Source organism: Nicotiana tabacum, chromosome 2 (genome assembly GCF_000715075.1).
Source record: "Nicotiana tabacum cultivar K326 chromosome 2, ASM71507v2, whole genome shotgun sequence".
Lineage (NCBI taxonomy): Eukaryota > Viridiplantae > Streptophyta > Magnoliopsida > Solanales > Solanaceae > Nicotiana > Nicotiana tabacum.
The window spans coordinates 77530582-77602670 of record NC_134081.1 but is presented as its reverse complement, the minus strand read 5'-3'; the positions used below and the strand labels follow the sequence as shown (position 1 = coordinate 77602670).

General features: G+C 35.7%; 4 protein-coding genes across 6 annotated transcripts; 1 reads left to right on the top strand and 3 right to left on the bottom strand.

The window, feature by feature from the left end:
* Positions 1-28182: 28182 nt before the first annotated feature.
* LOC107782554 (kinesin-like protein KIN12A) lies at positions 28183-34851 on the bottom strand. Of its 2 annotated transcripts, NM_001325340.1 has the most exon segments (16): positions 28410-28667; positions 28738-29529; positions 29612-29743; positions 29835-29933; positions 30014-30952; positions 31041-31170; positions 31418-31567; positions 32133-32281; positions 32497-32592; positions 32764-32856; positions 32947-33000; positions 33085-33144; positions 33228-33353; positions 33444-33527; positions 33927-34061; positions 34422-34709. In NM_001325340.1, coding segments are annotated over 16 exon segments (3585 nt in total).
* Positions 34852-55536: 20685 nt separating this feature from the next.
* Positions 55537-58151, top strand: LOC107782555 (uncharacterized). Of its 2 annotated transcripts, XM_016603435.2 has the most exons (3): positions 55537-55706; positions 56104-56169; positions 56680-58151. In XM_016603435.2, exon 3 carries the CDS (start codon positions 56701-56703, stop codon positions 57985-57987), a length of 1287 nt encoding a protein of 428 aa, XP_016458921.1. In that variant the 5' UTR covers positions 55537-55706; positions 56104-56169; positions 56680-56700; the 3' UTR covers positions 57988-58151. The 2 variants fall into 2 exon arrangements, with proteins under 2 accessions (XP_016458921.1, XP_016458922.1); XM_016603436.2 differs by lacking the exon at positions 56104-56169.
* A 138-nt stretch (positions 58152-58289) lies between these two features.
* On the bottom strand, positions 58290-60683 carry LOC107782553 (putative inactive receptor kinase At4g23740). The gene is made up of 2 exons (XM_016603433.2): positions 59441-60683; positions 58290-59341 (listed from the first exon to the last, which is right to left on the bottom strand). Exons 1-2 carry the CDS (start codon positions 60552-60554, stop codon positions 58740-58742), a joined length of 1716 nt encoding a protein of 571 aa, XP_016458919.1. The 5' UTR covers positions 60555-60683; the 3' UTR covers positions 58290-58739.
* Positions 60684-69663: 8980 nt separating this feature from the next.
* Positions 69664-71693, bottom strand: LOC107782557 (putative serine/threonine-protein kinase WNK11). Its single transcript, XM_016603437.2, has 3 exons — positions 71563-71693; positions 70773-71276; positions 69664-70330 (listed from the first exon to the last, which is right to left on the bottom strand). Exons 1-3 carry the CDS (start codon positions 71563-71565, stop codon positions 69914-69916), a joined length of 924 nt encoding a protein of 307 aa, XP_016458923.1. The 5' UTR covers positions 71566-71693; the 3' UTR covers positions 69664-69913.
* Positions 71694-72089: the final 396 nt, after the last annotated feature.

Sequence of the window (72089 nt, the reverse complement as noted above, 5' to 3'; positions counted from 1 at the left end):
AATAAATTGTGAAGGCTCCCACGGTGAGATAAGGAAATGAGATATTGTGAATTTATTTATGATTTGGGACTACGAGACGGTACCTCGAGAGTGTCCTTGTTGATATTGATTTATGGTCGCAGTTGCCTTTGATTATTTGTTGTGATTTTCTTAAAGTTGAAAGGAAATTTTGTTTGTTTCCACGAGATATTAATTGCCATTATTTTGTGTAATTAAATGGTGACCTGCTACTTGATTCATTTTCATTGTCATTTATTTTATTATATTGTTAACATTTTACCATGCTATTATTATTTTCCAGTAGGGCCTGACCTGACCTCGTCACTACTCTACCGAGGTTAGGCTTGACACTTACTGGGTACCGCTGTGGTGTACTCACACTACGCTTCTGCATATTTTTTTGTGCAGATCCAGGTACACCTTATCAGACCTGGCATCAGTAAACTAGATGTACGAGGAGACTTCGAGGTATATCTGCCAGCGCCCGCAGACTCCGGAGTCCCCTTCTATCTTACTGTGTTGTCTTCTTTATTTTCTTTAGACTCTGATGTATAGAGACATAGTGAATAAATTCTTAGAAGCTTGTGACTTATTTCTACCGGGTTTTGGGAGTTGAAATGGTTTGAATTGTAGTTTATTTATTTCAGATTTCAATTTTTATTCTGCATTGATAGGCTTACCTAGTCTTAGAGACTAGGTGCCATCACGACATTCTACGGAGGGAATTTGGGGTCGTGACACATATGATAACATTTAAAGCATCTAACATTTAAAGTATCCTGCAATGTCACTGTTTTCATGTACTAATCCTGATAACTCCTCCTACAGACGATAAAGCTTGGCTCCATTTGATCTCCCAAATCTCTACTCCAGGCCGTCCCAAAACTCTTTTGCAGTTTTGGAGTATATCACACTGTCTGCAATATCCTTTGAGAGAGCATTTAGAATCCAAGAGATAACCATGTCATTCACACAACTCCATTGTTCATGCTCTGGAGATTGACAGGCTCCATTGATGAAACCAAGTTTCTTCTTGGCTGACAAAGACAGGAGAATAGATCTCCTCCATCCTGGGTATCCTCTTCCATCAAACATAGTGTTGACTAGAGTCATTCCAGGTTAATAAGAGTTGTTGAGATGATAGGGGTGATTGACATCATAGCTGACTGGTTTTGCAACATTGTTCGTATCACCAGTAGATGTGATGGTTGTTTCAGGCATTTTAGGTTATCGATTTTGATGATGAATCTGATGTAAATGAATTTGATGGTTGGACTGTTGGATCGAGCTTATTGCTCTGATACCATGTACAAAATTGAAGAAGAAACCTGACTGAAAAAATTTTCTGTGTGTATTCATTGCTTTGTACATGTATGTATGTATATATACTTGCAGCTGAAAATAAAGAATAGCAAAAAAAAAAAGAGACTATGTACAATTGTCCTACTCTAATTTGTCCAGCAATAACATAAATATTCTATTTCTATAACAAACTATATTCCCTCACGTGTTAGTCACGTGAGGGAAGGAAGCTTATAGTATCAATTTTATCAGATGGTGTATAATTGATCTATCATAAACTCATCCAAGGGTTGTGACTCGTCCACGTGTCCCAAACATTGAGCTGAGTATAACTTGGGTTATATCGAACTCAGCATTTGGTCGGAACAGACTCTAGGTCTTCTTCTTTTTCTTTTTCACCCTTCTTCTCTATCTCTAAATAGATCTCCATGAATCTTAGAATTAGGATGAGATTTCTTCTTCCCAACATTTTTGCAGTAAATTAAAAGGGTGATGAGCTTAGTGTATTGTTTCAATGATCAAATAGGCAATATATTTTTATAATCATGATATCTAGATCACTTTGCGTGTATCTCGATTAATTTTATAAATTACTTCTCACTCGCATAGATATCGAGTAAATTTATCTATCAAAACCTGGAGGTCATGAAAAGAAATCGTCTCGTGATCAAATAGGCAATTGTAAATTATCTTCCCTAATCTGCAATGAGCAAGATATTTATATCTGAAGAATAGCTTATAGCAAAGCGTTCATAATTTAAAATAAATTAACAAGGAATATGCTTCAATCTCAAATTATATGGGATGGGTTATATGAATTATTTTCTTTTAGAATTCATCATCACTCACCCTTAATTGAACTGATTATATTGTGGAAAACTTACATAGATTGTTACAGTTGTAATATAATCTTGATAAATAAAATGTATTCAAATTAGTCATTTTATATAAGGGTTTCCGTCTCGATCATTTTCTGAAAAAGAAATTAGTCCATGTTTAATACACTCCACTTTAAAAACAATTACGAAATTAATATATTAAAATTTTTGATTAAGTAATGAGTTTTATTTTATTTTATAAAAACTATTTAAAATTACAAAAAATACATAAAAATTAATAAACAAATAGGTAAAATACATAATATTAGTCTAAAAATAATAAGATGAGTAACCACCAATAACCATGATTAAGTAATGAGTTCATATCATTGTTATGGGATTTTAGTTTTTGACAGCCAAATCTTCATACTTTGATGGCAACGTAACTGAGAGAGATACTATCAGACAAAATGGTCGTTGGATTATCTTCCATGTAATTTCACGGATAGTCACTTAACTTTTATTTTATTATACCAGAGTTACTAAACTAGTATATTTTTTATATGGAAAAAACAATCAAGTTTGCCTAATTATCATATAAATCATCTCCTTTGTTTCCTTCTAGTAACTTTCTATGATACTCAGGTAAAGTTCGAATGATATTTTGAATAGAGATAATTTATTTGCTTTTGTGATGCTTAGGATAGTTGAATGACTTTTACATTGATGCAATAAAGTAAAAGTTGAGTAATCATCCATCAAACTAACCCGTTGTCTTGAAGTTTAAAGGTTAAAATTTTTGGGAAGTTTAAAGGTTTACCGGTCCTTTGCTATCCTCCAGACCTTGAACTGGTTAAATAAACATATATGGAATTTATGAAATGAGAAACAAGATTACTATTTTTAAAATTAACTAGTTTCTAAACACGTGAGTTGCACGTGAATCCCATGCTAATTAGTAAAAAGTAGATAAAATAGTAAGTATAATAATATTAAAATATGTATGCAATGAGTTATACCAAAATTGAAGGAAAAAATGTAAGTTCAAACTAATAAATACTGATCTTATGCGATCGGTTTCTATTATAATTTAAAAGCACAAATCTAGAAATTATTTTCATGTAAATATGAAAGAATATCTTTCATTCTCATGTTTGTGAAAGTTAAATTCTATGGAGAAATTTTTTTTCATTAGTATGTTTTTTCTAATTCTATTAGATGGAGCACTATTTATAGTTATATAACTTATATTTTAAAATACACATGTAGTAATATAAGAAAGATCTCTTTTTCTTCACAAAAAATAAGTTGAACAACTTCTGAATTTAGTGTTAGATATGTTTTAGAAATTGCAGTTATTTTATGTTACGGCCTAGGGACGTGGTTAAGTCTGGAAAATTAATCTTCAAACATTAAAAAGTTCAACAAACTTATCCCAATAAAGCAACAAAAATCTCCTCTACCTCCCACCTAAAAGAGTAAACTAAAATCGGGATACATAAAAAAAAATATCTTATGATGGAAAGTTTAATTTATCGATGCAGTGTATTAATCCTATCAACCTCTCATCCTAACCAGTTAATAAGTGATGGCAAGTATTGAGCGCAGACATATACTGATATCATAGCATAACAATCTTACTCCATATTTTGAGCATCGATGAATTGTGCGACTTATGTCCAAACTAATAGTTCATGATCCATTAGGTAAAAGCTTTCAAACACATTCGCTTTCATTTATATAATGCTTTCTTTCCTTGAGTAACTATGAAAAGATTATATTTTACAAGAAATCTCAGGCCAAGCACTTATTAATCTCCATTGCGTCAACTTCTTAGCTCATTATAGAAGTTCAGTTCACACTGAAAGAGATGCATAAATTAATTAGGAATCTTCTGGTTTTACAGCCAGACTATGAGATTGAAAGAAAACAATCCCAAAAAAAAACTAAGCGCAGTCATGCCTCAATGTATAGTAAAGAATCAAGAAAAATATGCTTTTTAGGGATGCACTTTGTCACGATCCAAAATCCACTAAAGGTCGTGATGGTACCTAACGCCGCCGTCAAGCAAGCCAACGGTGATCTATCAACTTATTTACTCATTTTAGTATTTTGAAATCATAATTTCCATTAATTAAATAGAATTTACAGGGTAAAATAATAATAACTGCGTGCACTACCATACCAAACATCCAGAATAAGCCCCCAAAATCTGATGTCACAAGTGCATGAGCATCAACTAGGAAATAAAATAAAATACAACATCTGTCTGGAATACAAATTAGACAGGAGAATATAAATAACTTTGATGGAGACTCTGCATGATGTGGATCGTAACATGGAATGCATCTCACGGTAAAGTCCCCGCAATGGCCGCGCCTTTGCGCCCAAAAGACCACCAGACATATATGTACCTGCACAATAAGTGCAGCATGAGTACGTAAATCAACGCGTACCCAGTAAGTATCTAGCCTAACCTCGGAGAAGTAGTGATGAGGGGTCGACATCGATACTTACTAGTGGTCCAATAAATCATGTACAGTAAGAAGTAAACAGAGGTGAGGCAGAGTAAATAAACAAAATAAGAAAGTATAAATACGGGGAACAATTCTCCTCTCGACAATAAACTCGAGCTCTTAATTAGTAGTTACCTCCTCAACACACACACACACACACACACACACACACACACACACACACATATATATATATATATATATATATATATATATATATATATATATATATATATATATATATATATATAGGTCGTCACAATCCAAATCAGGAAAACTCGCAGATACACTGGTTTCTTGTCAAATATTACGCACGATTCCGTAAGAGTATTTTATAAAAATGCCGAGGCGTATGGCCTGATCCCATCATACTGTGTGCACCGCCGAGGGTCGAACATCATGAATCATAGATGCATCTATTATACTTCCGAGGCGAATGACCCGCTCCCATGAGAGTGTGGTACAAAATCCTGATGAGGCGAACAGCCCGATCCCATTAGATTAAGAAGCTTTGACGGGTCCTTGACCCCACTCCCAAATAAACGTGTGAGTTATAAATTTTAAGGAGAACTTTTCGATAAAAACGCATAGCGCGGGAGAAATTCGTAAGAGGAGTACAATTATTCTGCAACTAATCATAAAGCCCGTCAAATCTCTACAATAGCAAGTCTATCACTCTACGCAAATCTAATCTCAAGTCGTAACGTAAAATAAAGGAATTTAATAGGCAAGGGATAACTCAAATAATATAGTTATAGCATGGCGGGAACCTAAGTCTACCCGTACATAACATGAATCTAACTACGCACGGACTCTCGTTACCTCGTACGTACGTAGCCCCCACAACAGGTAGCACATAACAAATACATAACCTAGGGGTAGTTTCCTCCTCACAGAGCTAGACAAGAGATTTACCTCGCTCTGAAGTTCCATAGCCGGCTCCAACGTCACTCTAACACCTCAAACCGATGCCACTCTCTCCAAAACTAGTCAAACAATGTGCAAATCCATAAATATATACTCCATTACCCATAATTAATCAATTTATAACAATCCCCAACTTCGCTCGAAAAGTCGATAAAGTCAATCCTCGGGCCTACGTGCCTGGATTCTAAAACTTTTCGAAGATAATCATTACCCATAACACCACGAACTCCAATACATAATTTATTCCTAATTTTATGTCCAATTTCGTGGTCAAAATCCAAAAATACCAAATTCTAGATTTTCTACTAAAATTCCATAATTTCTATAAATTTTCATGTATTTACAAGCCCACATTCGTATATTTAACTCACAACTCGTAGAAATTACTTACCTCATGAATGACGATGAAAATGACGCTCCAAATCGCTCCAAGGTCGGCTCCCATGGAAGAAATGAAATGAAAATGAGCAAAACTCACGCACTTAAACAATCCCTCTGCCCAGCGATCATCGCACCTGCGGCCACTTGACCGCTTCTGCGGTTCCGCAGGCGCAACCAAAAATTCTGCTTCTACGGTCCTCCTTCAGCCCTCCTACCTTCGCATCTGCGGACCAGACTCTGCTTCTGCAGAGTCGCACCTACGACCACAGATCCGCTTCTGCGGAAACAACGAATTCACACCCCTCGCACCCGCGCACCCTTTTCCCTACAAATCCTCGCACCTGCGCATCCAACTAGCCTCACTCCCTACCGCTTTTGTGACCCCTGGGCCGCTTCTGCGGTCTCGCACCTGCAGCCAAAACCTCGCAGGTGCGATCGTACCAGAAGCCTTAAGCTTCAGCAGTTCCTCCGAGTCCAAACTCGATCCGTTTCCAATTCGATTTGCACCCGGGCCCCCCGGGACCTCGTTTAAACATACCAACACATCCCAAAATATGATACAGGATTAGCCGAAGCCTCGAATCACGTCGAACAACATCAAAATTACAAATTGATGGCCAAAACCTTTCTTTCAACTTTTTAACCTTCAACCTTCGCCGAACGCATCCGAGTTACACTTAAACATCCCGGGACGACACCAAATTTTGTGTACAAGTTATAAATCACAATACAAACCTATTCCAAGACTCAAAACCTCAAACAAACATCGATAACATCAAAATTCACTTCATACCAAACTTATAAAATTCTTAAACCTTCAAAATGCCAATCTTCCATAATAAGCGCAGAAGATGAAGGAAAGATCATCAAACTTTTGTGCAAAGAGCGGACCGCACATGAATTGTGCGGCTGTAAAAACTGGGCTAGGAACAAAGTTCAGAGAATGTGCAAATTCCCAAGTTCCAAGTCCCTTAAAAGTGCGGACCGCACAAGAATTGTGCGGCCGCAGAAGTAAAAGTGCGGACCACAGAACCAAGTTGCGACCGCAGAAAGAATGCCTCGCGGCCGCAGATCAGAATTATGCGGCCGTAGAACCTCCCGAGGGGAATGTTTTTCCGAAATTATCAGTTTTGTATAAATAGAAGAGTTTCACGAAATTAGGTCAATTTTTGACATCAGCAGCTACAATAGCCGTTTCTCTTTGCTTCTTTTAGTAGTTTTTCATATTTTGGGATATTTTAACAGAGATTTTATCATTTTAATTTTTACAATATGAGTTTAATTAACATTTCTTCTTTTATTTTTTCAATTTCAAGCATGAGTAGCTAGATTTTTTACTAGGATTGTGACCCAACCCTAGTGTGTAAACCTTATGGGTGTTTAACTTTATGCTTGTTTATAGTTGGGTGTTTATTATTTAGCCTTGTTCATGCTTTAATTTGTGGAATTAACGGTTGCAAATATTAGTTCATGCCTATTTGACTTATTCTCTACTTGAGAAAGAGAGACTTAGTCTAGGACAACTTGGCTAACAAGAAATTGGGTCAATCGAGAGATTGATAATCCCAATTAAAGGCTTCAACCTAGAGATAGTAATAACCTGACTTGAGCTTTTATCAACCGTTTTGTGCAATACTCATTTGGGCTTGAGAAAGCCAAATTAGGCAAAATCACTCTCTGACCAAGAGGTATTGAGTGGGTAATTGAGAGTTGATAGCTATAATATACCCCGGTCAATAAAATAAGCATTAAGGTTTATATCCCATTAGGCGAACACCTAGGTGATGGTTATAGCCCTAGGATTTTTACAAAACTTGAAAAACAACAAAAATAATTTTTTAGTTTTACTTCTTAACTTTGCAATCTTAGTTTAAATTAGATATAGAATCAACACCAATTTGTGGAAGTGTAAATTGAGGAAGTTCAAACTCACGCACTACAATATATACGCCTAACTCCCATTCATAACTCCCTTTGGAAATTGACCCCAACTCTTGTTGGATACTACTATTACAATCGACCGTTTCATAACCTTGAATTGAGGTGTGAAATTTGACGAGATCAGTTTTTGGCATTGTTGCCAGGGAGTTAAAAAATGGTGTTAACTAATATTTAGGTGTATTTTTGAAATATCTTCTTTTCCTTCTTTGTTACTAACGTGTTGAGAAATTATAGGTGCAATCATGGCAAACAATGATCTCGGAAACATAGCTTTGGGGGACGTGGACGTTGAGGATGATAAAATTGATGAGGTCCCTCTTGAACCTCAAGCAAATAGACGAGGCCGAGCGCCTTATGACAATGTACCTACTCCACCCCCACCTCCACCAAGAGCGGCTCCACATCGGGTGTTGCCGAATGAAGGGTATACAAGTGCTATAGTCCCTCCCCATATTAGGGTGGGCAAATTCAAATAACTAACGTGATGCTCACTTTTCTCGAGCAACGAGGGTTCTTCACGGGTGCACCGGGTCAAAATGCATACAAACACTTGAAGGGGTTCGTAGATACTTGTTGGGGGAGTAAATAAACTAACGTCTTCGAGGATGCCTTGAGGCTAAGGCTTTTTCCCTTCTCTTTACGGGGGAAATCTTTAGATTGGTTGGAACGTTTGCCAAATCATTCCATTCATACTTTGGATGAATTAGCGGAGAAATTTATTTCTAAAAACTTATCTCCCAGACACATGGCTATTCTTCGGGATGAAATTCTAGCATTCAAGAAAGAGCCCAATGAACCACTACATGAGATATGGGAACGATATAGAACAATGGTGAAAGTGTGTCCCAACAACGATATGACGGAGAATATGATTCAACAAACTTTCTATCGGGGGATCAATACAACCAACCAATGTGTAGTGAATCAACTTGCCGGTGGGAACTTTATGACTACGCCTTATGCGGAGGCGTGTGATATTTTGGATGAGATGGAGGATACTTCATCGACATGGCAATCCCGGGCTAATGTTCCATAAAGGGATCCCAATGTGATTCACCTTCACAAAGAATTGCATGACCATGGGTAAGCCATAGCCGAATTGACCACCACCATGAACCAATTGGCAAAGGCTCATCTTCAACAAGTGCAAAACCCGAGGTAAGTCAATGCAATGGAGGGAGTAAACATGATGGTGAACAAACGGAGAACAAAGGGTCCGCAAGTGCAACAAAGAGTGGAAAATTTTGTGCAAGAAGATAGTGGGTTTGAGCAAGAGGATTCATACAATGACTAAGAAGAAGAGGTCCAATATGTGAACAACTTTCAAGGGCAAAGAAACAACTTCCAAGGACCAAGCCAACAACAATGGAGACCTCAAAACAATCAAGGTAATTGGAGTGGTGGAAACTATCAAAGCAATTGGAATAACAACAACAATCAAGGCAATTAGAGTGGAGGCAATAATCAAGGGAATTGGCATAACAACAATAACCAATTATTAACCAATTAAAGTGCAGTAAATTAGAGTGCGATAAGCAACTACAACACGCAATTATAGCCTACCATCATTAACCAACAACTATTAATTTTGAAATGGAAATTTCTATACAAGCCAACAATCTCAAAACCAGTAGTACAAGTCATAAGCTCTACTGAATTTACTAGAAAATTTCTAAATACAATTGTTTCGAAATAGAAATAAACAGTACAAAGTAAAATTTCTGAGGGTGACACTGAGGCCTGCGATCGCGATAGCAGGCATACCTTGAGTATCCATAGTAATCCCCGATCAGCTAGCTAATGATCAACAAACTCCGAGGTACCTGGATCTGCACAACAATATGCAAAAAGCGTAGCATGAGTATACCACAGCGATACCTAGTAAGTATCAAGACTAACCTTGGTGGAGTAGTGACGAGGGACAATCAAGACACCTACTGGATTTAATAACATGTACAACCTTTGGATTCAACCTTCCAAACCTTCAACTTTCCAATTTTTGTCGAAATGCATCAAATAGCCTACGGACTTCCAAATCCAACTCCGGACACACGTCTAAGTCCAAAATCACCATACGAAGCTATTGGAATTATCAAAACACCATTATGGAGTCGTCTATACAAAATTCAAACTCCGATCAACTCTTACCGCTTAAGCTTCTAGCCCAAGAATCTTTCTTCCAAATTGATTTTGAATCATCCAAAAAACCGAACTCGACCACACACGCAAGTCATAACACATAATACGAAGTTTCTCGAGACCTTAAGCCTCTGAACGGGATGATAATTCTCAAAACGATCGGTCGGGTCGTTATGGTGATTGAACGTGTTGAGTGAGGATGAATACTCTGAGAGTATGAGTATATGATTTTATCATTGTGTTGCATTACAGTTGACATGTAGATATCAAGATGTAACATACATCATATTAGTCCTACTTGGCATATTTTATCCATTTTGAGCTCAAACTGTTAAATACTTAAAAACATGTCTACACTTCTGAACTGTCTACAAACTGATTATGAGATTTTCTCTGAGTTATTATTGTCATTTTCCTATCATATCTGCGTTGTTATTATCTAGATTTGGACTGTACCTTTCTAAGCTCGTCACTGCTTTCAGCCCAAGGTTAGTCCTATTACTTATTGAGTACATTGGATCGGTTGTACTCATACTATACTCTGTACTTCGTGTGCAGATCCAGGTACTTTTGGACACGACGGTTGTTAGATTTGGAGCTTTATCTGTTTGGAGACTATTGAGGTAGCTGCCTTGGCATCCGCAGACCTTGACTCTCCTTTTTTTCAGTTTATTAGCACTGTTCTATCTTTCTAGATAGTTGTTTTTAGCAGTTAAACTTGTCATTTAGATGCTCATGTACTCAATGACACCCAAATTTTGAGAATGTTGTATTTGAGTGGCAGTATTTCTTATCGACTATTTATGAGAGTTGTTACTGTTAAATCTGTTTCATCTTGTTTTCATTTTAAAAATACGAAGTATTTGTGGTTGTCGGCTTGCCTAGTACTGTGATAGGCGTCATCACGACATGTTGAGTTTTGGGTTGTGGCAGGCTGCCATCGCCGCTGCTTTGTCCACTATGGATTTTGTACATTTTCATCTTCTAAATTCTTATATGTTGTTTGATGACATAAATAGGGGCGGATGCACGTTTAACGAAGCAGTGTCACGTGACACCGCTGAAAGTACAAGAGAGGGGGTGAATTGTTGGCTTTTTCCTTTTATGACTAAATAGTTGACTGGTTTACCAATTAGTCGACTAGAATTTGATGCAAAGTAAATAGTAAAGATAGAATGTAAAAAGCATAAAGTAAATGACACCGGATATTTTTATACTCGTTTGGATTAAATGTCAAAGCTCCTAAAAATTTTGGTGTACAAGTGAGTTGATATTGTTAAGCATACACCAACTGCTTCTTAGAACACAAGTAACTCACTATGTTTTTTATACAATGACTTACTAATAATTTTTCTCTCTTTCTTCTCTCCACTAGTTACACAATAAATCTAGAATAAATTTCGATGCTTGTTTGGAGTAGAACAAAAAGCTTGAGGTTGGTTCGATCAAAGTATGTTTCTTCTTTTGGTTCTTCGACTATATATATATATATATATATATATATATATATATATATATATATACATTTTGAGGGATGATATAGTTTGAGTCTTCTTGGCCGGAGCAGATCTTTGAGAGATAGGCAACCCAAATGAATTGATCCTTGGAGTGAAACTTAATTGATTCCTTCCAAGAATAAGGTTGGAGCTTTCCTATAATTGATCCTTGAAGCTCGATATGATTGGCATGCTTCCCTTAAATGACGTAATTGATTGGCTTTGCAAATCTCCCATATTTCGTATTTGATATGATTTTCCTTGACGTCTCTGATTGATAATCAAGAGTAGATTTTCCGCCTAGATTGATTCTTCTACATTAACGTTCCTTCTTTGGATAACTTCCGAATCCTAAGTTGATTCAGATTGCCTTTCCTGATCCTTCTGCTCTGCGATGTCCATTTCTCAGAGATCGTATTCTCCTCCTTGATTTTGGTTGCCTGCAATAAAAGTAAGTCATTTTTCATCATTAAAACCAAGATCTAACAATCTTCCCCTTTTTGATGATGACAAAAATAACTTAATTAGTTCTACTTCCCTGTTTATTCGATTATTCAACTTCATTGTGGTATGCTGATAAGTGGGGATTTTGACTACTTATTAGCCCCTTTTAGCTTTTGTTTTAGTCTAAAAGCATTGAATTATGTTTTCAAAAACTGATAAAATATGGTAAATTGCAGGAATATTGGAAGATGGACTCCCGAGATGAAATCCAACTCAAAAAGGAGTAATCTAAACTCAAGGCCATAAAAGGCACAGAAGTTCACAAAGTGCGGACCGCAGAATTTCATCTGCGGCCGCAGATGATGAAGGAAAGGCCAGCAGACTTTTGTACAAAGTGCGGACCGCACATGAATTGTGCGGCCGCAAAAGATGGCTAGGAACAAAGTTCGGAGGATGTGCAAAGTCCCAAGTTTCCAAGCCCTCAGAAGTGCGGACCGCACAGGAATTGTGCGGCCATAGAAGAAGTGCCTTGCGACCGCATACATAGAAGTGCAGACCGCAAAAGACCATGTGCGACCGCAGTTACAAATCTGCGTACTGTGAATGCCTTGCGGCCGCAGACCTCTAGTCCTGGCAACTTGAAGAAATCTGCGGACCGCACATGGAATTGTGCGGCCGCAGAACCTCCTGAAGGGCATTTTTGTCCGAAATTTTCAGCTATGTATAAATAGATAAATTTCACAATTTTAGGTCAACTTTTGATAGCAGCAGCTACAGTAGCCGTTTCTTTTTACTTCTTTTAGTAGTTTTTCATATTTTGGGATATTTTAACATAGATTTTATCATTTTAATTTCACAATATGAGTTTATTTATCATTTCTTCTTCTATTTCTTCAATTTCAAGCATGAGTAGCTAGATTTTTACTAGGGTTATGACCCAACCCTAGTGTGTAAACCTTATGGGTGTTTAATTTGATGCTTATTTATGGTTGGGTATTTATTATTTAGCCTTGTTCATGCTTTAATTTGTGGAATTAATGGTTGCAAACATTAGTTCATGCCTATTTGATTTAGTCTCTACTTGAGAAAGAGAGACTTAGTCTATGACAACTTGGCTAACAAGAAATTGAGTCAATCGAGAGATTGATAATCCCAATTAAAGGGTTCAACCTAGCGATAGTAATAACCCGATTTGAGCTTTTATCAATCGTTTTGTGCAATACCCATTTGGACTTGAGAAAGCCAAATTGGGCAAAATCAGTCTTTGACCGAGAGGTATTAAGTGGGTAATTGAGAGTTGATAGCTATAATACACCCCGATTAACAAAATAAGCATTAAGGTCGATATCCCATAAGGCAAACACCTAGGTGATGGTCATAGCCCTAGGCTTTTTACAAAACATGTAAAACAACAAAAATAATTCTCTTAGTTTTATTTCTTAACTTTGCAATTTTAGTTTTAGACATAGAAACAACCCAAATTTGTGGAAGAGTAAATTAAGATAGTCAAACTCACATACTACAATATTACTCCTAACTCCCATAAATAGCTCCCTGTGGAAATCCATCCCGACTCTTGTTGGGTACTATTATTGCAATCGACCTTTTCATAACCTTGATTTGAGGTGTGAAATTGGACGAGATCAATTTTTGGCATCGTTGTTGGGGAGCTAAAAATGGTGTTAGCTATATATTTAGGTGTGTTTTGGGGAATATCTTCTTTTCCTTCCTTGTTACTAACATGTTGAGAAATTATAGGTGCAATCATGGCAAACAATGAGCTCGAAAAATTACCTTTGGGGGATGTGGACGTTGAGGATGATCAAATGGATGAGGTCCCTCTTGAACCTCAAGCCAATAGACGAGGCCGAGTGCCTCATGACAATATGCCCGCTCCACCCCCACCTCCACCACAAGCGGCTCCACACCGGGTGTTGCCGAATGAAGGGTATGCAAGTGCTATAGTCCCTCCCTATATTAGGGCGGGCAACTTTCAAATAACCAACGTGATGCTCACTTTGCTCGAGCAACGAAGGTTCTTCACCGGTGCACCAGGTCAAAATACATACAAACACTTGAAGCGGTTCGTAGATACGTATTGGGGGAGTAAACAAACAAATATCTCCAAGGATTCTTTGAGGCTAAGGCTTTTTCCCTTCTCTCTACGGGGGAAAGCTTTAGATTGGTTGGAACGTTTGCCAAATCATTCTATTCATACTTGGGATGAATAAGCGGAGAAATTTATTTCTAAGTACTTCTCTCCCGGGCACATGGCTATTCTTCGGGATGAAATTCTATCATTCAAGCAAGAGCCCAATGAATCACTACACGAGATATGGGAAACATATAGAACAATGGTGAAAGAGTTCCCCAACAACGATATGGCAGAAAACATGATTCAACAAACTTTATATCGCGGGATTAATACAACCAACCAATGTGTAGTGAATCAACTTGCCAGTGGGAATTTTATGACTACGCCTTATGCGGAGGTGTGTGATATTTTGGATGAGATGGCGGATACTTCATCGGCATGACAATCAAGGCAAATGTTCCACAAAGGGATCCCAATGTGATTCACCTTCACAAAGAATTGCATGACCATGGGCAAGCCATAGCCGAATTAACAACCACCATGAACCAAATGGAAAAGGATCAACTTCAACAAGTGCAAAACTCGAGGCAAGTCAATGCAATTGAGGGAGTAAACATGATGGTGAACAAACGGAGAACAAAGGGTCCGCAAGTGCAACAAAGAGTGGAAAATTTTGTGCAAACAGATAGTGGGTTTGAGCAAGAGGATTCCTACAATGACCAAGAAGAAGAAGTCCAATATGTGAACAACTTTCAAGGGCAAAGAAACAACTTCCAAAGCCCAAGCCAACAACAAGGGATGCCTCAAAACAAACAAGGAAATTGGAATTCTCACAATCAAGGTAATTGGAGTGGTGGAAACAATCAAAGCAATTAGTATAATAACAATAATCAAGGCAATTGGAGTGGAGGGAATAATAAAAAAAAATTGGTATAACAACAATAACCAAGTCAATTGGGGACGCAACAATCAAGGTGGGTGGAATAACAATCAAAGAAATCGGGGGTCGGGTTTTCAAAGGCCCCCGATGTATCAACAACCGAGCAACCCACCTCTTTATCCTTCCATTGGTCCTAGTTCTTCCAACAATGGGTCATATTGAGAACATGTTAAAGTAAATGATGAAGAAGAATGCCGATTTCGATGTCCAACATGCTTCACACAACACATCGATCCATAACTTAGAAGTGCAAATGGGGCAAATCTCTCAAGCTTTAAATTCTCATCCTAAAGGGGCACTACCAAGTGACACAGTGGTAAAACCAAAGGGTGGGAACAATACGGGGCATGCCATGGACGTTACTACAAGAAGTAGAAGAGATGGGAATGCACCCACCTCAAGTCAAAGGCAACTTATGGATGATGAGCAAGTGGTAGAAGAAGAAGAGCTCCCGAAAAATGTGGTGCAATCAAATGATGAAGTGCGGATTGATATTGATGACACTGTGATAGAGACTCAAGAGGAAGTGAACCCGTCTAGGGATCATGTTATTGACATATCGGAACCGGTAGTGCAAAAGGCTAAGGAACCATTGCCTAAGCCACCTCCTCCATATCCTTAAAGGCTCGCCAAGCAAAATGGCGAGAATCAATTCAAAAAGTTCATTGACATGATGAAGAGTCTCTCGATAAATATGCTATTAGTTTAAGCCTTGGAGAAAATGCCGGGTTATGCAAAGTTTATGAAGGATTTGGTGACAAAGAAGCGGTCGATGAATTTTGAAACTATCAAAGTCACTCATCAAGTGAGTGTAATTGTGCATTCGATGGCTCATAAATTGGAAGATCCCGGTGCTTTCACAATCCCTTGTACCATTGGAATGTCGAGTTTGCTAAAGCTCTTTATGATCTTGGGGCAAGTATCAATTTGATGCCCTATTCAGTTTTCAAAACTTTGGGAATTGGGCAACCAAGACCCACATCTATGAGATTACAAATGGCCGATCGTACAATGAAGAGACCGTTGGGAGTGATTGAAGATGTATTGGTTCGTGTTGATAAGTTCATCCTTCCGGCGGATTTTGTTATTCTTGATTGTGAAGTGGACTATGAGGTGCCGATTATTCTTGGAAGACCTTTTCTTGCTACGGGGAATGCTCTTATTGATGTGGAATCTGGAGAACTCACTTTCTGGGTGGGTGATGAAAAGGTGGTGTCCACGTGTGCAAATCTATGCGGCAACCAAATAGCAATGAAGTGTGTTCTTTCGTGGACTTGGTGACCGATGTAATTATTGATAATACAAGTGTTATGATTAATGTGGGTGATATGTTGGAGGCCGTCTTGCTCAACTTTGATGATGACGAGATGTATGGCTTCATAGAATGTGTGAATTCTTTGCAAGGAATGGGGTCGTATAACTATGCACCCCGGAAACTTTTCTTGGATCTTGAAAATAGGAAAACTCCTCCTACAAAGCCTTCAATTGAAGAGCCTCCTACCTTGGAGTTGAAGCCATTTCCTCCACATCTTCGGTATGAATTTCTTGGTCCTTGCTCTACTTTACCGGTTATTCTTTTCTCTTGTTTGACTAACGTGCGGGTTGACTCTACATTGGCAGTGCTCTACATGAGGAAGAAGGCTATTGGGTGGATTTTGGCGGATATTTGGGGAATACGCCCCACATTTTGCATGCACAAGATTAACTTGGAGGAGGATGCCAAACCATCTATTGAACATCAAAGGAGACTCAATGAAGCTATGCAAGACGTGGTCAAAAAGGAGATTATCAAATGGTTGGATGTCGGGTTTGTCTACCCCATTTCCGATAGTTCGTGGACTTCTTCGGTGTAATGTGTCCCAAAAAGGGGGGGCATGACAGTGGTCACCAATGACAAGAATGAGTTGATTCCCACAAGAATAGTGACCAGGTGGAGAGTGTGTATGAACTATCGCAAGCTAAACAAAGTCACAAGGAAAGATCATTTTCCACTTCCCTTCCTTGACCAAATTCTTGATAGGTTGGCCGACTATTCTTTCTATTGCTTTCTAGATGGATATTCGAGCTACAACCAAATCCTTATTGCTCCGAAAGATCAAGAGAAAACAACTTTCACATGTCCCTATGGTAGTTTTGCTTTCAAGCGAATGCCATTTAGCTTATGTAATCAGCGACTTTTCAAAGGTGTATGATGGCGATCTTTATGGATATGGTCGAGGACTACCTTGAAGTCTTCATGGATTACTTCTCGGTGTACAGGGATTCCTTTGATAATTTCTTGACAAATTTGGATAAAGTATTGGCAAGGCGTGAAGAAACGAACTTGGTGCTAAATTGGGAGAAATGCCATTTCATGGTAGAGGAGAGCATTGTACTTGGCCACAAAATTTCAAAGAATGGCATAGAGGTCGACAAGGCAAAGGTTGAGGTGATTTCTAAACTTTCACCTCCAACGTCAGTGAAGGGCGTGCGAAGTTTCTTAGGTCACGCGGGGTTCTACCGGTATTTCATCAAAGATTTTTCTAAAGTGGTAAACCTGTTAATGCAAGCTCTTAGAGAAAGATGCTAAGTTTCACTTCAATGATAATTGCATAAGAGCCTTTGAATTGCTAAAGTTTAATTTGACAACCACTCCCATTATCATCGCTCCTAATTAGAGTATCCCTTTTGAGCTCGTGTGTGATGCTAGTGATGTAGTGGTTGGAGCAGTTTTGGGGCAACACATCAACAAGATTTTTCATCCGGTCTACTATGCTAGTAAGACCATGAATAATGCCCAAGTCAACTACACAGTTACGGAAAAATAGCTCCTAGCCATTGTGTTTGCAATTGAGAAGTTTCGCCCGTACTTGATGGGTGCAAAGGTTATTGTTCATACGGATCATGCCGCACTTCGCTATCTTATGATCAAGAAAGATTCCAAAGCTTGGTTGATGATGTGGGTGCTATTGTTGCAAGAGTTTGATATTGACATCCAAGATCGAAAAGGGAGTGAAAATCAAGTGGCGGACCACTTGTCTCGTTTGGAGGAGGAGGGGAGGCCGCATGATGGCCTTCAAATCAAATGACTCCTTCCCCGAAGAGCAACTCTTGGCTATTTCAATGAAGGAGGTGCCATGGTTCGCGGATCTAGCAAACTTCCTTGTGTGTAGAATCATCCTGGATGAGTTCTCTTCAAATCAAAGGAAAAAGCTCAAACGGGATTGTCAAGATTATCATTGGGACGAGCCATACCTTTTCCATATTTGCACAGATGGGGTAATTAGAAGATGTGTGCCAGACGAAGAGCAAAGTGATATTCTTGAGGCTTGCCATTCTTCGCCTTATGGTGGTTACTATGGCAGAGCAAGAACGACGGCCAAAGTGATAAGTTGCGATTTCTATTGGCCCACTCTTTACAAATATGCAAGTGATATGGTGAAAAGATGTGAGAATGTCAATGGGCCGATGGAATCTCAAAGAAAAATGAGATGCCTCTCACTATCATTTTGGAGATTGATATCTTTGATGTGTGGGGTATTGACTTCATGGGTCCTTTTGTGAGTTCTTGTGGAAACACCTACATCTTGGTCGCGGTTGATTATGTGTTTAAATATGTTGAGGCCATTGCTCTACCCAACAATGAAGCGATAAGTGTGGTGGCGTTCTTGAAGAAGAATATTTTCACAAGATTTGGTACTCCGCGGGCTATCATAAGCGATGAGGGGCAACAAGGCTTTTGACACGTTGCTTAGCAAGTATGGTGTCACTCATAAAGTTACGACTCCCTATCATCCACAAGCTAGTGGTCAAGTTGAAGTCTCCAACCGGGAGATAAAGAGTATCTTGTCAAAAATAGTGAATGCTAACCGGACGGATTGGTCAAAGAAGCTTGATGATGCACTATGGGCTTATCGGACTGCTTTCAAAACTCCTATCGGGTTTTCTCCATACCGGTTAGTGTTTGGAAAAGCTTGTCATCTTCCGGTGGAACTTAAGCACAAAGCCATGTGGGTTTTAAAGAAATTGAATCATAATTGGGATGCAATTGCTAATTTGCGGGTTGCACATTTGAATGAATTGGATGAGTTCCGGTACCATGCCTATGCAAGTTCATCCTTGTACAAAGAGAAGATGAAATACCTCCATGACACATTCGGAACAGGGAGTTCAAGTTGGGCGATCTTGTTCTGTTGTTCAACTCACGGTTAAAGATGTTTCCCTGAAAGCTGAAATCTAAATGGAGTGGTCCCTTTAAAATTATGGGTGTAACGCCTTTTGGTGCATTGGACTTGAAGAACAAAAACAATGAGGTTTTTCGAGTCAATGGTCACCGGGTGAAGCACTATTTGGGAAAGGTTGATGATGGCCACGTGGTGGCAGCGATTCATTTCAAATGATGGTAATCTGCATCGTGCCGCGATCTTAAATCAGGCGCTTCTTGGGAGGCAACATATATTCCTTTTTTTTTCTTTTCGTCTTTTGTAGTTAGGTATTATTTTGGTGCTAACTGGTTTTGAAGTATGTTGCAGGAATGAGTGTACTTTACAGGAATTATGCCCAGAAAATTGGCTAAGTGTGGAAAGAATTACGGACCGCAAATATATTGTGCGGACCGCAAAATTTTGGTTGCTACAGCAAAAGGTGATCTGCGGCCGCGCAATTTAAAAGGGGAAAATGACAACTCTTTGAAGTTGGTTTGTCAGAGAAATGGCCAAATTGCGGTCGCAAGACAAAATCTGCGATCCGCAACAAATTCTGCGGCCGCACAGAAAATTCTACGGACCGCAACACAAAAGAACTTCTGAGCCCCCAGGTAACAGAGTGCGGACCGCAACGGGAATTCTGCGACCGTACTCAACTTTCTTTCCCTCAGTCAAAATCGTCTAGTATAAATAGAAGGCCTAGGCTATTGTTACTTTTTTTCCTTCTCTAATCATTCACAAGTCTAAAACATTAAAATCATCTGGTAAATTATCTGCCACACACACTCAACATCTGTGATCACTCATTTGCACTACTTCAAATCTGGTATGACTCAATTACTTGTAGAATTTTTCAATTTTTAGTTTAATTTACAACTTGTTATTTAGTTTTAGGCCAATTATCAGTAGAATTCAATTATACAACCATGTGGGGTTAAAACTGTAGTGGGTCAACTAGTACTTGCTCTATGGGGAATGGGTAAATAGGTTTTCATGATTATACACTACCACCATGTCAAATTTGTGCAAAAATTGCAAACCCTAGAACTCTAATCGTAATTGTGTTGAAATCTGCGGCCGCACAAGAAATTGTGCGGTCCGTAGAAGTTAAAATTAGGGTACTTTAGTCAAGCATTATTTTGCGGCCGCAATGAAAAATGTGTGGATCGCAAAAATCCCATCGCGGTCGCAGAACAACTAGTTCTCTATTATCAGAGAGTTGTCAATTTGATAACTTACATGTGCGGCAGTAATGGAAAATGTGTGGACCACAGAAAAGTGATTGCGGCCACAAAACATCCCATTCTCTGTTATCAGAGAGTTGGCATATTGGTGGTATCTGAGTTGCGGCCACAATGACAATTCTGTGGACCGCAATCCAATTCTGCGGCCGCAAAATTAAATTGTGCGGTCCGCAATGCCCAGTCTGCGGCCGCAATGATAATTCTGCGGACCGCACTCCCTTACCCTGCAAGCATGTTTTACACTATATAGTTCACTGTCTTTCTGGTGTGTTCTTATATGTTTGCACTTGAGTTATAACTGACACCTGTTGTTGCTTGGTACCGAAAATGGTTAGATCTTGAGGCAGAGGTGATACTTCAAAGGGGAGGGGTGAACCTTCCAGGAGTCGAGGCAAGAGTGCTTTACCCCATGCCCTCCAAAAGATAATCACAAAGAAGGCTACAGCCGGCCGATGGAGAAATGCAGAGCCCTCCGAATCCAGTTCTTATGCCCCGTCTAGGGAATCATCAGGGGGAAACTCGGTTCAAGAGCTGCCAATTGTCCAATCAAAGCCATCAGGAAGGTATCAACTCCGGGACGAGCCTTCCACATCATATAACACCTCTGAGGCTTCAGAAAGTGCTAGTCAGGATTTCGAGCCCTCCTCTACACATGTCCCTGGGGCACCAATGACTAGAGTTGATGACATCCCAGATGATGGCCAAGGGGGAGATACTACAGTTGCTGGACTTGAGTGGTCGAAGAAGAAAGTAGTCTGGGAGGACCAGTTCGTCAGTCTGGTTGCCTTTACTAGCTTCCGTGGGTGGTGGCCGGTGAGGTCGCTCACTCTTGAGCAATAGTTCCAATTACAAGATCTAGTAAAGTATAACCCGACAGTCTTGAGGCAGTTCCAAGAGCGGAAGAGGTGGATGTGGTTCACCTAGAGCATAATGGATGCAAAGAAATATCTTGTCCGGGAGTTCTACGCCAATGTGGCGCACATCAAGAAAGGGGCAAAGATAACTAAAGTGAGGAACCTGAAGGTGCGTTTTGACCAGCACACATTGATCACCTACTTGGGGTTTGATGATGTTTAGCCCGCATAATATTTGGAGAAGTTGGCAATGGGAGATGCAACTCGCCCATGGCTAGCTGAGATTTTGGCATCTCCTGGGCCACCACCACCATGGATTACCGCAGGGGTGTCTATTCATAAAAACACCCTGAGTTTTGAGGCGAAGGGGTAGCAGACCTTTGTATGTAGCCGACTCGACCAGTATCAGAATGAGACAAATCTTCCTATCCCGCGGGCAGTTCTAGTCACCTCCATCATGGCCGGGTACCCGATCAATGTGGGTGCCGTGATGTCGGCCAACATATATGTGGTCGCCAGGCAGCTGATACCTCCTACCCGTATCCCAACACCATTACTGAGTATCTTACGGATGCACGGGTGGAGCCGAGACATTTTGATACGAAGGTACGGGCGAAGAAGCCTTTCTCATGGTATTCGTTGATGGATTCACACAACCCTAAGAAAAAGGGTTAGCCGACTACCACCCTAGGCCAGTCTGATGAGACATTGGTGGTAGCTGCAGAGACAGTTGACATGCCATTTACGTCAGCAGAGCCTTAATCCAGTGCAACAGCTATGCCCTTACTTCCAGCCTCAGTGCCTCCAGCATCCCCCATTACAGGTTCCACCTCGGCTTTAAAGCCGGTGCCGATGCCCACTGCTCTACTATCTGCGCTGCGAGTCTCCCAAACACTGGCGAGCCTCAACAATTGGACGCAGATAGCTACTGCAAAGCTGTCTGACATATCCAGTAATGTTGTAGCATAGTCCTCCACTTCGGCACCCCAGATGCCCACAGTTGAAGAAATTCTGAAGAAGCTCTTGGAGAATCAGAACATAACCATGGCCACTTTGGTGCAGCATGGGTCAGTGATAGAAGAGTTGGGCAAGGAAGTGAAGAAGATGCAGTAGTCCCAGGTCTCCAAGAAGTCATTGGACAAGCTCCGAGGCAGATTACCAAGATTTGCAGCAGTTGGAGACATTCCATTTGACATGCTGATTGACCTGCACCACCCAGGCCCAGATCCTACAGCACATACAACACCGGCTGGCTAGTCTAAGGAGCCAGACCTTGCTGCTGACACTACCGAGGCAATACATCAGATGTTCACCAGCCCAGTCACGCCCAGAGTTGATGATGTGAGATATAGTTGGATGAGACTGAGGTCGGTGATGCTGCTGTGGACATGGAGATGGCCAAGGAGCCATAGGGAGTTTTCTTCACTCTTACCCTTCCTTTACTCTTATTTTGTTAAGCATTGGGGACAATGCTTATTTTTATTCGGGGTGGGGGGTGGGGGTGGTGGAGTTTATTTGATATATTTTGATGATTCTGATACAATTGGTTTGTAATAACTGACAATATTTTCTTCTTTTTACTTATTCTGTATATATTCTCTCTTTTCTCCCTCATTATGTATATATCTTCTTTCATTATGTATATTTGTTATGTTTTCGATAGTTTTTGCTTTGTAACTTCTTTACATGTGTTCTCTTATTAGTTAGTGTTAAACTAACTAGGTTCTTTTTGAATTAGTAGCTTCTTTCTGATTTAATAGCTTCTTTTTGTGTTTCAGTAGATAATAAGTCTTTGGTTTTCTTAATATCACAGTTCTTTCCAAAGGTAGTTTTTGTGTGAACCGGGTGACTCTTTCTAATGATGTATGGCGTGACAACCTTCTTAAAGGACTGAGTCCGTTTTGGTGTTTAGGTAATAATAGTAGTAGTAATGAATAAAAAGACATAATTACGTTAAGCTCGAAGAGTCAAACATGCTTCACTTGGTACCAACACACTTAACTACGTGCTTATGGTTAAAAACAAGTCTTTTGGAAAGAAATAGCTCTAGTTAGTGACTTTGTGACTCTTGGGTTGACTTAGGCAATTATCGAGTGGTTTAATCGAATTATAGTGATTTTCAATCTTGAATGTGGTCGTTGTGGGTCCTCGACTCTATCCTCTTTAACAATCCAGTTGCGTGAGAGGTGAGATGTTTTTGTTACAAGTCCAAGTACCCGTACGAATAGTCTAGAACTTGCCCCGAATGTATTTCAAGACGAAATCGTAAGTTTTGCTTGGCTTGATAAATGATTGTAGGCTTTCCTTGACCCGCTTGAATTCTCCATTACCTACCAATGTTATTATCCCTAGTCAACCCATTTGAGCCTCAAGCCTTTCTCATTTGATAACCATGTTACAAGCATGTACCCATTTTGTCGTGACCCTCTCTTGGCACCCGAGCTTTCCTTAACACTCTTCTGAAATAATTGGCTAAAAATGTAAGTTTGGGGGAGAGACGAGGAGCTTGAAAGAGGTATCAAGGCACAAAAAGAGAAAAGAAATGATGATAAGGAAAGGCAAAGAAAAAAAAGAACAAAAAGAAAAATGCAAAAGAAGGTGAATAAGTGAAGGATTTGAAGGGATTCAAAGAAAAGTAATGGAACAAAGCATGAAGAAATCAAAGAGGGAGAAAATGAATATCATAATCAAGAAAGAATGACTCTAAGTCTCTCTAGTTCTCCCAAGGAAAAGAAAATGCCTCAAAGAATTGAAAAGGCATGAGTCGAGAACAAAAAAATGGAGTGCTTAAGGAAAGATGAACCCACTCTATCATAGCATATCCAACCTTAGTCCAAAAGCCTTCATTGCATTCCGAAAAATCCCTACGTGATTTCAAGCCGAGTGAGCTTACATTAGTGGTGGTTTACATGAGGGACAAGCCTATGGTACTTAAAGCCTTACTTGCGACATTCTCTTGAGAGAGATGAGTGAACCTTTCGCAAATCTTTGAATTGAGTGCTAAAATTCTTAAGTGAGATAGGCAAGCGGAGAGTAAAGGAGGAGGAGTTTGGGATCCAGAATGACCTACATGAAAGAGCGAGCTTCCACAATGAATAAAGTCAACTCTTGATGCTCAAGTGTCACATTAGAACTATATGTGCACAAAAGTTTAACTTGTCGCCTTGTTGATAATACATAAGTAGTATGGGTAATTATTGGTATCAAGTGATGTGTGAATGACTCACCATTGATTGGTTGTAATGGTCCTTAACTTGTGGAGGTGGGGACTATTTTATTTGCTTGAGGACAAGCAAAGACTTAAGTTTGGGAGAGTTGATAAATGAGGATTTTGACTACTTATTAGCACATTTTAGCTTTTATTTTAGTTTAAAAGCAATGAATTGCGTTCCCGAAATTGATGAAATATGCTAAATTACAGGAATATTGGAAGATGGACTCCCGAGATAAAATCCAACTCAAAAAGGAGTAATCTAAACTCAAGGCAATAAAAGGCACAGAAGCTCATAAAGTGCGGACCGCAAAATTTCATATGCGGCCGCAGATGATGAAGGAAAGTCCAGCAGGCTTTTGTGCAAAGAGCGGACCGCACATGAATTGTGCGGCTGTAAAAGCTGGGCTAGGAACAAAGTTCAGAGAATGTGCAAATTCCTAAGTTCCAAGTCCCTCAGAAGTGCGGACCGCAGAACCAAGTTGCGACCGCAGTTATAAATCTGCGGACCGCAAAAAGAATGCCTCGCGGCCGCAGACCTCCAGTTCCTGACAAGTTGAAGAAATCTGCGGACCGCACATGGAATTGTGTGGTCGCAGAACCTCCCGAGGGGTATTTTTGTCCGAAGTTGTCAGCTTTATATAAATAGAAGAGTTTCACGAAATTAGGTCAATTTTTGATACCAGCAGCTACAGTAGACGTTTCTCTTTGCTTCTTTTAGTAGTTTTTAATATTTTGGGATATTTTAACAGAGATTTTATCATTTTAATTTTTACAATATGAGTTTAATTAGCATTTCTTCTTCTATTTCTTCAATTTCAAGCATGAGTAGCTAGATTTTTACTAGGGTTGTGACTCAACCCTAGTGTGTAAACCTTAGGAGTGTTTAACTTAATTCTTGTTTATAATTGGGTATTTATTATTTAGCCTTGTTCATGCTTTAATTTGTGGAATTAATAATTGCAAATATTAGTTCATGCCTATTTGACTTAGTCTCTACTTGAGAAAGAGAGACTTAGTCTAGGACAACTCGGCTAACAAGAAATTGGGTCAATCGAGAGATTGATAATCCCAATTAAAGGGTTCAACCTAGAGATAGTAATAACCCGACTTGAGCTTTTATCAACCATTTTGTGCAATACTCATTTGGGCTTGAGAACGCCAAATTGTGCAAAAGCACTCTCTGACCGAGAGGTATTAAGTGCGTAATTGGGAGTTGATAGTTATAATACACCACGATCAATAAAACAAGCATTAAGGTTTATATCCCATTAGGCAAACACCTAGGTGATGGTCATAGCCCTAGGCTTTTTACAAAACTTGAAAAACAACAAAAATATTTTTTTAGTTTTACTTCTTAACTTTGCAATAATCAACCCAATTTGTGAAAGTGTAAATTGAGGTAGTTCAAACTCACGTACTACAATATATAAGCCTAACTCCCATTTGTAACTCCCTGTGAAAATCGACCCAGACTCTTGTTGTGTACTACTATTGCAATCGACCGTTTTATAACCTTGAATTGAGGTGTGAAATTGGACGAGATCAGTTACTCAAAAGTCAAACCTTAGTCAATTTTTTCAACTTAAAGCTTCTGAAATTAGAATTTTATTTCCAAATTAACTCCGAACTTCCCGAATTTTAATTCCGACCACACGTACAAGTCATAATGCCTAAAGTAAAGCTACCCAATACCTCAAACCGCCGAACGATGCGCTAGAGCTCAAAACGATTGGTCGGGTCATTACACACTTGATTAATAAATTGCAAAGAGGTTGAAAAGACTTGATGAATCACTTATCCTTTTGCAAGTACAAGGAATATAATGTATGATTTCTAGATGTCCTCAAATCTATCAAAGAAAATGCAAAAACAAGAAAACTGAAAAAGAAGAGAATGTTTCACTTCCAAATAGACGGAGTAACCATTATGCAAAAAATATTAAATAAGAATCATTTTTTTGATACTTGCCCAAATCTTTCCAGAGAGATGTCTCATCAACTTCATAACAACAAAAGCAGCATTTAAAGTCGAGCAGCAAAAACAACAATATCCTACATTTTGCATATATGTCAAGCACAATAATAATTTGTTTTTGTGCTAAATTTGAAAACAATCATATTAGTAAAGTTGATGCAATGATCTTACCGCATGTCTCTAATAAAAACCAAACTACTGACTGTCCTTATTATCTTCTAGAGCAATTACATTGTATGTGAGCTGCCACAAAGAATTTATAATACCTTTTATGTCATTTATACAATTTATTTATTCAGAGAGAATGATAAAGGTATTGATAATATAAAATTATTCTATCATGAAAATGAACCTGGTGTGTTGGATTCTTATTCATTTCCTAAAATATCTTTACGTTTTGAGAGAAATGAAGAGTTATTAATTTGGTTAATGCTGGGAGATCAAAAGGCTTAACTAGCGTTTGACCATAGATTCCCAAATTTATTCTGAAAAATTTGATTTTGGTGAAGTTTGGTTTGAAGATGAAAATGTGTTTAGACATCTGTTTTGGGTGAAGTTTGGTTTGGAAAAACATGAAACATGACTTATACCCACAAGTTCTAAAAACTATCACAAATACCCAACAGTACCATTATCAATAACATTCATTATATTATCGCAAACCATAGTCCTGAACATAAATAAATTTAATACAAAATTATCATTTTTATAATGAACTACATGATACACTATCAGATGACCGAGAAGACGAAGCAACATCGTTACAAAATAATAAATGGTGGGCTCTTTTATAAAATATAAAAGTTTGGGGCAATTTTAAAAAATATAATAGTGATATTTTGGCCCAGCTGGTTTTGGGATTTGGGATTTGGTCAAAATATAGGTAAAATCTATGGCCAAACATGTGTTTGCTAAATAAAACTCAAGTTTATTTTGGCAAAATCTATGGCCAAACGGGTCCTTAGATTGTGATAAAATATTCTTTCCAGTTAACAATTTCACCACAATCATTATTTATCATTTAATAGGATTCACAATTTAATAACCAACTTTATTTTCTGTGCATTTATGTGAAATGATTAATGACTGTATTGGTGAAAATGAAATGGCATATCAAGAGGCCGAGAATAATAAATTAGCAGGTGAAAAACTCTTCCCATTAAGTACATACGTAAGAATAGTTTGGAAATGATTGATAGTTAATAAATTAATGAGAAGTAATTTTATTTGGATAAATTAAATGACATTGCACGGAATACATCTATAATTTTCTATAAAATTGTCTTCAATCCAAGATGAAAGCATATAAATACAATGAATTAATTAAAATTTGCAGCATCTCTAAAGTGTATACAATAACGGTTGAACGTATGGTAACCTGTTATCACGATTATTTCTTTGTTGTGAATTATTTATAAACACAACATTAAGCATAAAACATCATTTAATGTGAGGTCATTTTAATTTTAGGTAGAGGGTAATTTGGTCATTCAGTTTTTGAAGGACATTATAGTAATCTAAAAGTGTTCATGCTTGTATGAAAATTAAGCAGGATGGATATAACAAATTCGTATGATCGGCCCCGATTAGTCTGAGATCGAGAATAGTTGAGTAATGATTATTGATTGATAGGAAAAGCATGGAGTTTAACATTAGCACAATGCAAAAGATCTGTCAAGTGAATTGTTAGAAGGCACAATCGTCAGACAGTAAAAATGAAACATCAAGCATTATTATAAACAAGCTGAAGAAAACAGCTCAACAAATGTCAAATCTGGTCAATCTTGTCTTGTAAAAGAATGATGAAGATCAATAAGAATGCTGTATTCAGCCTAAATAGTAACAAAAGATAAAAGATAAAAGGAAATGATAAGAGGAGAGCACATTTTGTCAGCAAAGTCCCGAGCAGGGTCTTGCCTATTTTTGCCTGGTCTCCAAGGTCATATGCGTTCCTGGTAAATGGCACCAAATTCTGCTCTCCATGCTTGATCATCATCATATTCATGATGTTGGACGGTTTCACTGTTTGCTACATCTGAGTCCTCCCTGTACAATGGCGGCCTCAATGCTGCTTCTGGCAATCGGCTCTCAGCAAGATACTGTTTCATTGTTATCATCTCCATCTTATGTTTTCTCTTCAGCTTCTCTATTTGCTTCTTTAATTTCTCATTCTCTTCCTTTGATTTTGTAAAGTTTTCCTGTAAAAAAAAAAAGGGAATATTTGATCAAAATGACTACATCTCCAGACATGTTTAAACACAAAATTACCTCAGCAACTGAAGCTGTTTCCTCTGCTTCTCTCAACCTAACAAGAAGTTCTCCAGCAGCGTGAACAGCTTCAGCAGTGTCTTTAAGTTGAGCTCTAAGGCTTCTATTCTCCTTTTTCAGCATTTCCCTCTCCCTCTCCCTTTCCACTCTCAAAGCTGAGAGCTCCGCAGCGAGAGACTTGGCAAAACGAGCACCATGACCTTTTCTTCCTGCTTTTGCTGCAGCCATTTTCACATCTTGTATCCCCTGCAAGATCAACTTATGCTTCTCAGCTAAGTCGTTATACTTATCCTGTAATTCCGCATAATGCTCAATCATTCTGGCTTGCCCAAGGACGGATCTTTTGAGGGCATCATCCAACTCTTCTGTGCACTTCTTCTCCAACATCAGTTCCATTGCCACCTTTTCTGCACGCCGGCGGTGAGCCTCGAGATCAATTCTCAGTTCATCAGTTAAACAAATCCACTCGCTCTCCATTTCGGTCCATCTTTCTCTTTCCTTCTCAAGTTCTTCACCAGAACTTTTAGGATATGCACCACTTTTTCTCAGCTGCATTGATTGTGCCAATAAGGAGGATCTGGTTCTTTCAATTGATTTATTTGTAGAAGCTCCATTATGTGACTGCAATTGGGACCTTAAACCTTCAATTTCTTTTAGTAATGTTTCTCTCTCAGCCATATCAAACAATCTTTTCCCACCACAATGATCCACATCGCCCTGAATTTCTTTAATTTCATACTTCTCTTTTACAGCTTCAGGATCAGGACTTTCCTCATCATCCCATTTCAGAAGCTGTAAACATATCACAAGTAGGTATTAAGATAATACGGGAAAAGGCTCCACTTCAACAAAAGAAAGCAAAAGCAGCACTAACCTTTGGGTTGTTTAGTGATTGACTCCCATTCTGATAAATTATTGAAGCCTGCTTCTCATAGTCCTTGAATTCAACGACCTTACCACATTCAATCAGGGAACTTGGTTCTATTGTGCATTTACACTGGACTAGCTGCAAGGACAAAATTCGCAATGGATGTCAAATATCAAGTAAAGTGTTGTCACATTAAAATAAAATATTACTCGAGTGAAAGAACTCTTACTCGTTGGTTTAGCTGCTCAATTTTGTCTGCTTGATCCTTGCATACGCTTTCAAGCTGCTTCTCTCTCTCTAGAGCTTGGAACAGAACTTTCTCTGGGTCCTGCCAAAGAAAAAATAACATTTTAATTTAACAGTCACAATGAGCCAAAAAAGAAAGAGGCAAGCTACTCATTTACATACTTCAGGCACTTGATCGGAACTTGCCCCTTCCACAGGGACCATCCATGATGTCCGAAGGCTACCCTGAACATCACTAGAGGAAGTTGCTTTCCTGTTGCACTTTGGACACACAAATGAAGTAGCTAAAAAACGAGAAGTTAGTCCCTCTGCCGATGATGTTTGAACAGAAGAGTTGGCCTTATCATTTGATAATGGGCTTGGTTTTACTGCCAAATGTTCAAAAGAGAAGGAAACTAAGGATCTATTTGATGCGGAGTTCCTCTGGTGATAGTCAATGATCTCCAGACCTCTATGCAGACTGGCAGCCAAGGACTCAGTTGGCCCAGGAAATATTCTGCTGGACCTCAAAGAAGACTGGACGAGGTCACCTTGTGGTAGGGGAGACAACTCTGGACTTTTGGAAGAACATTGGATATCATCTTCACTGGAGACAATTAAGCTTTTCCTCTGGGTACTTCGGAACTTTGGCGACTCAGATAACACAGGGCCCTGAAGAACAGCAGAACCGCGACGTGGGCTGATTGAGATGCTATTACAGTACTCAGGTTGCATTATTTCCATCTCTTGATCAGCATTATTTTGGGTCTCCTCTAGTGTTTCTTCTGAGTTAATTTCTTCATTTCCACTCTCTTCTGAGCAGCTGAGATAGTGTTCACTTTCTCCAGAAGAATATTTTAGGGAGTCTTTCTTCTCAAGTGTTTCTTTTGAGTTATCTCCATGTGAACCACGTAAGTTATCAATCTGGAGTTGTAGTTCTTTTATATCATCCTCATTGATGTGAATCTCTTCTTCACGATCATTATCTATGCTAGGTAAGATCAGTGAACGGTTAAGGCTCACTCTCAACTGATTCAAGCTTTCACGTACATTTGGTCCTCTGAAGTAGCCATTGCTTCCAACTGAAATGCTTGTGCTTGACCGTGCTCTTATTAGCTCTTCCTGTAAGTGATAAAAGTATTTGTCAGATAAGGTTCACTTTCTCTATGAATTGGAAGCACAGTTTGCCCCCTTGAGACAAGTGGAGTACCTTCAGTTGGCGAATCTGATCACTCAGGCCATTAACATCATCTTCTGATATTTCATTTACCAATGGCTCATTTGGCATGAGTTTCACCCGTTTTCCAAATCTGAGAGTGCTTATTGTTTCACTATTATGCCTACATAAATGTTCCCCAAATCAGTGACATAAAGAAAATTTAAAAAACTAATATTTCATATGCAGTTGGTCATATGACCTCATCCAGTTTCACTTGTGTACCAAATAATTTTACAATGTTAAGCGTCAGATAAGATATGTTATTCATGCATGCCATCGGTAACAGAATGCTTTTCCCAGCTAAATTAAGATGATCTCTGCAATATATCTTCATAAATAAACACTGAATGAATCAAACGAGGAGGTACTTGTTTTCGGGGGTGACAGCACATATCACTGCGAGTTTGGCATTCCCTCCAAGTGATTCTCTCATTAAATGAGTCAAAGCGGAACTGCTATAGGAAACATCATCAAATTTCCCTGACTGGCTCCTTTCAGAAAGGACATTTACCAAACGCCTGCACCAGTTTTAGAAACAATTAACTAAGTACCATGCCTAAATAGCTGGAACTAAATTTTACTTTTTCCTGAACATAAAATTTCTGTTGGCACCACAAACTTTAATCTGAGAAGGCTTCTTTGACATATATGAGGTAATTTGAGATCAGAACATTAACTCCCTCCATACATACAAGAAAGTATTCCTGTCACAATCTACTGCACAATTTTTGCTTTGGGTAGCACATTTTTTGAGGTATACTTATGATGACAGCAAATTGGCAACATTGATCAGATTTCAAAAATGTCATCCATTTACAGCTTTCAACATTTACTTTTCTTTCTTCAATCAATATAACTACATCAATGAGCACAAAGGCATCAAAGTGCTTTCAAACTGCAAACATCTCAAACCTCTATGCATAATTTTGGCAATATGTGAAGATGAAAAGCAGAAGCACTTTGCTTGTAATATTTGAAAAGAAGAAATTTAGGAAAAAGATGTTTGAGTGCAAGTGACATCAAACACAAGATGACATTTAAATCAACAGCGAACAATCACTCAAATGCATTTATGAGCCATACCCGAGCTGTGATGTGGACTTCTTTACGTGCTTCCCTTCCTTAACAAACAGTTTACTAGCATCATCAGGTATAAATCTTTCAAATCCAGCAAGATCAACAAGGTTCATTCTGCTCATCTTTGAACTACCAAAACATTTTGATGAGGACTCCTGAAGCAATATTTTTAGATTAGGCAACTTGAAAGATTAAAGGAATTTTAGAAACTAGAAGGTAATATGAATTGCAGAATTGAGCTTGTTGCAGGACGACTAGTTAAGTATCGATGACTTAGTAAGCACACTGGTTAAATAAGGAGGCTAATGTATAACATTCTTTCCTGACAATGATAAGGCACAAGAAATCGTTTTTCTTTGTTGAAAAATACCTTGCACCAGGATTCAATGATGCAGGTAAAAACAATGTGGGACCTTGAACTCTTCGAGTTTATGTTCGTTGATCCAACTTTTCTGCTTGAAAGGCCCTACAATTCATATGCAAAAGAATAAGAAACAAAAAGAACTGAAAAACTGTAAAAGAAAGATCATCAAGCAGATGCAATCTCAGTTTGTTGCATTGACAGAGCAACAAGATTTTTCAAAACAAAAAAAAAAGTAGTGTAGAGGAGGAAAAGCACTCAGTGCTGTAATGCCACCTTAATCAATATCTGGGTGACGTCCTCATAGGTAGACACGTATTCTTCAGTCAAGTTTTCAACATAGAATCCAACCCTTGGATCGTCCATTATCTGGAACAGCCAAATCTTCAGCGCTCTATCTTCAGAAAGTAAATAAAGACCAGAACAGCATTCTTTTCCAAGTTAGAACAGGTAACTAACCTTTAAGTTTCGCTGTGTAGGATCGAGTAGATCCCCAATATGTTCTTCATATATCTGTAAAGGTACAAGTTTGACATGTTTTTACGTGATACCATATGCAAGAGACGTGGACTTGGGTAAAAGACAGAAAAAACATACCTCTAGGAATGAGCAACGACACTGGTAATTTATCTGTTTACCTTCAGAGTTCTCTTGCTCCTGATCAATCAGGGAAATTATCAAAATATCAGAGATGTCTTGACAGTCTTTAGTTCTGATTCATGATTGGATAAAGAACTTACTCTCTGAATACTAGAAAACAACGTCTGGAAAATGCGCGGAACAATGCCTTGAAGACCAATAGGTGATGGAACTTCAACCATGGAACTAGGAGGTCCCCACATCGTATATGTCTTGCCACTTCCAGTCTATGACCAAAAGAATCACTTCAGGCATCAGATACAGTTTATTTTGACACAAATAGGCCATAAAAATGAAACATAACAAGTAAGACCAACCTGTCCATAAGCTAAGAGAGAAGTGTTGTAACCTGCCAATGCATCCTTAACTAAAGGGGCACCAACTGATTGAAATATGTCTTCCTGTTGTCATAAGAAAAACCAGCTTAAAACTAAAAATCCCCTAATTATCGGAACCTTGTAAATAAAAAATCAGCCAAATCAGATCCCTCCTTAATTCCAACAACTGCACCTCTATCCCAAACTAGTAGGGATGGCTAAATGAATTCGCTATATATTTTACAATCTATTCGGACCAATGTCATTTAATTAGCATAGTAAGTGTAAAAACTAAACTAATTCAGATTAGCTAGTACAGCCGATAGTTACTTCCATTGTTCAACTCTTAACTAAGTCCCCCTCTTTAATTACGAATATCAGAAATAACTAAAAATGAAAAGGGTTGTGTAAATGCAAAGAACCGTGCACCATCTAATCCAAAATAATTTGAAAAGGCAGAAACTTGGGACTTAATTTCCGAACCTGAGTTGAATTGGAATCAAAAACCATGTCAAAGTTAAACTTTCGATCAGCAACGTATACTGAAGTATCAGAAACTTTGCGAACCGCTTGGCTTCCACTCTCATTACCATTGGCAGGTCTAATCCTTACAACTACCTGTCAAACACCCAGCAAACAGAATATGTGAAGATCATTATAACCAAAAACACAATAAACAGTTCTAGTGTAATTTTTTTTACGCCTAGTAGGTAATTACAGATATATGCATGCATTGATTGATAATCTGTTAAAAATGGTAACTAACCTACTGTCACAGGTTAAAATCCATTGGCAGTATAAAAAAATCATTACAACTGTCAGTATATATATATATAACTTAAACCTTTTGCTCGAGTTATATATACACAGTTCGAATCTATTGTCAAAAAAGTAACACAGTCCATATAACCTACTGATTTTAAAATAAAAACCCTCATGCGAAATATGAATGAAATCTGCAAGGGATTATTAAATTACCTTGACTGGTGAGTCAGGAGCTTCTAGAGTTTGTTCCAGGGCTTCAGATCTGGTGAGATCTTCCGATGTATAATCAGTATCAACCACGGGTTTTTTGAGGATAGAACTTGTAGGTAGAAGAGGGGGATCGGTGATCTGAATGTTGGGATCTATAGGAGCAACATTTTCACTGTTCATTTTATGTTTAAAGCGGCTTGAATTCAATTTTTTCTTAGTTGAAACTGATTTCGGGAGGAGGTTCCGGATTGATGAGGCTGAAATGTTGCCTAAGAATCTGTTCTCTGACATCTTTGAATGAAGAAAAGAGGGGTTGAGGAAGAAGAAGAAGAAGAATAAGTTGGTGGTGGTGGTGGTGGAGGAAATTGGAGACGAAGATTTGAATGTGAGATTGGAATTAGAGAGACGTTAGAGATGTATACGTCTATATGGTGAGAGATGACCGTTGCTCGACGGGGGTTTAAATGTTCAAATTGAAAGATTGAATGACAAAACTATCCTCTCACTCATTCTTTAGTTTCAACAGTAGGATTTTGTATGGGCTTTAGATGCCTTTAGTTCTGGGCCGTAGCCTAAGGCCCAATATTTGATGGGCTAAATCTGCCTTGATTTGGAGGGAGATTTGTACCCATAGGATTATGAAGAATTAACCCAAATAGCCGCTCATCCAATAACTTAAACTAAAAATAGCCGGTGGAGGTATAATATATGCATAATTTATGTATTGTATGTATATAATTAATGAATCAAATATACACGTGGCCCAATCTGTTAATTTATGGCCCAAACCGTTACCCATGCTCAATACCCGACACCAAAACTCATAACCCATACTCTCTCTTTCTTTGGGTTAGATTCAATTGTGTACATCAATTACTTGCCACCTACTCTTGATGATGATGATCAACGTGTTCTCTCTTTTTGGTACCATTGTGATGGCTAAAGTTACAAATTAAAGGACATTCTAAGCTAGCATTTGGCCATAGATTCCCAAATTTATTCTGAAAAATTTGATTTGGGTGAAGTTTGGTTTGAAGATGAAAATGTGTTTGGGCATCTGTTTTGGGTGAAGTTTGATTTGGAAAAACATGAAGCATGACTTATATCCACAAGTTTTAAAAACTATCACAAATACCCAACAGTACCATTATCAATAACATTTATTATATTATCGCAAACCATAGTCCTGAACATAAATAAATTTGATACAAAATTATCATTTTTATAATGAACTACATGATACACTATCAGATGACCGAGAAGACGAAACAACATCGTTACAAAATAATAAATGGTGGGCTCTTGTATAAAATACAAAAGTTTGGGACAATTTTTAAAAAATATAATAGTGATATTTTGGCCCAAAACTAGCTATTGAGCGGGTTTTGGGATTTGAGATTTGGCCTAAATGTAGGCAAAATCTATGGTCAAACATGTGTTTGTCAAATAAAACTCAAGTTTATTTGGCAAAATCTATGGCCAAATGGGTCTCAAGTGATTTGAGTAAAAGTTATGAATTTGTTAAGTATGCGGATATTCAATAATGGCCAAAGTTACACGTTCTTCGAAGGCAGCAAATTCTTGGAACCATTGCTTCAAAATTTTAATCCGAACTCAACCTAAGCTTCTCCGATCAATCTCAATTTGTAACCAAAGACTCTCAACCAAAATTCGAACAAAGCCCAGTGATTAATTCAAGGAAGCTCAGGTTGTCTGCTTCACGGAGTCAACTCTAATTTGTTCAATCTAACTTAACCAAAACTTCACAAATTAAAATGCACTCGAATTTTACCCACAACTTATGTACAATGATACGAATAAGATCCAACAAACAATTTGAGCAATAAGAGATGAGGTCAAGAAACCCCGTGCATCTTCTCCACATATTAGGCCTCAAAAAATTTCGATCAAGCTCCTGTCAAACCATATCCAAATGCACTCAGATTTTGGATTCAGCTTCTAACAAGCTTTTACAATAGATTTAAAACTCACCAAGTCGATTTTGATTTAAAAACTTCACATCTAAAGTTTTGAACCAAGCTCAAAACTGATTTAATAAATTAATTAAATTAAACCAACAACATGAGAAGCATGATATGCTGGTTAGGGTATTTGGCTGATGAGATGAATACAAAATAATGGATGGTTTTCAATGTATTTTTTTTTCCCGTCACATCGCTAACAATGAAGCATAAAGATAAATCAAACAGTAGTCCAAGAGGTCAATGAGAAACAGACTTGTGACACTATGATTCTAATTTTAATCTAACCATTGAGTTGCTCCGTTGGACAATAATCATTCAAGAGATTTGATTTTGTAGTTCGCTATAAAATTTATTTTAGTTATATGATCTTTTGATAGGAGATCAGGAAATAAAATATTTTAGGTGTCCATTGCTTGCTCACTCCAGGTTTTCATTCCTACACACTGACAGTAGCTCTAGAAACATCGGCTCTTTCATCTCTTTCCACAAATAAATGCTCCTCCAATCTTCCCATTTATTAATTATATGATTTTTATAGTTCTTGAATGAAAGTTTCTCCCTAACGATGCCCTTTTGTCATTCTTGCCCTGTCAGCTTAAAAATCATGTGCCTATTTCTATTTCCCTTATTTCCATTTGGAATATCTATGTATTTGCTTTTGTATGTATGAGATTTTTATCTTGCAATTGTCTTTTGGGGTTTGATTATGATTTTCTTTTTCTTTGGGAGCTATTGAATTACATTTATTTTCAAAGTTTTTGTTTGTGTGTGTTTTTTCATCTGTTCCCAAAAATTTACAAGGATGAGAGGGGTTTATCGAATTGATTTCTCCTTAACACTTTGACGGCTCTTTAATTGCATCTAAATTATCAAAGTGAGGTTCTTGAATTGCTTTGGTAGCTCTTTCCTTTTGTCTTATTATTTTGTAATATCTATTTTTGTTCCTCAGGGATTACTTATTATTATTATCGGGTTTCTTATCTCCTTCTTGATTCTTGCCGCTTTATTTCAGGGAAAACCTTAAGTCTAAGCTCTAAAGAACCAAAATATATGATGGAATTTCATTCCGGTAAGTTGCTTGTCATGTCTTTTACTTTTTGAAGCCCTCAGTTAAACTTTATATGCCTTTAAGATTCTGATGCTTTTACATATAATGTAAAAGAAGTTTTTGAAATAATTTGGACATGTTTGTGAAAATGATAACCAAACACGATCTTTTAGTCATAGAGGATCATCAAAGAGTTTCATTTCATTTGGATGAGTCACATGTATAAGACAAGAGTGGGTTGCTCTAGTGGTAAGCACCCTCCACTTCCAACCAAGAGGTTATGAGTTCGAGTCACCCCAAGAGCAAGGTGGGGAGTTCTTGGATGGAGGGAGCCGAGGGCCTATCGGAAACAACCTCTCTACCCCAGGGTAGAGGTAAGGTATGCGTACACGCGTACACACTGCCCTCCTCAGACCCCACTAGTGAAATTATATTGGGTTGTTGTTGTTGTTTGTTGAGTCACATGTATCTGTTTTGGTTATATTGGAAGTTGAGAGATTCTCTACCAGCAATATTTTAAAATGAAATGGCATGTTTATGTATGTCATGTAAGTTAGAATTCAAAGAAGATTCTATAGATACTCATATTAAGCAATTATAGCTAGATTCCTTTCATTTGATAGTAGAAATCGTTGTAAGAGAATCATTTCACTAGACCCAAGTGAGCCACATTTGACCTAAAAATACCTAAGCTTTTGATTATCTAAATTTTACTCAACATTTATTATTTTATTATTTCCTTGTCAGCTTTGTCATGACAAGAAGAAATAATTATATAATCAAGATCATGAGACACAAGTTGAAGAACCTTTATTGGATGTTTTGAAGTTGACAAGGAAGTTGTCGTCTTCAAGGATTGAAGTTCAAGAACTAAATGTAATTCAAGAACAGGTTAATCAACCAGTTCCAAAATCAAATTGAACAACAACCAAATCCAACACAAGGTGAGCAAGTTGTACAAGAACCTCATAGAAGGTCTACATGAGAATGTCATGTACCAACTAAATTAAATCTAATGGTACAAGATGATGTATCAAATGAGGTTGATCATAATGATGATGACCCTAAAATCTATGAAGAGGCGACACAAGGTTCTGACAATGAAATATGGCAAATGGATGTGAAAATAACTTTCCTTAATGGTGAGCTAGAAGAGGATGTGTACATGACACAACCTGAAGGTTTCATATCTTCACCTGATCATAATAAAATTTTCAAGTTATAAAGATCCATTTATGGACTAAAGCAAGCTTCTCGAAGTTGGAATATTCGCCTTAACAAGACAATTGAAAAGTTCAATTTTGTTAGATGTGAAGAAGAACCTTGTGTGTACAAAAAGGTTAGTGGGAGCATAATTATATTCTTAGTACTATATGTTGATGATATATTTCTGTCACTATTGACCAAAGAGGAAACTGTTCTTCTACGTTTGTGAAATTATTGTTATTCTTAATTATTTATTGCTATTTAGAGTCGTAATCACATGTAAATACACTATTAGAATTCAAATTGTTGGGCCCGTGCTATGCACGGGCAATACTCATCTAGTATATATATATATATATATATATATATATATATATATATGCTAAATGTTGAACGACTAAAATAACCTCGAAATATTGGTCGACTTTTATAACCTGAAATGTTTGTATAATTTAAGGATATAATTGTAAATCACCCGAGGCTGGTTTTTGTTTCCATTTAAACTACGCATACACCAACGCTACATAGCCGACTTTGGGTCAAATTGTTTGTTTGGACTTTCTCCTCGTTGCATACTTCTTCTTGCTTGTTGGACAACAATATGGCAGATTTGGATTTTTGGACTCTACTCCTCACCGCCTACTTTTTTTGCTAGCCTATTCCTTTTTTGACAATAATATGCTTCCTTATTTAATCTTCTCCCGTTTGCATGGGATTAGAATTTATTACATGAATCCATGTAGAAAAAGAATAAGCCAGTTATTCTTATAAAAAATGACATTGTTCCACATTATTCATTGTTCTCTAAAGGTATTTGTTGTGGAAGCCAAATGTATATAGTGTGAATGAGTCACAACTACTATACCAAAAATTATGACAACCACTAAATAATAAATAAGACAATAAGACAACAATAAAAGAACACCAGAATTTACGAGGTTCGGCCAATTTTGCCTACTTCCTCGGACACAATCAATATTTTATTCCACTCCAAAATTACAAGTGAAATAATACTAAAGAGAGAAAATACAAATGCCTTAAGAAGATAAAAGGCAAATGAGAGGTGTGTTTAAATCCTAAACATTAGGCCTCCTTTTATAGGGTGAAATTCCCATTCAAAATTGTCATCCACCGATGTGGGACTTTTGACAATTTCAACAAATCTCCACCTTGACAAAATTCCACATCTTCAATTTTCTCTCAATAACAAATTTTGGTTGTGTCTTCATCTTCAATCTTTAGTGTTCAACAATGTTGATCAAATCCAAACAATGTTGAAACTTGACCGCAGTCACCACTTTTGTCAGCATATCAGCAGGGTTCTCCATAGTATGAATTTTCTTCACCGTGACTCCACCTTTTTCTATGATTTCTCGTACGAAATGATACCAAACATCAATGTGCTTCGTCCTTGCATGATAAACTTGGTTCTTCGCTAATTGAATAGCACTTTGACTATCACAAAAAATTATAATATTATTTTGTTCAATACCAAGCTCCTTTAGCAACCCCTGAAGCCAAATTGCCTCCTTCACAACCTCTGTAATAGCCATGTACTCTGCCTCTGTTGTAGACAAAGCAACTGTTGACTGCAAAGTAGACTTCCAACTAACTGGTGCCTTTGCAAAAGTAAACACATAACCAGTAGTTGACCTTCGTTTGTCCAGATCACCCGCAAAATCTGAGTCACAATATCCAACTACACACCGATTGCCTTCCTGCTCAAAAACTAACCCAACATCTACAGTACTATGAATATACCGTAGAATCCATTTCACAGCTTGCCAATGCTCCTTTCCTGGATTATGCATATATCTGCTAATAACTCCAACGGCTTGTGAAATGTCAGGTCTCGTACAAACCATTGCATACATCAAGCTACCAACAGCATTTGCGTATGGTACCCTTGACATATACTCCTGTTCAGTTTCATCCTTTGGCGACATAGTAGTACTTAGCTTAAAATGGGGAGCAAGTGGCGTACTAATTGGCTTAGTCTTCTTATCTATGCCAAAACGCTGTAGTACTCTCTTCAAATATTCTTTCTGAGATAAACAGAGTTTCTTTGAACGTCTATCTCTTATTATCTCCATGCCAAGAATTTTCTTTGCCTCACCCAGATCCTTCATCTCGAACTCCTCCTTCAGTTGAATCTTCAACTTATCAATTTCTTCCGAATTCTTGGAAGTTATCAACATATCATCAACATATAGGAGAAGATATACAAAGAAACCATCATTAAATTTGCGCAAATACACACAATGATCGTATTTGCTTCTCTTGTACCCTTGCCGCAACATAAACTTGTCAAATTGCTTGTACCATTGTCTAGAAGATTGTTTCAATCCGTACAATGATTTTTCAAGTTTGCATACCATTTTTTTTCCCATCAACTTTGAATCCTTCTGGCTGAGTCATGTAGATTTCCTCCTCCAAGTTTCCATGTAAAAACGCAGTTTTTACATCCATCTGAACTAGTTCCAAATCCAACTGTGCTACCAAAGCCAACATAATTCTAATGGAGGAATATTTTACAACTGGAGAAAATACTTCATTGTAATCAATTCCCTCCTTTTGAGCATATTCTTTGGCCACCAATCTTACTTTGTAGCGAACATCTTCTTGGTTAGGAAATCCTTCTTTCTTTGCAAATATCCATTTGCACCCAATTGCTTTCTTTCCCTTCGGGAGATTGGCCAATTTCCATGTATGATTCTGATGAAGGGACTGCATTTCTTCATTCATGGCAATCCTCCACTTATCTTCTTTTGAACTTTGGATTGCGTCTTTATAAGTGGTAGGAATACCATCAGCTACAATTGAGGTTGCACAAGCAACCGTCTCTATGAGACGAACAGGTTTCGTTATTGTTCTTTTTGGCCTGCTGGTTGCTATTGATTCAAGTTGTTGTCGAGGTTCCTGAGTTGGAATCTCCCTTTCTACTGGGTCTTCTTCCAGAGGGTAATCTTCATGAGTTTCCTCCTCTGCTTCTTGTGTAGAAAAAATAAATTTTCCCTCAAACTCCACCTGCTTTGATGCACCACCAGTTTGTTTGACATCTTCAACTGTCACCTTATCTGTTATGGCAGATTCATCAAAGGTAACATCTCTGCTGAATATAATATTCCTTGTCTCTGGACACCATAAGCGGTATCCTTTGACTCCAGAAGTAATCCCCATAAATATAGCCTTCTTTGCTCTCGGATCCAATTTTGACTCTTTCATATGATAGTATGCAATTGAGCCAAACACATGCATAAGAGTCATAATCTACAACAGGTTTTTCATACCATTTTTCAAATGGTGTCTTGCCATCAATAGCAGCAGATGGTAGACGATTAATGAGGTGGCATGCATATGTAATTGCCTCAGCCCAAAATTCTTTGTCCAAGCCAGCATTGGACAACATACACCGTACCTTCTCCAGTAAAGTCCGGTTCATACGTTCTGCCACTCCATTCTGTTGTGGTGTATGCCTGACAGTGAAGTGTCGGACGATGCCATCATTTTCACAAACCTTATTGAAATGATCATTTTTGTATTCACCTCCATTGTCTGTGCGAATACACTTGATCCTCCTGCCTATTTGATTCTCCACCATCGTTTTCCATTTGAGAAAAATTCCCAACACTTCATCTTTCCTCTTCATTGTATACACCCACACTCTTCGGGAAAAATCATCAACAAAGGTTATAAAATAGTGCTTCCCACCCAATGAAGGTGTTTTGGAAGCACCCCAAACATCAGAGTGTACATAATCCAAAATGCCTTTAGTATTATGGATCGCTGTACCAAATTTAACCCTTGTCTGTTTCCCTTTGACACAATGCTCGCAAAACTCCAAGTTGCAAGTCTTTACGCCTTTTAACAATCCTTGATTAGATAGAGCTTTCAAGGATTTCCCTCCAGCATGTCCCAAGCGCATGTGCCATAGCCTGGTTGCTTCTGCCTCTTTGTCATCACTGGATGTCACTGTTGTTGTCCCAATAACTGTGCTACCACGATAGCAGTACATGTTATTGTTCTTCCGATTGGCCTTCATTACCACTAGTGCACCGGAGCATATTCTCATCACTCCATTTTCTGCAATGATTTTGAACCCTTTTGATTCTAGGGCTCCCACAGAGATGAGATTCTTCTTCAAACCCGGTACATATCGAACATCTGTTAATGTTCTGATCATTCCATCATGGCTCCTTAATCTTATTGAACCAATGCCATATGAGGTAAGAGGGTTGTTATCCGCTGTGTGGATGACTCCATATTCTCCTTCTTGAAAATTCACGAACCAGTCCTTGTTGGGACACATATGATAGCTACAAGCCGAGTCCATCAACCATATGTCTGATGATGTTGATAACTCTGTTGTAACTAATGAGAAGTCTGAATCATCACAATCAGCTACATTTGAATCCATAATGGCCTTTCCATTATTATGTCTGGCCTTATTCTTCAACTTCGGACAGTCTTTCTTCCAGTGCCCCTTTTCTCGACAAAAGGCACATTCATCTTTGCTGGGTCTAGTTCTCGACTTGGATCTTCCCTTCTTAGTCCTCGTTTGATTTTGAGGACGACCCCTCACAATTAGTGCTTCTCCTTCTCCGCCCTTCTATTTTTCTCCCTTTCTTTGTTCATAGCTGTACAAAGCCGAATAAACTTCTCTGAGAGAAATTTCGTCATTTCCATGGAGTAGAGTAGTTTCAAGGTGCTCGTACTCATTAGGAAGTGACCCCAACAACATCAAGGCCAAGTCACCATCATCAAAAGTTGCATCCATATTTTGCAAATCTGTGACCAACTTATTGAAACTGGTGATATGTTCATTCATTGTGGTACCAGGAATATAGGTGAAGCGAAACAGTCTCTTCTTCATGTACAATTTATTTTGACTGTTTTTCTTCAAAAATTTATCCTCCAGTGCTTTCCATAATTTACTTGCAGAAGTTTTCTTTGTGTATGGATATTTCTGCTCTCTAGCAAGGTAGGATCGAATGGTACCGCAAGCAACACGATTGATAATTTTTCAATCTTCTTCTCCAATAACATCTGGCTTCTTTTCTTCAATGACAAGATCTAGCCCTTGTTGAAAAAGAACATCTAGAACCTCGCCTTGCCACATCCCAAAATGTCCTGACCCGTCAAAAATTTCTACCGCAAATTTCGCATTTGACACAATTCTTGTCATAAGCGAAGATGCTAACGATGACGTATTATTGACACTTGATGTAGATTCTTCTTGTTTACTGTCTCCCATTTTGACACAAATATTATTTAGTAGCTGACGACACAAATCAAGATTATTTCCTTTCTGGTGTGGAAGATCAGACTAAGTTGCAACCACAGAGCATACTCAGACAGAACCTTGACTCAGTTACCAAGATAGATCTTTTTTGATGTGGAAGATCAGACTATGCTGCAACCACAGAGCATACTTAGACAATACCTTGGCTCTGATACCAATTGTTGCGAAAGCCAAATGTATATAGTGTGAATGAGTCACAACTATTGTACCAAAAATTATAATAACCACTAAATAATAAACAAGACAATAAGACAATAATAAAAGAACACCAGAATTTACGAGGTTCGGCCAATTTTGCCTACTTCCTCGGACACAATCAATATTTTATTCCACTCCAAAATTACAAGTGAAATAATACTAAAGAGAGAAGATACAAATGCCTTAAGAAGATAAAAGGCAAATGAGAGGTGTGTTTAAATCCTAAACATTTGTCATCCACCGATGTGGGACTTTTGACAATTTCAACAGTATTGACGTAGAAAGAAGTAATTTTCTCCAAAGGTATTATTAGTAATTGAGTAATACTTTAGGGTCATGTATATGGATTAAAGAGAAAAACAATGACATCTTAACATTTGCTGTAATTATTTTCATGTTGTGCTTCTTTATTTTTCGTCATAGTTTTTAGTTTTAGATATCAAAGTCTTTTATATTGACGTAGTATTTATGTTTAAATTTTATATTTTTAGAGATCGATGGTTTCTTTTTGGACGGCAATACTGCAGCAATCCTAATTCTAAGTGGACAACAAGACTAGATAGTATACTTTACACCCAGAACTTGACTCCTTTCCTTTTTCTATTTAAACTATAGGTATTCATAGTTCAACCTGATTTTGACTTATTGCATGTATCCCTTTTGAAAAAGGAAGAGCCAAAACACTTTTATAATAGAGATTACTTTTCCAAATTCTCCATCTTAAGCTTTGTACTGCTGCTAAAAAAAGTTAACAAAGTTTTTAACAAATTTCTAAACAGGTATATTAGCTCTCGAATAGCTTTTTTCTTATTTGTAATTGAAAATTGTTTGCATTTAGAATCGTATAATGTTGGACAAAAAAATCAGTGGTTTTATGTTCAAAATTACGTATTATAGCAATATGATTGGGATTTAATTCCCCCTGAAACAACAAACACGATGACAATAGTACCCACTGGGGAACAACTATATTTCAACCAGAAAAAAAGTTTGGAGGATAAAAATCATATTTAGAGTCTAAATTTATCTTCCAATTTCCAACGTCGTCGTTATGTTAATAACACCAAAAATCATCTATATCTAGAAAAATAATTCATGTTTGTTTTCCATATATATTTAGTGGTCTTTCAAGTCTAAAAGAACCTATAATAATCTAACTTTTATTTTTTACTAAGTATATACTACACGTTTGCATATTCATCTATTCCCTAAACCTAATATCAATACCTCTCAGGAACACGTTATACTTTCTAAAAATTCCTATATTTGATAACCTCTTATTATATTGTATGAATCCCAAACCTAATACTAATACCTCTAGGAACTTGTTATACTTCTTAAAGATTTTTATATTTGACAACGTCTTATATTATCCGAATCCATTCCTATTAATAATTTAATTGGAGAACTTATTATATTGTCCGAATCCATTGGAAAAACATAGTCAAACACTTCTATAAAAGAAGCCACTGTTCCATATTCTCTATCATAAACTTTTTAAATTGAGAAATATTTTTCCATAACATAATGAAATTCAATCAGTTTGAATTCATATATTATGCTAATATATGTAATAACATTTATTGACATTTTAAATTATGGCCGCATTCCATATACATATATTTTAAGGGTTGCTTTATTATTGATATTTTTCTTATTAATTTAATTTGGTATCCCTTCATACAAATAATTGACTAAATCATCACATGTCATTATTAACGTGCAACGCACCTACATATAATCATAGTCTCAATTAAGGATGAACAATTACAAAAGAGATAATTATAACTTCAAATAAAGATAAGCAGTTAGGGGAAAGATAACATGGCAATAGAAGAGATAACAAATTTCAGTTAAGGCACATATGACTCAAATAAGCATCAAGTGCGAATCATGAAGCAATTAATTCTAATTAAAGTAGGTAGAGGTGAAACTAGTAATTAAGAGACGTATTCATAACATAACAACTGCATAATCATTGAATACAAGGACCTAAGAACCCTAAAAGACCAACTTTTCACAAATAAGTTCGAGCACGTACTCGTCACCTCGCGTACACGGACTACAATTAGCATAGAAGACTCAAATCCTTAGGGGTAATTCCCTCACACAAAGTTAGGCAAGAAAAGAGGCCATTCTAGGCCTTTTACTTATGGAACGAGAAGACAGATGCCACTATCGTCTCTTGGCTTTGCTTTCATATAATCTATTCGACCGGAAGGAAGGTTATACGACTTTTTGACTTTGCAAATGTAATTAACTTCTAATAATAAATTTTAAAGTTCTGCCAAAACATGTTAGTTAATCTATACTATATTAAAAGCACGAAGGTCCTTAACGAAATGTCGTTCGCCTTTTTTACCCTTTAAAAATAAATTTTACATTGGATAAAATTATAATTAAATTATCTTCCTAATATTTAGAACTTGAAAATTCACTGAAATTTTGATTATTAAGTATTTCCTTATTTGAAGTATATACCTAAAATTTATGACTTAAAGCCAATTAATATTTTACCTTTAATAAATCATTAAAAAGGTCAAATGTTTGGAAGGTCAGTACACAATTTTACGTCCATTTGAAGTAGTCAACAACTAGAGTAATTTTATTGAAGAACAATTCTACTAACATTTAGTATTTTCAACAAATTACATTAATTTATTCTCATTAAGTTGTAAGTCGGTGTAAGAATAAAATTAAAACTATCAAATATATAGGAAAATAATATTTCACTCTTTTAATCTTGTCTTCTTTTATCTATCCAAAAACTATTATAATAGCACGAAACTCCAACAGGAAATTAATCGATCACTTTATCATTTAAAAATATATATAATACTGGACAAAAAAGTCATTTAATTAGTATTTTCTACGAGTAGTATTTAGAACGATGAAGTTAACTAAATTTTTGACTATTATATCTTTCCTTATTTGAAAATATAGGAACTCATAACATTTAGGAATAATTTAATCCCAGTAAGATTTTACTTATTTTAGTTAAATAAGTAATTTTTTACGAGAATTTATTTGAGGAATTATTATTTTATCAAAAACAATAATAATCCATATGATATTAGAAATCTTTCACTTCAAGATGCAAAGAGACTCTTAAATTAATTTTTATTTTATATATCCAAGTGCAAATAATGGCAAACGGAAGAGACGAAAACTCTAAAATCAAATTGTGCAGATATCTAACTCAAGAGCTCAAGATATTGTCGGATTGCTAATATTTTGAAGATCTAAGACTTGGGTTAGCTTTAGAATTATAAGTTTGATATCGTGTTAATTTGTCAATATTTTTATTGGATTGAGAGCTTTTGTAGAAGATTTAAAAATACATAAAAATATAACATGCGAAGTAATTGAAACAGATAGATCAAAGAAATTGATCTAAAATGACCTGACATTTTAATAGTTTGAATACATTATCTCTGCCTCAAAGTGTCTTATTATACGTATGAGTTAGTCAATATGATCATATTCAAGTGAAGTACATGTTATTTTTAAAAACGAAATTGAAATATTCAGACAACTATACAATAAAAATTATTATTTTAAAAATATTTACGAAGTACCTTAAATTAGTTTGATAAAAATAATAGGTTTTTTATTTCAAGATCACAAGGAGGAGGCAATTAATGTGTAAATTAAAAAATTTAGTAGTTGCCTTATTTACTTTTTTTGGACAAATCATGGGAAAATATATTCTTTTATCTAGCATTAACTAGGAATCATGTGTCTCAATTATAAGCTATGATGTTAACCACTATGCCAGATATATTTGTTATTTAGGTTGCTAGCTAATGTGAAAATATTAGTAGCTATTGTCAACTCAAGTAATTCCTTTTTAAGAAAATATTTTATCAAAAATATTATCGTGAAGTTTCGCAGTTCTGGCATCGATAAATCTATATGGGAGATAGCTATAGCATGTAATTGAAAATAAATATCAAGCTAGAAAAATATGTGACTAATATTATCCATCATAATTGAGTTAAAGGAAGTAAAAATGTTACTCAACATAATCTCTTTATCCTGATAATAATCATATTTGCTTATAAAGGATGGTGCCAGAACCAATAATTTACTTTTAAAAAAACTATTTGATAAATCATACGATGAAACCATCTACTATATTTTTTTAAAAAAAAATATTCATTGGTGTGAGGTACACGCGCAATGCGCGTACTCTATGACTAGTTATATTAAAAGCTCGAAGGCTCTTAGCGAAATATCGTTCATCTTTTTTACCATTTGAAAATAAAGTTTACACTAGGCAAAATAGTTATTTAATTATTTTTCTAATATTTAGGAATAGTCAATTAATTCTCTATTATTTAGGAATAGTCATCTAATTATTTCCATAAATTATTTCCCTAATTAATTATTCCCCTAATATTACAATCTAGAAATAAAATTCGTACACAACATACTAGGAATGTTTTTCGTTCAAATCCACTGCACACTAGGAAAGGTTTTCGTTCAACTCCATTTATATTTAGTCTCCTTTAGGTCTCTGTCAAAACAATTCTTGTTCGAGCAGCACACGACTAAGGATTCAGATTCTCTTTCTTTAAAAAAAAATTGTATTAATAATTGAATTTTGCATTCACACATTTGTAACCTTTATATTAGTAGTTGAATTTCGTATTCATGTACTTTATTAGAACTTTGAATATAATACCAAATCAATTTGTATTATACACCATCTTTAATTTGTACGTGGTATTTGTAGGCATTTGTTACAGGATTAGTGTGTTGTATAATTTTTATATAATTCTTTGTTTCATAATTTGGATTTGGCTGGGTTGATTTTATATTTGACATCTTGCAAACTTCTATTAATTTTCATATAAATTTTGTTTCATATTATGGATTAACTAATTTCATATTTGACTTAATTTATAAATTTTATACAGGTTGGTTGGACAATTACAGTTCATAACAGAGAATTAGTTAGACATCCGATCTAAGACTTATTAATTAATTATTATTTTTCTTATGTTGTATAATTGATAAATGCCACCCAATTGCAAATTTTAAACAAATTATAAATTAGATTGTCTCTTGTAATATAGATTTCATACTAGACAAAATAGTCTTTTAATTATTTTTTAATATTTAGAAATAAACGCTTAGGTATATTTTAATATTTTAGACTTTAAAATCAACTAAACTTTGTGTATTAAATTTTGTTCTTATGTGGACTATATAATATAAATATTTTTGTAATAAAAAAAAGAGCACATGAAAATATACTCCCTTAAGTTGGTGAGAATTACTAATCAATTACTCATTCTGTCTCATATTATGTCTCGTGTTTCTTTTTTACACGCCCCTTAAGAAATATTTATTAGAAAAGAGATTGGACTATTCTACCCTTATTTATGTCTTAAGATATAATCTCTCTTCATTGAATATTTATTCTATTTATGTGTTATCTCTATCTTCAAGAACAATTACTAGGGTAAAAAAGGAAAAACAACAATCAATTTTGTCTTAAACTTTTAAAATGACAAATAATTTGAGACAACTATTTTTTAGTAACCATGACTGTTAATATGAGACGGAGGGAGTAGCATTTTATTCCCCAATAAAGCAATTACAACATATACAATTAAGTAACTACTCAATGATTATCTATTAAGATTTTAAGGTGGTATTTCTTTAAAAACAAAATGAAAGAATTGTTTTTAGAAACCAAACTCAATTGAATAGGCCGCATATAAAAATGAGTGTATTCACAAAAATTGAAAACTATTGATGGAGAATTTAGAGATGAAAATTTTCATAATTTTTTTAAGATTTAAAAAATCAAAAATATATATGAATTATAATCCCCCCCCCCCCCCAAACAACACACCCAATATAAAATTATTTCGAATAAATATCTCTCTTTTTGATAAATAATATTTTTATTTCTTTAAACACGTTCATTAGTTGTATATTGCCTGATATTTTTCACTTTTATGTGGCAATTTCTTCACTTATAAGTTAGGTATTTGTAGGATTAATATTTCTTAATCTTAAGAACTTACACTTTAATTTTTATTAACTTAAATAAGTATAATTTTTAATATAATTTTAATATGATTAGTTTTTTGTTTAAATAATCCACCTAGACAGGATACATGCGCAATGCATGTACTGTAAATTCACTCCATAAATCGTATATAAAAGAAGAGATCCATTAATAGTATAGAGATTTCAAAGAAGAATATAAGAAGAATAAACAATGATGAAAATAAGAAAAATAAAGACATGGATGGTAGAAACAAAAGAAGAAAAGGAAAAAATTCAAATTTACGAGGGATAATTTGAGAAATATAATTTTCTGATAATGATATTTTTACCTTGAAAAAATTATGTTTTTGCTTCTACTTCTGCTTTTTGGAAGAAGCTAAAATTCGCAGCTTCTTCCCAAAAAGCAGAAAACTGCTTTCATTGGTGCTCAAAAGCACTTCTCTGTTTTAGCCAAATACCTTTAATTTACCCACACAAAAAAAAAATATTACCCTCCTAGAAACTTGACCAAACACGCTCTTAGATCAATAAGAATCTAGGCAAATGTTTCACATAAAAAGAGGTTAACTTATCTTATCTATAATTTTGAATAACTTTGAATGAACAATTATTTTCTTATAAAATGACATATGAACGTAGAATTTATAAAAAGATGCTAGGTGAGATAAAATGGCATTGCATATTTGTGTCTTATATAATATAATATTTATAACTATAAATAATATAGGACTAATTTTACTAAATTTATTGAGAAAATATTGAATTCAACTATATTGTGTCAATGTAATAATATTTATTTTCATTAGTTAAACACATATTGCATTAGTTTAACTTCCATTGTTGTTTTTCAACAATTTGTATATATTTCATATTAATTAAAGCGATTCACACATGCAACGCACGTACAATAAAATTAGTACTATATTAAATGCACGAAGGCCCTTAGCGAAATGTCGTTTGTCTTTTTTACCCTCTTTAAAATTCGATTTCACATTAGACAAAATAGTCATTTAAATTATTTTTCTAACATTTAGAACTTTGATATCAACTAAATTTTGATTATTATATCTTTCCTTATTGAATTAGATCCTAGTATTTAGGAGTTTAAATTCAATTGACAATTTACCTCAAATAAGGGAAGGATCCCCTTTGTTTTAAAACAGTATTAATCATATATTCTACACTAGTCTATGTATACACGTATTTACTATAAATCTGGAAATTAAGCATAAAAATAATATGCTTTTTTAATATGATTACAACACTTATTATATTTATGATACTTGTCTTTATATTTAATAGTATTACTAAATTACAGTTAATTAATATATATTTTCACCTTTTTTATCACTTAATCGTGATAAATTAGTATAGTTTAATCTTTGTATATTGACATATAATTTTTTCTTTTTCAATATATTCACCGTGATTGAGAACTTCTTTTTGGAACTATTTGCCTTTATTGAGTTCAATATTCTTCATTTTCAAGACTTACACTTTAATTTTATAATTCAAATATAATTTTAAATAAAATATTTCTATAATTTTTTAAAAACTTTTTACTCATTGAGACAAGGTATACTATTGACTAGTATATAAAAATAAAGATAGATTATACGGGGAGAATGTTGGTTGGGGGTTAGTAATTGATTAAGACACGGGGTGTTGGCAAAGTCAAAAATGCACCATTTAGAACCGTACCTAACAGTGGCACTACTACGAAACAACAAGTGTCAAACATACTTTATCATGGATAATTGTAATGAAGTCATCAAATTGGGCACTTTGGAAGTATCTAAGATTATAATATCTTATTTCCTTTTGTTTAGCTTTTGGGATATATATATATATGGCAAAAATCACCATCAGCGGACAAAAAGAAAATAAAATATAATTGGAACTTGATGGAAATTAATATCGATCCATTTGTATGTGCTTCCCCTTATTATTGCTATTGCTGCCGTCTTCCTCGTTAAGATTAGTAAGGCATAACTAGTTAACGTTGGGAAAGTGATTTAGTTTTAAATTGGGACATAATCATGTGGGAAAAGAAAAATATTTTATTTATCTTTTATATCCTCACATCTACGAGCACACCGCACATGAATCATGATACTATACTTAGCAGAGTGAACTGACTTTAACTCTGAGTTTGGTGCATTTTTTCAAAAAGATTTTTACTCGTGGCATATTTCTTTCTTAAAGATTTTTACTCGCGGATAATCGAACTGTTTTTTCTTTTGAAACTGAGCTACTACATCTCTAGGTGATTACATTTGTTCTTTTGGATACAAGGTTATGAGTTATCTCCTCTCTAAGGATCTTTTTCATATGTACAGCTACCGTAAGTAGAAAGATTCTCGCTCATTTCACCACTGTAATTTTGAAATTTTTACTTAAGTGGCTATTTGATCCCGTTTGGCTATAAATTTTGGCAACTCTTTTTTTTTTTTTTTGAAAATATTGTTTGTTCATAAATTTGAAGAAAAAAAAAATTCAAGTTCTCACAAACTGGTTTAGGGTAATTTTTGGATGAAATTGTTTCTTTCATTCACAAAATTTTTATTCTTTTTCAAATAAAATGCATATCCAAACACAATTTCGACTTCCAACAATTATTTTTCAACATAATTTTAATAAAAAAAAATTCACGTTTCAATTAAATTTACGTTAGAAATTAAATGTGGAGTAAAAAATAGTGCCAAACATACTGTAGTGGTTCTGTTCGGCCTACTGCATGAATAGGCTCTAGAAAAAGAAAGAAAACGAAATAGTATTAGAAACGAGCCCACATGAAATGATGAAAAGTCCAAATTAATCGTATATTATATAAAATTAAAGGGGACGAATGAAATGTACAAAAAGATTCAACTTTTGGTGACCCCATATCACTTTAGCTTTTAGCATTTGGTTTATTGGGGCAGTAGGGCTAATCCGTTGAATTATGTGGCAAATTACGAAGAAAAAGAAAAAGGATGTTATGTTCTTTAAGGAATAAAGAAACCTCAATTAGCGGAGGAACTATTGAATTTTTTTTTTCTTTCACAAAGCTCCACACACAAAATACAAGTGTTACAAAGCATAGAATATGGCACATACGTGCCAAAATGATTTAAAAAAAATAGTTATCCATCTATATTATTCATTCAAAAATGGGTGGATAAAGAATTTTTTAAAAACGGATCGAATATGGATAAAAATTAAATTATCCACTTAAAAAATAGTTAACCAAATGGATAACTAATGTGTTTAACTTTTATATTTGTAAAGCCTTAAATTATGGGTTTCTCAAGTTTGGGAGACTAGAAATTCTCCCAAAAGTGATCATATTCAAGAAGCCATGAATAATATGAATATCCATATTATCCGTCAGATAACCCGTTTTTTATCCGTCTCAAATACGGATCGGATAATTTTTTCTTTTTCTAAAATTATCCGTTTTCGACCCGCTCATATCAGCTCCGCCCGTTTGACACCCCTTAGTCACGCATGACGTTTTCCCCCCTTATTTCCCATTTTTGAACCTTATCCTTTTGTCCCTTTTCTTCAACAAAAAGTCTCATACCTCAAAGAAGTCATGTGAAGGATGAACGTCATTTTTTTTTTGACGAGAAATAAATATCAAGGGACAACACTTGGCTACATTTTCCTTTCTCGTGATACACTTTTTTCCGTCCATATTTAATGAAAACGGCTGTTTTAAGATACCTCTTCTAATGTTCAATATTTAGTAGAATTGTCTGCAAAAAAAGTAGAATTTCGTTGTCAGGGGATCTCAAGTCTTAAAATTCAACATTACCTTTAATGACATGTTGAGGTTACCCAAATCTCATATCATGTTTAAAATAATTTTATAGTATTTCACACTAAATTAAACTATGCAATATTAATTGAAACAAAGGGAGTACACTTGGTTTTGGACTAAATTAAACATCAAACTATTGATTTAGGAGACGACCCATTGAAGAAAGTATGAGTTATGCAAAGGTGCGAGTTTATCTATTACTCTCTTTCGCTATTTTTATATATATTAAGCAATTCACATTTTAGCATTAATTAACAATAAAATTAATCATATTAACCTTAATTTGTTCATTAGAAATACAAATAAATATCACGAAACTCTTTACTACAAGGGCAACTTTGAAAAAAAGAAGTTAATTTCTTCTTGATATCTGAAAAAATCAAATATTGCAGACCACAAAAAAGGTATAAAAATCACTTAGAGGTCGTTTGGTAGAGTGCATTAGAGAAAATAGTGCATGCATTAGCTTTGTATATTAGTAATATCTTGTTTGGTACACTTTTTCAACCTATATGTAACTAATACAAGCATTAATTATACATCATATTTGGTATTATCCTATATATAGCCAATACATAGCAAACCATGGTATTAGCAATACGAAAACTATTAATGCATGCATTAGTATGGTTAAAGACAAAATTATCCTTAAAGTCCCTTAAAACTAAAGAATATGAAGGACATTTTTTGTACATAACTAATTTTCTTAAAAATTGTGCAATGCATTTTAATTTTTAATACATCGCACTAAACAATAGATAAAAAATATCTCTACATAACTATTACCTGTATGACTAACCCATATATTACTACTTCTTGCATTACTAATACACCTTATTCAATATTATTCATATATATACCCTACCAAAGGATCGCTTAAAGGGCACCGGAGAGAATAATAATCAAGAAATACATAATTTGTCACATCCCCAAGAAAATAGCATGTGGTAGACACGCTCCAGTGTGCAGATACCAACTGTGAAACGCACTAAGAAGTCCATTGATTGATTGGAGTGGTGAGCCAATGGCTATAGGTCGGTGTTTCCTGTGGGAGGCTAACTTTTGTATTAAAAAAAGGCAAAAGAAATCCTATCCTCTAATACTAATCTAATGATATTACTCCTAGTATAATATTCCAAAAGATAGTATAACCCATTTAATCGGGTGAATCTATTTGATTGAGCATCGAATTTAAAAAAATATATATTTTATTCGTTTTAATTTATGTGAACTAATTTTTTTTTTAATCCGTGTCATTCTTTATTTGGAAACAATTTACCTTTATGCAATGATTTATAGCCACACAAAATAGATGTGAATCGTTTCCAAATAAGGAAAGGGGTCATTCTTTTTGGCACAGAATAAAAAGAAAATAGATTCACATAAATTGAAACGGAGGTAGTATAAGATATTTTATCCTTACCTAAGTGTTTTTACCTAAATTTAGATTATCTTATATCTTATTATAATTTTATAATTTAATAAGAATAGTCATTTTATGAATTTGTTAAAAAATATTATCATTTTATGATTGTTATTTTAATATTCTACCATCATTCCGTTGATTTTATTCTCTGCACCTCTCAATTATTCTTCTGCAAAAACACTGGTTCGTATTTCGAGTTGGATCCTCTTCTTCTTCTTCCAGTGAAGACACAGATTTACAATATTTACTCTTTGCACTTGTTCTGCTCAATAAACGGACTCTTAGCCGGAAGTAAGGACTGACCTCTTAGACTTTTATCATTTGATGTGTTATTTTCTTTGGTTCATTAAATGAACTTCATTTCTTGATTCCACTATATTACTCTTTTGACTTGTTCTTTTTGTGCTCAATCAATATACCCTTAAACGACCCCCTACTAAGGACTAGGGACTTCTTGCACTTGTATTATTTCTCTTCTTTAATTTTGAGATATCCAAGTATTCTGTGTTGGTTTTTCTGGATTTTGATTGGGTGTTTACTACGTAGTCTGAGTTAGGAAAGGGAAAATAGAAGGGGGGAAAAGGTTAAAGATTGTAGCTTTATTAATCTATCTTTGGTGCCTGATTTAAGTTTAACACTTGAGGAGAAAGCTAAAGATTGTAGCTTTATGGGTTCTGTTTATTTGCAGGATCGGACTTGGTAGTTTAAGCTGTTTCGCCTTCTGGAAACCTGACCTTTGAAGTGATTCTTTCTTGTGAGTTTTGTGTTTTTGCTCCCCTCTCTTTTGGTTTTTCTCAGTTTGCCATGAATATAGCTTAATTCGTTTTTTACTTGGGATAATTGCTTGAGTTAACTAGTTCACTAGATTCTGATTTTCTGCATGTTGATGAGCTTATGCTCTTGGTATAATTTTGGTATCTTAACCAGTTCTGACTGTTTTTGCTCATTCTCTGCAATGTTATTCGTCATTTTTAAATTAACATGGAGCTCCATTCTCAATCTTTATTACATAGTTCTTTGTTCTGTTAGAAGACAAAGATTGCAATTATTTTTCTTTTACTTCTTTCAGATATGAATTGTTACCTGTGTCAATGTGGAATTCTTCCTCTTCTTAACATGATCTTGTTGTCATCTTTGATCCCTTATTTGCTGTTTCTGATTTAGGTTAATGAGTTTATTGGTTAAGGTTTTCACTTTAAATGCAGTTGCTAGTTCTTGTTTGATGGTAATACCTGCTACTGAAGCTATCCTTCAAATTTCTTAGGTACTATTTGTGGTCAGCTTCATGGATTCTCCACAGTCTGTTGTATCACCATTTAAGGGTTCCTCTGTTTTTGCCAACTCCGAGAAGCAAAGCAGTGAATTTTTCATCAAGAACTCTTCTGGACTATCCCAGGGAATTTCTGCTCGCAGAGAGGATGTTGATCCCCGCAACTTGGAGGACTTCATTGGTGTTCTCGATGTGTACGTACATCAGGCTAGAGATATCCACAATATATGCATTTACCATAAGCAAGATGTTTATGCAAAACTTTGCCTTACTAGTGATCCTGAAAATGCAGTCTCCACTCAGATCATTAATGGTGGTGGGCAATCTCCTGTCTTCAATGAAAATCTAAGGCTCAAAGTTCGTACTATAAAATGCTCGGTTAAATGTGAGATATGGATGATGAGCAGGGTGAGGAATTATTTGGAAGACCAACTGCTAGGCTTTGCACTAGTCCCTCTTTCTGAAATCCTTGTCAAAAATGGAAAGCTAGATAAAGAGTTCTCTCTTTCGTCGACTGATCTCTATCACTCCCCAGCAGGATTTGTACAGTTGTCCCTTTCTTATAATGGAACTTCACCTGAAGTGCTTGAAATTCCTGCATTGCCCGCATCTGTGGACACTGGTGCATCTCGGCCTCCAGATAGCGAGACACCCGAGTCGTTGCTTAACGAGTTTGATAAAATTGAGTTCCCAGATCCTAAGATTGTAAATGAAAATAATCTTATGGTCTCTGAGTACTTTAATATACCAGGCGCTAATCTGGACTCTCAAAGCTCAGATAGTTTTGTCTCTTCTGATACTGAAAACCAGCTCAGTCCAGATGTAGATGTCCATATGGAAAATTTTCCGAGTGGAGTTGCTAATTTCCACCAATATCCTAAGCGTGATTCCCCTCCTAGCAGCGTATCAACCATCGACTCTCCATCCGCTTTGCACCCTGCAACCTCTCAGTCCTCTGATACCCAAGGAGCTTCAAAATCTCCGGGGGAAGAATATGCATCAGCTCCTAAAGTCAGTGGAGATGCTGAGAGTAACATATCGGAAACCAAGCCTAGCAGTGCATTTCCAAAGCCAGTGGTTGCAGTGAACATTGAGCCAGAGCAAAAAGTTGTGCAACAGGATATTGTGGATATGTACATGAAAAGTATGCAGCAATTTACTGAGTCCTTGGCAAAGATGAAGCTTCCATTGGACATGGAAACTAGGCCAACAACTTCTGGTAATTCGAGTTCAGATCAGACATCACAAACACCCAAGAGCACTGGCTCACGGGTGTTCTATGGCAGCAGAGCTTTTTTCTGAGCTTTTGCGAATGGTTCTCAGATGACATATAGCGATTAGGACCAAGTCTAAAAGGATAAGTGAACACTAAGGATTTTATGAATGTGGTGTTTTATCCATTTTATCCCATGAATGCTTAAAATGCTCTGAACTAATAGAATTGTGTCCATTGAAGACTTGTTTTACTTCTGCACTGTGTAGTTAATTAGAACTTTCTGCTTAATTTATGCTCAGCATTTCCCTTGAAATAATTTGATTATGTGATGTGCTGTTTCATCATCATCATCATCATCCTTAATATACTAAGATTCTTATCAGCAATCATAGGTGTGATACTGTATTTATGCTAAAAGACACGATTCTGAGACACCATGCAGTCACCGCTGGCCTTGCATGCCCTAGTCTGATATTATTTTTGTAACAAACATAATCAGCTCAAATTCGATAAGGAATGAATTTGCAGTAGGCTAATGTCAACATTAAAGTACTATTAAGGATAAAGGAGAGGAATCTTTGTTCATTGAAGATGATGTCTAAGTAAGAACAAAGTTCTTTAAAAGATGAATACTTATTTAAAGGAAGAAATTTACATGAAAAGTGTTTCTTCTTTCATCCATTCTCTATAAATCTTTCACACAACTAGCACCATTTTTCAGAAAAACAAATTGAAAGAGCCTAGTAAGAGTTCAACAGCTTATGAATAACCTAGTGCAACAACCATTTATGCAGATAATGTCACATACATACAGAAGAAAAGCTCTCGAACTAAAGGCTCACAGATGCTTCATTGAACCAGGGGTGGATTCAAAAGAAGTCATAGAAGAAGGAGAAATGTCTTCTTGATCATTCACAACTTCCTCAATTATCTCCAAAACCTCTGTCACTGTAGGTCGCTCCTCTGGTAAACGCTCCACACACTTGAGTGCTACATTTAGTAGAGGGAAAGCATACATTTCAAAGTTGGCAACTTCACTATCAAACACCTCTCCAGTCCATTCTTCCCTCACTATAGATTTCACCCATTTAACAAGGTCTAATCCAGTTTTCTCCACAATTTTACCTGTCAACAATTCCAGCAGAATCACCCCAAAACTATAGGCATCCGCTTCTTCTGTCAAGTTCTTCTCAGGGGCTGTGTAACCATTGTCATTGTAGAGAGCACTTTTGTTGGGGTCTAGGAACTTGCAATATCCATACTCACTTATTAATGGCTCCTCATTTTCATCTAATAGAATGTTTGATGGCTTAATGTTGCCGTGGGGAATGGCATTGCCTTTCTTGGAACTTCTGTATATGAAAGCCAATCCCCTTGCTATGCCAACTGCAACTGACAGCCTTAGTTTCCATGGGAAATTCCTTTTCCCCTCTACATAATCTGCAAGTGAAAAGAGCAACAATATGAATTATGATCAAATAATGAGTTTTTTTTTTAAGTCTTGGACACTGTAATTAGTTCTTAACTTAATTGGCTTACCTTCAAAAAGGGTAAGTAGACTTCCATTGTTCTGGTATTTGTAGATAAGAAATTTTTCTTCATTGCTAGAGTAATAAGCAACAAGTGGAAGTACATTTTGATGCTTCAAGTTCCCTATTTTTCTCATTGTTTGGGAAAATTCTTTGAACCCCACTTGTAGTTTCTTCAGTCTCTTGACAGCAAAAACACCACTGCTACTGATATGGACTTTGTAAAGGCTGCTGCAAAGGCCTTGTTTTCTCAAGTTAGCAGTTGCTTCAAGAAGATCATCCATTGTAAATTTTTCCACATCTTCCATAAAAAAGAATAGTTCTGAGCTTTTTTCTTCAGTGTTACATACTCCATTCACAACCTCAGCTGAGGGAGTTTTTCGAGGAGACGAATAATTAGCTACTTCTTTTAAAACCTCCTTGTCCTTAGCTGATCTAACACATCTCGTGTACAAGAATACTAAAAGCACTAAGACAAGCACAATTGCAGCAAATATGAGTAACCAAACCATCAGATTTATATGATGCTTTGGTTTTGTCTTCTCACTTTCTCTAGTTGAAGATGGAGCTATAAACATATATGTAGATTCTTTAATTGTTACACCTCTCAACGCTTGCAGACTCGTCGAAGGTTGTGAGAAAGTGATATTGTTGTTAGAAACGTTCAGTTTCTTAAGATTCTTGAGCATTGTCAAAGACTGCAGTAGAAGTGATGAATTTCCACTAAGAAAGTTGGTGCTTAGATCAAGAACAGTTAAACTTTTACACATTGATATAGATTCAGGAATTGTCCCTCGAATTTTATTCCTTGCTAAGCTAAGAACTCGCAATTTTGAGAGTTTGCAGAGGGGCTCTGCATCAATTACCCCATTAAGATTCATGTTCTCAAGCCGTATTTCTGTGACTTTACCGGTACGTAAATTGCACTTAACACCTTGTAATTTGTAGGAGCAAGGGTTATAAGTCACTGAAGAATTCCACTTAATTCCTAGTACATTGTTTGGATCAATAGCAAGAATAAAATTGAGAAAGGACTTGGATTCGATTAACTCACCTCCATTACAGAATCTGATAAAAAGAAGAGAAGCTAAAACACTTAGAATCAGCTTGAGAAGATTATCCATATATTTAGCTAGAAGAAAAGTTGTTGCCTTGACATATCCTCAGAAGTTGTACATGGTTACTGAATGTGTTAACATAATTGCACAACATAGTATTACGTGGGAATGATCCATATCCCTCTTTCGGCATTTTCTGGTTTTGTGACTTTGTTTCTTCGATGCAAACAATTTGGTCACAGTTTCCAAAGTTCCCATGTTATGACTTGATCTCTAATCTACATTGTAATATTCATTATACATCTGTATTCATACTACAATAGTACAATGACTAGGATTGGACTTGGAGTTTGGCATACAAGGTAGTCGTGTCTTTTATGGCTGTCCAACGGGACGGGTCGGGACGGGACGACATTTAGCCGGGACGGGACGAAACGGGACGGGACAAACGGGACGAAACGGTAGGCCCATCCCGTTCCGCTAATAAACGGGACGGGATGGGATGGGACGGACGGTAGGCCCATCCCGTCCCGCTAACAAACGAGATGGGACGGAACGGGACGAGTTCGAGGGCTTTAAGTGCCGTTTTTAAAAAATAAATTATTTAAGCATTGAGTTTGGCAACGGTTATTCTTTTGACAATGACTAAGTTTTTAAAGTTTGCAACAGCTAGTTTTTTGACTTATTTAATAAACTTAAAAATTAAACGGAAATAAGGAAACTAAGTAAAGAATTATAAAATATTAAAACAAAAGACTTGTAATGAAATATTCTAATAATTATAAATTTATAATAGAGTTATAATTTATTTAATATAATTTCAAGCCATTAAGTAACTAAGTAAGAGTGTAAGACAATTCATAAAAAAATTCAACGCTTAGAGCCTTTTATTTTATTAATAGAACTTTCAAATCTCACATACAAATATAATTCTTTTGAAGAGCACCTAATCTACGCAGCCACCTTCTAGGAAGGGTTCTGTTTGAACTAGGCCTCTTAGTAGCCAATTACAAATTATCATACTAATATTTGTAAGCTCTTATATAATTTCGTTGTAACTTATCTATAATTTCTCTCGGACATTGTTCTGGAATTGGCAATGTTGATTGATGTTCCATGAGTTCCATGCCGTCATCGCTCCCAGTGCTAAGTATCTCATTGTATTCTTCTTCTTCCCTAGTGGTTAATTTTTTAAAACCAAGATTTCTTCTTTCTGAATTAATCCAATCTCTGAATAATACAGAAATCTCTAGGCTGTCCTCCGCTAATGAATGTCTATGATCTCCGATTTAAAATCTTGCCGCGCTAAAAGTAGATTTATATTATATTCTAGACTTAGAAGTAGAAGGAGCAGTTTCACCACCTGTTGGTTCCATAGATTTATATTTATCAAATATTGATCTAACATAAAAATATATGTTAGCTTGGCAGTCTTCGAGAGATGGTTGTTCATTTTCTTGAATTGCTAAATTCTCATAAATTTTACGAACAAGTCCATTTGTACCTCTTAATTTTAAAAATGGGTTAAGTATAGTAAAAATTAAATAAACTTGGGGAATAGGAAAAAAATACTTTTTAAATTTTGCAATCATTTCATTAAGGTTCGGTGCATAAGTTGGATTAGTTTTATACTTACCATTTCATTGTGGGAAAAAATGAAGAAGGATTGGGGTATTTATAGTAGAAAATAAGGTCAAAGTGTAATTTAATAAACTTAAGAGTTATATTAAAAGTTTGGGGGTGTTTTTTTTTTTGGGGGTGGGGTGGGGGGGTGGGGGGGTGGAGGCCAATTATAGCCGTTTTTGGCCGTTGCCCAACGGCTAGAATTAAAAAAAAAAATAAAATAAAATAATAGGACGCGGGATAGGCGGGACGGGACGGGATGAAACAGGACGGAACAAACGGGACGAAATGGCCATCCCGTCCCATCCCATGTCCCGTTTAACATGGGCCCATCCCATTTAGAATTAAGTGGGACGGGACGGGACGGGACGCGGGACGGGACCGGGACGGGACAGGACAACATGTCCTATTGGACAACCTTAGGCTTACCTAGTCGTAGAGACTAAGAGGAAAAAATTCAGGAGTATGATTACCAAATTAGGCTTTCAAAAACTAATGGCTGCATCTTTCAACAGAATTTTTCACAGAAAATCACATCTTCGTCTTACAAATTACGACTAAAAAAGTCCATTTAAACTATAAGAGTTGTTGTCGTGAGACAAGGAAATAATTGATTCAAACCTTGGAAACAACCTCTTACAGAAATGCAAGATAAGACTAAATATAATAGACTCAATATGCTTGGCCCCGCGCATAGTAAAAGCTTAGTTTACCGAGATGTACTTACTAAAAAGTCTACTTCAAATCATTGGCGACTATATACTATATGGTGATTGTAATTGAAAGTGCAAATATATACTATAGAACCACTATGGCATGTAATACTGTTACTTAACATGTAATACGTTAATCTTTTGAACAAAAGAGGTGAAACGTGATAATTCTTTTTCTTAGATGAAAAAGTTTTGGAATTCTATAAAAATTGAGGATCCTTCCCACTCAATATGAGCCACAATATAGTCATAAAGGGTTTGAGATCTTGTTTAGAGGGAGAATTTTGAGACAAGTGTTATTCATTTCTAAGGTTGTGAACTCGATATTTTGTACTCTTTTTTATATAGTGAATTGCTCATCTCCGCACGATGTAGGTCAATTGAACGAACCACGTAAATATTTGTCTCCTTTTGATATAATTTTCTTTTGTATTTGATTTATCGTCGTTGAAGATGTTATCTTGTTAGCATCCGCATGATACGTAATAGTCTTGGTCTATACTTTGTTAGCTTGCGCATGACAGGTGATTGTTTCCATCCTAACCAGGCAAGCTGCATAGATTAGTAGCAGGAAGAATATCTAGATCAATTTTAATAAGAGGTCAGAAGTATTGTCACACTGAAACAGAAGCACACGAAAAGAAATTTCGGAAGAAACGATGGCAAAAATTCCTTCATTTTCCCCCGTACAACAGAGTCATTGGAGGTCAAAGTTAAGTATTTGTTAATTATAAAAGGTTTGTATCCTTTTGTCTTTTAAAAGAAGATATTACTTGAAGACAACGCAAAACTTGAGAACAAATGACCGTTAACAAATTATTTCCTTAAAATTAAATTAGTTAATTAGAAAATTTAGAAGTTAAGGAAAAAAGGGCTAAATTGGCACTTTTTGAAGTCAAGGAATAACATGTCAATTTATGTATAATGAAATTTTATGAGTTTTATATTCCAGTTAACACTTTTTAAACAAATTCAACCTCTGATTAGTTTGGATTTACTTGTCCTCCATATACATCAACATATAAAAATATTCAATTGTTTAACAAGGTAATAAACAGTAATTACTAACCAGAAATAAAGTCCTTGGTGCCCCCAATTCAATTTGTTGGGAAATATATAATAACTTTGAAGCACTAACAATTAGTGAGGCTTTGGAAAATCTCTGCAGAATCGTTGGTTAAAGGTTCATATTCTATCGGAAATCTCATGGGAGATAAATATTATAGGTCAAGATATTTGAAAATTTATGAATTTCCTTGAGCTCAATGTTGTATATTCCTCTTACTCGTGGAATATGCTAGCACATAATTTAGCTAAATTTTCTATTTTATTTTTACATAGAGTTACTTTGGCTGTTTTGAGACTTATTGTGCATTAATATCATCTAGTTTGCTCGAGAACCAAAAAAAAAGCTAAAAATAAATATTAAATATTAAAGTGAAAATAAAGTACTACGTAGCATATATTACTTCGTGTTTGTCTTTAAAGAATAAATACTACGTCCTAGTTTACTATTTTCTGGAATAGTTTGATCCCATCAACCTGTCATTATCTTTAACGATACGTGTCCTAAATTTCTTTCCATTTTTCTCCAAAGTAGCACTTGTCTTCTTTTGTAACTTGCAAGCCGTTATAGGGGATCCGTTTGAATGAGGCTCAATCAATCAATAAATAAAAAATTAACTTAAATAATCACCAGCGTAAAAAAACTGCCGGATATGTATATGTATGCTTGGGCCTATGGGTGTACAAATCGAATCGAAAAATCGCATCAAATCGATTAAAAAATTCGATTAGGTTTGGTTTGATTTGGTTTGGTATTGAGTAAAAAATCCAAACCAAACCGACATATAAATATATAATATTTATATATACTTTTAAGACTTTATATAGAATTTTCTTTAAAAATGTCTAGAAATATTTGGGATTCTCTTATGAGATGTAATATTTTAATAGAATATGAAGTACTCCATTTTTATTAACTTTAAATAATGGGTTTTATGATCACTTTCTTATCAAGTGTTATTTAAATGTGTCAATCTTTTTTGTTCTTCCATATTCATATGTCAAGATCTATTAAAATCGTATATCTTTTTCGAAGTTGAAGTGATATTTCGATAATTTAAAATTAAATAGAACATAATTTAAGTATCATATTAATTTTTATATTTAATTATTAAATTCGATTAACTTTGATAGTGTACATCAAGGAAAAGTTATTGTGAGACGATAAAAAAATAATATTTTGTGTTACTAAGAAAATTATCCCATAAAAATATTTTAATAGATCATATGTTTATTAATTTTATTAAACATATATTTACTTATAAAAATTTAATAAAGTAAGATTGAAATAATATTTATGTAACAAAAAAATCCGAAAAACCGAAAAATCCGACAAAATCGAACCAATCCAAACCGATATAGTTGTTTTGGTTTGGTTTTGATAGAAACTGAATCAACCCGGTCCATGTACACCCCTACTTGGGCCTATGGGCTATAAATATTTGGGAAAAGTACAGAAATATCCAATTTAAATTCAAACTTACCAACCTCTAGCCCAAAATTAGAGACTTATCAAAACTAGCCAAATTTTTAAAACACACGCAAGCAAGGATTCTTCCATCCGAGAATCACACCAAAGATCTCCTTCCCTATTTTTTAAGCGTGATCAATTTCACAGAGGCCTGCATTCTGTAAATTACTGCCTTCTCGCCCAAAAAAAATCTCAAAAGAAGCTCCAAATTTTACTGAAAAAGCGATCAATTTCATTGTAGAAGTAACAATCTCCTTTCGCAATTTCTTTGTAGATACAACTTTGATCAAGGAACTACGAACTACAATCAAAATCAATCAAGGAATTAGTGAGTTTTGACCTAATTTTAGCTACTTGAATAGCAAATTTATCAATTTTTATTCAATATGGTAGCCGATGGAATGTTGACAACAGCTTTATGGATTACAATGTCGATGCTGTAATAGTTACTCCAAATATAAGTTTTGAAGATTTATAGACGTGATTTCGAAACAGCTTATGATAGATACTTCATTGAATATTATTGAAATCAAATACACTGTCCAAAATGGTTCTCCACCAATAGTGATACACAATAATATGAGTGTATGTGTATATCTTAAGTTGAAAAAAGCTCAGAATTTATAATGTGTCCATTTTGTATAACATCAAGTGAAAAAGATATAGACATGATGTGCTGCAATTCAAATTTTGTTGTTATTTTCTCAGAATGTGCACAAAGATCAGTTATACAGGAGAGATACAATGGCGATACAATTAATATGATTGAGTTTGGGGATGGACAAGACTGATAGGATACACAATCTAATGAAAATACAATAATAATTGACCCTCAACACATAGATATAGAACATGGTCAAATTTATAAAGACAAGGCTACGATAGTCAAAGTCATGAAGCACTTGACAGTAAAGGAAAAATTTCAGTTTAAAGTGCATAGATCAAGTGAAACCACGCATCAAAATATTTACTATATAATTATGTATCTCAATGTATATCGTAGTTGACGTTAAAAGCATAATTATGCAGAAAATAAGTTGTTGCTTGTACGTTTGTTGCTGTGCACTTTTAAATTATGATTGTCACCGTGTAGTACTGTATAGTCGTTGTATTTTTTTATTTCGTATTGTGGATGGCAGTGTGCACCACTATATACCATTATATTTCATGTCGCTCGGTGTTTATTGATGAAAAAATTTATATCCTTGTCATAGGTATTGCCTAGTATGCATTAACAACAACTGCAATTTGTGTTTTAAGTTTTTGAGCCTGAAAGCAACAAAACTTTTCAAGGTCATAAATTTCAGTAAACTGCACTCACGCCCGCTGAAAAGACAGATCTTATGCACAACGTCAAGCTACTGCAAAACTCATCGGCAACCTTCTGATAGAATACAAAGACCCAAAAATAATATACACTCATAATGACATAATTAGAGACAGGAACAAGCAGTATAGTCTTCAAATGACCTGTATGCAAGCATGGAGATCGAAGGAATATGCAGTTCAACTGCTGAGAGGGACCCGAGCGAATCATATGCAAAACTTCCAAGCTACTTTTATATGTTGGTTCTTATAAATCCTATGTCGATGATAAGTTTGCAAAAAACAGAGGAAGGATTGTTCATGTATGCTTTCGTTGCACTATATGCATCTATAAAAGGATGACAATATTGCAAACCAGTTGTTGTTGTAGATGGAGCTTTCCTTAAATCGACATACAGAGAGACATTATTGATAGCATCCACACAAGATCCAGTAGGTAAAAATAACAATAATAATGTAAAAAAAATATTATTCATGTATATACTCACATATATTTATATGATTCAATTTATTAGGTAGTATCCTACCACTCGCATATACCATAGTAGATTCAGAGAATAATGTTTCCTGTGAGTAGTTTTTCGCGAGGTTCAAGGATACATTTGGGAAAATGGAGGGAATGTGCATAGTCTCGGACATGCACAAAGGCATTAAAAATGCAATAACAATATTGTATCCACAAGTACCTCAATGTGTCTGCATATGGCATATATGGAATAATAATGAGAAACATTTACGCTAAAATATCAAACTATTAAAATATCAAGATAAAAGAGAAACAATAGAACCTGGATTGCAGCCCTTGAAGTTAACAAAAATTTGACCGTGATGGATTGCGACGAGCTGGAGGAACGGTGTCTTCGTTTGAAATTGGTGGACCGAGAATCAGTCGGATTTTTTTGGATTTGTATTCGGTTTCGATTTGTTTAACCACTCAACCCAAATGTTCCGTATATACTCTCTAAAAATCTTCTGTATACCTCGTCGGAAAGCTCATGAGAAAATAAATAAATCTCCGGAAGAAAGAACGAACTTTGCCGGAAAATCAATACTGTAATTTCAAGAGCCCTCACTTGATTCTCAAGAAATACAAAAGTAAACGAGAAATTAAACTGAAATGCAGATGCAGAGAGAAGAAAAATTGAATTTATTATCTGCTATAAGATCTTTATTTGACTGCTGTTGGAATACAATTGGCTCTTGGGCTGCAAAGACGATGGAATAAGGGAACTGCGAAGACTATTGTCATTCCTAGTATAATTTAATTGAATGTCTTTTATTACCATTAATATTGACTATAAAACTTATTGTAACATTCAAGAAATATAAGTCCAAGTTTAAAATTATATGTTAAAAGATAAAATTATGAAAATATTTAAGAAATATTTATAAACTACACTACAATAAATATATTTAAAACTTCTATATATGTAATGTCGGGTTGGTTTGATTTTGATTTGACTTTTTTTAGTTAAAATCAAACCAAACCAATTATGGTTGGGTTTTTTTTCCAACACCAAACCAAATCAAACCAAACCATAGTCGGGTTTTTTTCTCGGTTTGATTCGGATTATTGGTTTGGTGCGGTTTGTCGATTTCCTTTGTACACCCCTAATTATAAGTCCAAGCTTGAAATAATACTTTAAAAGATAAAACTATGAAAAAGTCTAAGAAATAGTTATAAGCTACACTACAATAAATATTTTTTTTTGGTAAGTACAATAAATATATTTATGTATTAAATATATTTGAAACCTCTATAAATATAATGTCGGGTTGGTTTGGTTTTAGTTTGAACTTTTAAAGTTAAAACCTAACCAAGCCGGGGTTTTTTTTCCAATGCCAAACTAAATCAAATCGAACCATAGTCGATTTTTTTTTCTCGATTTGACTCGAATTATCGATATGGTGCGATTTGTCTGTTTCATTTGTACATATCGACAAATGTCATTATTGTTATGCCGACCACCAAGTCGTGAGGCTTTCCCGAGGAATGTTTTCTATTTATATTTCCGCCTCTTAAAAAGAGCGACTAAACGATTGGACCAAACGCAAGTAACTTGACCGCCTTAACCGTCATTGAAACACAAGCCGGAGAGACATCCGATTTTAGGTTTGACATGACATTAGAGCTCTCGTACTTAGTGACGAGTTACATCCATAGTGCCAACTGTACTATTCCCGAACTCAAATCAAAATAAGCAACGAGACCGTTATTGGACCCCACAACCAACCTTAAGCTTGTGAAGAAATTATGTGCCTATGGCCCTACGCCGTCTAAAAACAGCTGTGTTTGAAGACCTTTTTCCTATTTTCCGTTTCAACCTTTTTCTTTTTCTAAATAGTGCGAATACCTTTTTTTATATTTATTATTCTTTTATTCGGTTTTGATTCGGTTTGTTAAAGTAAGAAATGGAAACTCAACACACGCCAACAAATATTATTGCCCTTTTCTTTATTAGTTTTAAAATCTTTTTAGTGGTATTGTTTAGTCCAACAAACAAAGAATAAGACAGCGTGGCGACAACTTGAGTATGTCAACCACTTACTTTGCTTCCACCCAATGTTTTACGAAAAGAAAGAAATAAATAAAGCCATTACATTATGCTAAAGGCTAACTTGGCCCTTTTTTGCTTAGCTCTTAATTCTTAAATTTGAATCATTCACAGTTGAAACTATAAGAATAGCCCGTTCAACTACTCTGACTTTGCTTTTTCTCTATTTTTTTTACTATAAATGACCATCTCCTTTTACCAATTCCAAAATTTTGACTTGCCTCATCTGAAGGCTTAATTCTCCTGCCACTTCCGAGGAATGAGAGGTTAATTCATTCCACATAGACACATCAATCAAGAAATTTTAAGTAAAACACCGTAAAATTGAAGGATCTATTCTTTCATTATCCTTTCAGGTTTCTCAAGATGGATTATTAAGTAGCATAATAAAGATGAAAACAGTTAATTGGCTTATCAAAGAAATCAAAACAACTTTCAATCTTCCAAATAGTATTTGATATCAAGTTTATGTACAAAGTACTTCACCAAAATCCACTCTATCGTCTTTCTTTTGCAGAAGTTAAACAAAAAACATTTTCTTTCTTCTTTTTTGAAGAAAAAGCAAAAATCTTATCCACAAAACAGATCCAAACCTGCCACAAGTATCAACACCAAAACTCCACACCAAAAACTAATATTGTACTAACTAATAGTATATCATATATGGCTAACCTAGGCAGGCCAATATTTGTTACCAGCAGTATATTCTAGGTCGTCGTTTTCGTCATCATCAATACCTTCAAAGAAGGGGTCTTCAAGGAGTTCAGAGGCAGAGGGCCTAACCCTGGGTTGAGCAAGACATTTCTCAATGAACTCCTTGACCTCAGGATCTTTAACTTTGTCCATTGCCTTTGGCCTCACTCCAGATATTACCTTCTTGTATATCTTCACCACATTATCACACTCACTGTAGGGTAAATCCAGAGTCACCATCTCCAAAACACACATTCCAAACGAGTAGATGTCGATCAACTCTGTATAATCCTCGTCGTATAGCTCTGGTGCCATGAATTCCGGGGTCCCAAGCACTGAATGTGCTGAATGACTCTTCCCTACTATTGTTGCAAAGCCCAAATCACCAATCTTAACCTATTTCAGCACCAACAGAAATTTATCACTCCTTCGAAATTTTGAAGTTCACAAAAAAAGATACAAACAAGCTAAACTGAAGAGCTAACATGGATAACAAAATAACTAATATAAACCAAATCTTTTCCTTTCCAATCAAATCGGTGAAACGAATGCTCCGTGTATGAACAGCAATAATGTTGTGAGCTCTCCTACAGCTAAATTTTGAACATATAATAAATACTGTCTCAAATGTACTTTTTGTGATTGAACAAAATAGCCATGACAGTGAAGAACTAATAAGACTATTTCTCAATGAAGAGAAGGACAACTAGATAAACTTCTCCAAAAGAAGGGAAAAAAGAATACTCCTAACATTTACTGCAAATTAGTTATAAATAACTATTTTGTAGTAACATTTGTTTACCAAACAAAAGAATAAACAGAAAAAGCAAGTAATTACCTGTCCAACATTGCCATTAATGAAGACGTTACTGGAATTGAGATCCCTGTGAATAACACAAGGTTCATGTGTATGCAAATAATCCAACCCCTTGAGAATCTGCTTGGACCACTTCTTTACCGCCTTCATCGATACATGTTTGTGTTTATTCCTATACTCCCTCAAATTCCCGGACGTACAAACCTCCGTTATGAAATTCAAAGTGTTCCGATTCTCGTCCCTCCAAACAGAGTACAATGCGATTATGTTCTTATGCTTTAAGGTCTTTAATAGCCGGACTTCCGAGTATAACCGGTCAATCACCGGCTGATCGTCCATGAAATTGCGTAATTTGACTTGGTTCCATGCTACTTCAATCCCTTCTTCTTGATCAAACGCTCTGTACACTTTTTTCACCGCTCCATAGCCTAAAAGCTCGTCGTATCGGCCGTATCTACCAGTGGGGTCCACCTCCACGAACGGCTCCGAGTCCCGATCCGATGGATCCACGCTCACGCTCTGCACCTTCACCCATAAATTCAAAAAATTTATTCAGTCAATTGAACTCTCAATCCCAAACAAGCACGTGAATTTTTTTTTAGAATTCGGGTTGTGGCCAAAACAACTAAATTCCAAGGTACTCAAATAGAATACAAGTTTCGAAGCCATATTTTCGGACTCATAGATGAAAAATTATAAGAAAACATTAAAAAGTGACAAATCAGTAGTTTAAACCTTGGATTTTATCGATAAAAACATGAGCTTTAATTAAATCCAAAAAGAAAAAGAATAAAAATTTATTAGGATTTACCATGTAGCGCGAACGTTGCGGGGATTTGTCTTCTTCAAAGAACAAAGGAAGCAAAAACAAAACGAAGCTGTAATCTTTTGCTTTTCTCAAAAGTAACGAAACGGAACAATAGGCATGGGAAAAGCTTGAGGGTTTATGGCTGCTGGTATTTATAAGAGTTCTTTAACTAGGGTTAGTTTTAGTTGACAAAGTGTCTTAAACCACGGTTCAAACTTGGGTTTAGTTGTCAGTCAATTATTTACTCGGATTAGGTAGAAGCAAAACATTTTAGGATTCCGAATTTAATTATTACTCTAATCCTTTTTTGGGTTAAAGTCGGTAATAAATAGGATACTCGCGGCAAGTAGTATGGTCTAGTCGTAAAACTTCGTTCTTAGCTGACCATCCAAAAAATAGAAAAATTAAGGAATATAATATCTTTGACAGTTTTCTTTCTTAAGTCAAATTAGCATAATTACAAAGAAAATGTATACAATAATCACTCATAGTGTAACAAATAATTATAACACTTATATAATAAATAAATG

Excerpts from the sequence above, each read along its gene's own strand:
- LOC107782554 (XM_075224261.1), bottom strand. The coding sequence starts at position 34,709 with ATGTCAGAGAACAGATTCTTAGGCAACATTTCAGCCTCATCAATCCGG. Across the intron at positions 33,528-33,926 it reads TTGATTCCAATTCAACTCAG|GAAGACATATTTCAATCAGT; the intron begins GTTCGGAAATTA and ends TTATGACAACAG. Across the intron at positions 32,593-32,763 it reads TCACCCAGATATTGATTAAG|GGCCTTTCAAGCAGAAAAGT; the intron begins GTGGCATTACAG and ends TATGAATTGTAG.
- LOC107782555 (XM_016603436.2), top strand. The coding sequence starts at position 56,701 with ATGGATTCTCCACAGTCTGTTGTATCACCATTTAAGGGTTCCTCTGTT.
- LOC107782553 (XM_016603433.2), bottom strand. The coding sequence starts at position 60,554 with ATGGATAATCTTCTCAAGCTGATTCTAAGTGTTTTAGCTTCTCTTCTT. Across the intron at positions 59,342-59,440 it reads TCTACTTACCCTTTTTGAAG|ATTATGTAGAGGGGAAAAGG; the intron begins GTAAGCCAATTA and ends TTTCACTTGCAG.
- LOC107782557 (XM_016603437.2), bottom strand. Across the intron at positions 70,331-70,772 it reads TTAATGGCAATGTTGGACAG|GTTAAGATTGGTGATTTGGG; the intron begins GTAATTACTTGC and ends GTGCTGAAATAG.